Source organism: Monodelphis domestica, chromosome 5 (assembly GCF_027887165.1).
Source record: "Monodelphis domestica isolate mMonDom1 chromosome 5, mMonDom1.pri, whole genome shotgun sequence".
NCBI classification, from domain to species: domain Eukaryota; kingdom Metazoa; phylum Chordata; class Mammalia; order Didelphimorphia; family Didelphidae; genus Monodelphis; species Monodelphis domestica.
The window spans coordinates 218,821,769-218,893,857 of record NC_077231.1 but is presented as its reverse complement, the minus strand read 5'-3'; the positions used below and the strand labels follow the sequence as shown (position 1 = coordinate 218,893,857).

Genomic DNA, 72,089 nt, shown 5'->3' with positions numbered 1-72,089 from the left:
GTTGGGTTTTGTTTTTCTTGACTCTTATTTTCTTTGTTACAAAGTATGCCTCCCTGAGTAGGTGAGAGATATAGTTGGAAATGAAGTTTGTAAGATCAAAACAAAAGCTATCAATAAATTAAAAAAAAAAATAAAAGCCTAGATAATTGCTAAAAGTCACTTCCAGTTAAAAAGCCTACAATCTTGTGATCTGGTTTCCATTAGAATATTCTGTTTTTACAGTATTAAGTTTCACAAGGGCAGAGATAACATTTTATTTCAAATTTGCATCTATTACACTGCCTAGCACAGACCTATGCCTATAGTAGGTCCTTAATATTTGATGAATGAATAAATAGGTAAAGAAATATTCTGACATCATTTTCTAGGATCACTCCACAAAGAGTATCCAGTGTTCTAGTTGGACTGAGATGCTTAGGACTCCTACAAAAGTGATTTCTGACCAAGATTGCTGCCTGAACAGAGACAAGATAAGTCTTTCTGACTCTGGGCTTGACACTCCAAACATCTTTGAAGAAAAAGTAGTAAAACTTCCCCAAGTAACAGATTGTTTCAAAATTTTAATAAAACAAACAGAATTCAATTAATTCTTGAGGCAGCAAGAAATATTGAAACAAAACAAAAACTTTTTAAAATAGAAGAAAATGTAAGAAATCTGAAATAAAAAACATCTAATCTATAAAAACAGAACAAGCAGAGATGATTCAGAATTTACTGGGGTATCTACAAACCATGATTTGTTTTAGAAGACTAGTTTCAAGAAATTATAAATGAAAACAACCTAGATCTATCAGAACCAGAGAGCAAAGTGGGAAAAAATCTACTGGTCATCTCCTGAAATTAACCCAAAAAGGAAAAGCCCTAGGAATGTGTAGTGAAAATCCAGAGCTCCCACATCAAAGAAAAAAATAATACAAGAATCAAAAAAGAAGCAGTTCATCTAACAAGAGATACAAGCAAGATCATAAATGACCGGGCAAATTCTTACAAAAATAGGAGAGGTCCTAGAATGTAATATCCCAAAAGGCAAAAAATAAAGGCTTACAATCAAGAATAACTTGCCCTACAAAACTTAGTAAAATCATATGGAAGGGGAAATGGACTCTGCCAAAAAGCTCTGTAAATTAGCCTTGAGCCTCCATTTCAGTATATAAAAACATGAGAAAACTTTTTCCACAATTTTTTTCTTCTCTCGTTCTCAAGTCCAAATTATTATTGTCTTTTAGTCATTTTTTAAGTTGTATCAGATGCTTTATGACCCCATTTGAAGTTTTCTTGGCAGAGATAGTAGCATGGTTTGCTAGTTCCTGCTCCTGCTCATTCTTATAGATGAGGAAACTGAGAGAAATAGGGTATAGTGAATTGTCCAAGGGTCACACAACTAATAAGTGTCTGAGGCTAGATTTGAGGTGGAAGATGAGTCTTCTTAACTCCAGGCTCAGTGCTCCATCCACTGCCCTACCTACTGTGGGTTTTTAAATTAATAATTAATAACTACATATTATATTTTAAAAGTTTTATTAATAATAATTAAAACAAAAGAACTGCCTGACTTCAGCCAGGTCACAGGTCCAAAAGAGGAAGAGGGAGGAATTACAGTCACTTAAATACAATCTTGCAAAATGTGGGGATGCAGGAAAATGGAATTTTGGGAAATACTATGGGACTTCTGGGGGATGAAGTCCAAAGGTTCAAAATCTCCACTTATAAACTACCTATTAGACTTGAGAAAAGATCAATATTATTGGTCATGTAATTTATCAAGAGTAACAAATAGTGCATCAGATACGGGAAGGGAGGGAAAGAACATGAATCTTATAACCATGGGAAAATATTCTAAATCATCTAATTAAATAAAAAATTTTAAAAAGAAACAATAAAGTTTGGAAGAGAAAAAAAAGTAACAAATAACGCAAAACCATAGATAAACATATAACTAGGAATTGACCAATGAGAGCTCAGTCCTCGAGAACACATACACAGTGTTCTGTGCACTCAACAATGCCCCCAACATGTCCTTTGGCATGGGCATCTGTATTCTATGACCATTTCCTGTCCACCTATTAAATGGTGAAGAAAAAGTGTTTTGTTTTGCTTCTGAGCTATGTATGAGATTCTATACAAAAGAACTTCACTAGGCAAACTTAATCTCCCTCTGACACCAGGTCAGTTTTGTGGGAGAAGGATGAAAAGCTGTAAGCCTCCATCTTCAAAGCCACATGGGACCGATGTAGATTCTGCCCTTATTGTAGACTCTCTTTCCTGCTCTAGGGTGGAGGAGTTCTGGAGAAAGCATGTCTTGGTGAGATATGAAAGGTCAAAGGATCAGAATTCCATTGACCAGAGTCTCAAGTTTGCTAGCAACTGAATTCAGTGCAACAGCATGGCCCTAGGAGGGACCTGCCTGACTCAATGCACCACTGAATAGACCTGGCAGCCAACACGCCATTGTGTACAAATCAGGGAGTGACTTTGGCCATTGGCTACCTTGCATTTAGAAGATAACTTTGTGACTCAAATACTTCTTAGCAACTGCTTTGCATTTTAACCCACCAATCCCAGGAACTAAGATGATATAAGGGGAAGTATACCTCCAGTTTTTTGGGGAGGGCAGGCAGCTTGGTGATTCAGTAGGTAGAATGCTGAACCTGAAGTTGGGAAGACCCAAGTTCAAATCTTGCCTCAAACACTTACTAGCTGGGTGACTTTGGGCAAGTCATTTAATCTCTACCTCAGTTTCTTCATGTGCAAAATGGGAATAATGATAGCACCTACCTTCCTGGATTGTCATTTTTGGTTTGGGTTTTTTTTTTCACATGTCAGTACAATTTTTTTTTAAACCCTTACCTTCCGTCTTGGAGTCAATACTGTGTATTGACTCCAAGGCAGAAGAGTGGTCAGGACTAGGCAATGGGAGTCAAGTGACTTGCCCAGGGTCACACAGCTGGGAAGTTTCTGAGGCCAGATTTGAACCTAGGACCTCCCGTCTCTGGGCCTGACTCTAAATCCATTGAGCCACCCAGCTGCCCCCCAGTATAATTTTTAAGGATTATTTTCTGACATTTTACAATCCATGTTCTCTTCTCCCTTCTCACCCCTCCCCAAGAAGACAGGTAATATGATATAGGTTGTACATGTGCTATCGTACAATGAGAGGTCCTGTATTAAGATCTGACCACAGAAAATTCTTAAATGTGTGGCCCTGGGCAAGCCATTTAACCCCCATTGCCTAGCCTTTACCACTCTTCTGCCTTAGAACTAATACCCAGTATTGATTCCAAGATGGAAGGTAAGAGTTTATTTAAAAAAAAGATAATTGATGTTAACTAGTTAAATGATAATGGGGTGCTAATAACTAGCTGAACAAACAATATAGAGAAAGTGTGAACTCTAACTGTCAATTATTATTGAGGCAAACAGACTAGAACAGGGTCTCAAGCCAACAGCACTGGGAAAAGCTCCTAAAACCTCTCAGGAGCACCCTTCAAATCCGCAGCTCTCCTGGTTCTATGAGTGGAAATTGAAATATGGACCTCTAGAATCCATGATGAGCTACAAAAAATATTCATACAACTCATTGGCTTTTAGAAAATATGCAACCAGTCACTTTCCATGAACAGCTGTGATTTATCAGCTCTTCCAAAACATTGAAAAGAATCCAACAATTCAGTAGTCTCCGGAATGCCAATTAAAGTCTCAGAAATTCTCAGAATGTCTTCTCCAAAGATGTTTTTCCCCAACAAAATAAAAGTTAACTCAGTTCAGATCTCCTCAGGAATGAAAGTGAAATACAATTCAATTCTCTCCCTCCAAAATGGCAGTTAAACTCTTCCCTCAAAATGAGTCTTCAGACTCTCTCCAGAGACAGTTAACTCTCCAAGTCCTACACAGATTCATTTTTCCTCAGCAGTTAACTGCAGTATCTCAAGTCTCTTCATAACAATGAACAATTCAAGTCTCCTCAGGAAAAAAAAAACATTATGTTATTCCTCCTTGAGTGCCTCACTCAAGTTCCCCCAAAGGTGGTAGTTAACTGTCCCTCTCTAAGCTTCACTCCTCTCTTTGTTAAAGGTACAATATAGTATACAGCTTCCCCTACAGAGGACTTAATGAAGTATGTATTGAAGAAAAATATCTATTTCTATTGGCAGAAAAGCAAGGAAATAGTAAGGGTAGCAAATCACATGCATTGTCACATATGGTTAGTGTACTACTTATTTTTACTTACCTATTTTTCTCTGTAACAAGGGGGAGTTCATTCCAGGATGGCTTTGGAATATCAGCTATATTCTAGAAATGACTATGTATGCCATGACATAAAATGCCAATGTGTACTATTTTTTTAAAGCATCAATAAAACATTTAAAAAACACACAGGCAAATCACACTTTTCATACCGGGATACACCAGGAAATGGAATCATTCAAGCCATTTGTTTGTTTTTGTTTTTTATTCAATTACATGTAGAAAGAATTTTTGGCAATTGTTATCTGACATTTCCTGATTCACATTTTCTCCCTCCCTCCCTCCTCTTCTCTCCCCCCAAGGCAGTAAATAGCCTCATATATGTGTAACCTATATCAGTGCTCTCACGCAATATATATTTCCATACTCCATATTCTGTAAAGGAAGTCCCATCACACATATAATAAAAAAATCATAAAGGAAATAAAGTGGAAAACGATATGCTTTGATCAGAAATAAGACTAACTATTTCTTCTTTGACTGTGGATAGCATTTTTCAGCATGAATATCTTGGGGTTATCTTCAAACCTTGCATTGCTGATAATAGTTATAAAGTCTTTTATAACAAAGCATTTTCCTCCATTTATTTCCCCAAAGGAAGGGTGTGCTTTGGTGAAAGTATTCTATTACTGACCAAGGGCCATGCATACAGATAAGTGAGAGATACGTCCAATGGCATGTCATCAAGGCAAAACCTCCAGAAGCATAACCTCAAGAAGACCAGTTATCCCATGCATTCAGGAGTTCTCACAGTGATGCAAATTGCCATTCATCCATGCCTACTTCTACCATGTGATTCTTATTGAAGTTCTCCCAAAAGTTCATCAACACAACATTCTGGAGGCCTCCCTCACTTTTCTCTTGACACCTTGAAGGTATCAGTAGAATATTCTGGTTCTCTACCTGTCACCCCTCACTATCACCATATGACAAGCCCATCTGCTCTTCCAGTGCCCAAGTGATGTCATTTACCTCTGACCTTCAGAGTTGTTGGTTATGAGAAGCAGCAAACCTCCACCATACACTTCTACTGCACTGCCCTTTGGTTGATAGTCATCTTTAGTTCTTCAGCGATGGTGGTTCTTGGTCTTTTACAACAAGGTGTCTTCTAACCATATATTAAAATCATTCCAGATTCCTGAGATGAAACAATATAAATAATCTTGTTCAATGACCTTCTGGGAATGAGTATCAACCCAAGTATAAAAAAGAGAGATGAAGGTTCATCAAAGGCATTCAGCATTTTATTGGAGGAGATTCAGGGCACAGGTCAGGCTGAGAAAAAATTCCTGGGCTTAGTCCTGTTCCTTTCTGGCATTCTGATGACTCAGCAAGCCCCAGGACATTGCAGAGTCTCCTGGAAGAGTTTTACAATCAAAGTTCTTGGCCTGTCCAGAGAAGAAGATTATCTATTGCCTACATCAGAGGGTCAAAAATCTAGAAGGACCACAGAAACCAGCTTGTCCAATCCATTCATTTTATAGATGAGCAAACTAAGGACCATGAAGTTTAAATGACTTGATCAAGGTCACACTGGCATTAAACATTAAACTCACAATTCAAACTCAGGTCCTCAGAATCTAATAATAGTGTTGTTTTTTTCTGCTATACCAGTGCTTACCATAGTACTTGGTATATAGTAGGTGCTAAATAGATGCTAGTTGGCTGACTATACCAAAGATAATGTCAATAATCATTTAAAATGGTAAAATTATGCTCTGAATCCTGAACATCCAACATGTAGCCCTAGAGTCAAAGACCCCAATTCTGAAAGTCAAGTCATTTGAAATTCTTAGCAAAGAAAACTTACTGCATTAATATAAATAAATTAATAGAGTCAAGCATTGGAAAAGTTCTGACTATGTGACCAACCTTAGAATAATGTTTGCATTTGTGTGACTGCAAAAGTGCATTCTCTTTGATAAAACTGGTTAAATCCAAGCTAAGTCACCATCATTTATGTAAACCCAGAATAAGAATTCAATTGTTTTTGAGAAGTTTGCTAAATACTGCACCAATATTCTTATTAGCTGGGTCAAATGCAATCCACAATTAGCACTAAGCATTAGATCATCACTTTTTAATACACAAATTTGTTTAAATTGTTTTAGAGAGACTTCCAGTCAAGATAGCAGCTTAGAGGCAGCAAAAGTTCAGACCTCTGAAAACCCTTCCTTACCGATCACAAACTGAATGCTCCTAGAGCACCGAAATTCAAACTGAACAACAGGACAGAGCCAGGGAACCCTCCTCTTGGAATAGGATCAAAAGATATGCCCCCCAAAAGCCAGAACCCTAGATCACTCGGATATAAGAGGTAGGCAGAAGGAGGTCCCAGGATGCCTCCCCCCCAACCCAGAGCATTGAGCCCGCAGCAGCAGCAGCGGGATCCTCAGGGCTGGCAAAAGGGCCTCAGGGCTGGCAAAAGGGCCTCAGGGCCTGCTATTCTGAAGGGCTCATCTTAAAAGCAACCTGAGCCAGTCTCGGGGGCACCCAACACAGACAGCAGGGAAACAGAGAGAGATGGGGGGAGCCTGTAGCCCCCTGACTGGGTCCTTCCATCTGAGTCGGTTCCTGCTTCCATCTTAGCAGGTTCCTGCTTCAGGGCACATTCAGTCCAACTCAGCTGAACATAATCCCATCAGGAGCCCTCAGAGCTTCTGAAAGAACAGAAACCTCAGGGCCAGCAAAGGAGTTGCTCCGAAGGGGAAGGACTTACCTTGAAAGTAACCTTGGCCAGTCTCAAGACATCTAACACAGACTGCAGAGGAGGTTGTTTTTTTTTTTTTTGCTTCAGGGCTCATTCAGCCAAACCTAACTGAACTTAATCCCATCAGGAGCCCTCAGAGCTCAGGGAGGCCAGGACCCATCCCCCCTGAGAGTGCAGGGTCTTCTGAAAGAACAGAAACCTCAGGGCTGGCAAAGGCATTAAGGTACCTTGTGGACAGTGCTGTGCCAGGCTCAGAGCATGGAAATAAGGCAGTGGAGAAGCCACTGAAGGGAACTGAGAGCAGTAACACCCGAAACTCCTGCAGGCAGGGGAGGGCAGACCCTGGGCTTCCCCAGGAAGACAGAGCAGCTGTGGAGAAAGGACAATTTGCCTGGGGCTAAAGCCTCGGACCATCAGACAGATACACTAAGAGCCAGTCCTCCTCACTCAGATAGAGATGGTAAACAGTACAGAAGTACAAAAGCCTCCAAATATCAAGAAAAGCAAGAAGAAGGGGGTGACTTTGGACACATTTTATGGAGCAAAAATACAAAATACAGAGGAGATAGAAGAGGAAACACAAGCAAATGCTCCGAAACCTTCCAAAGGAAATGGAAACTCTCCACAAACTCTTGAAGAATTTAAATTGGAAATTATCAAAAAGATGGAAGCATTCTGGCAGGAAAAGTGGGAAATAATGCAAAAGGAAATCAACAATCTGAAGCACAAAAATACGCAACTACAGAAACAGTATGACCAAACTGAAAAGGAAAACCAGGCTTTGAAGGTCAGAATCAGGCAACTGGAAGACAATGATCTTGCAAAAGAGCAAGAATTAATAAAGCAAAGCCAAAAGACCAAGAAATTAGAAGAGAACATAAAATATCTTACTGACAAGGTGATAGACCTGGAAAACAGATGAAGGAGAGACAATTTGAGAATAATTGGCCTACCAGAAAAGCCAGAAATAAATAATAATCTTGACCTCATAATACAAGATATCATCAAAGAAAACTGCCCAGATATTCTAGAACAAGGGGGCAATACGGGCATTGAAAGAGTTCACAGAACACCCTCTACACCAAATCCCCAAAAGACAACTCCCAGGAATGTAATTGCCAAATTCCAAAGCTTTCAAGCAAAAGAAAAAATCTTACAAGAAGCCAGAAAAAGACAATTTAGATGTAAAGGAAAGCCAATCAGGGTCACACAACACCTTGCAAGTTCCACTCTGAATGACCATAAGGCATGGAACATGAATTTCAGAAAAGCAAGAGAGCTGGGTCTTCAACCAAGAATCAGTTATCCATCAAAACTGATTATATACTTCCAGGGGAAAGTATGGGAATTCAACAAAATAGAAGATTTCCAACCTTTTGCAAAGAAAAGACCAGAGCTCTGTGGATAGTTTGATATTGAAAAACAAAGAGCATGGAATACCTGAAAAGTTAAATATGAAGGAAAGGGAAAAGGAGAAAAATGTTATCTTTTTCTTTTATTCAAACTCTCTTCTATAAGGACTACATTTATATCAATCTATGTATACTAATATGTGGGGAAAACGTAATGTGTAACTCTCAAAAAGTATAGCATCATTAGAGCAGTAAGAAGAATCACACATAGGGAATGTTTGGGACATCAAGATGATATGGAAAAAGGGGGGATAGAAAGAAAAAGGGAAGGGGGAATCTTTGATGGTACTAAGATATACTCCAAGAAATATGGGGGGGAACTAAATAGAATAATCTTTCTCACACAAAGATACACATGGGAAGGGGAGGAGAAGAAAACTCCTATAAGAAGGAGAGGAAGAGAGTTTTTACTTAAACCTTACTCTCAGTGAAATCAACTCTGAGAGGGAAGAACATCCAGATCCATTGGGATCTTGAAGTCTATCTTATCCAACAGAGTAAGGGAGAAGGGAAAACCAAGGGGGTAAGGGGGGGGGACACAAAAAGGAAGGGAAGGAGAGGGAAGAGGGGGAGGGAACAAAAAGGGAAGGGCTAGAAAGGGAAACATATCAAGGGAGGGGACTAGGGGGACTGATTTAAAGTAAATCACTGGTTTAAAAGGTTATAGCTAAAGAAGAAAGGTCAGAATTAGGGGAGGATATCAAAATGCCAAGGAGTCCACAAGTGACAATCATAACTTTGAACATGAATGGGATGAACTCACCCATAAAACATAGATGAATAGCAGAATGGATTAGAATCCAAAACCCTACCATATGTTGTCTTCAAGAAACACACATGAGGTGGGTAGACACTCACAAGGTCAGAATTAAAGGATGGATTAAGACCTTCTGGGCCTCAACTGATAGAAGGCAGGAGTTGCAATCATGATATCTGACAAAGCCAAAGCAAAACTAGATCTGATTAAAAGGGATAGGGAAGGTAACTATATTTTATTAAAAGGGACTTTAGATAATGAGGAAATATCACTAAACAACATGTATGCACCAAATAGTATAGCACCCAAATTTCTAATGGAGAAACTAGAACTGAAGGAAGAAATAGACAGTAAAACCATATTAGTGGGAGATTTGAACCAACCACTATCAAATTTAGATAAATCATATCAAAAAATAAATAAGAAAGAGGTAAAAGAAGTGAATGAAATCTTAGAAAAATTAGAATTAATAGACATATGGAGAAAAATAAATAGGGACAAAAAGAAATATACCTTCTTCTCAGCACCACATGGCACATTCACAAAGATTGACCATATACTAGGTCACAGAAACATGGCATACAAAGGCAGAAAAGCAGAAATAATAAATGCAGCCTTTTCAGATCACAAGGCAATAAAAATAATGATCAGTAAGGGTATATAGAAAACCAAATCAAAAATTAATTGGAAATTAAATAATATGATACTCCAAAATCAGTTAGAGAACAAATCATAGAAACAATTAATAATTTCATCGAAGAAAATTACAATGGTGAGACATCCTTTCAAACATTATGGGATGCAGCCAAAGCAATAATCAGAGGTAAATTTATATCCCTGAGTGCATATATTAACAAACTAGGGAGGGCAGAGATAAATGAATTGGAAATGCAAATAAAAAAACTTGAAATCAAACAAATTAAAAACCCCCAGAAGAAAACCAAACTAGGGATCCTAAAAATTAAAGGAGAAATTAATAAAATCGAAAGTGATAGAACTATTGATTTAATAAATAAGACAAGAAGCTGGTACTTTGAAAAAGCAAACAAAATATACAAAATACTGGTCAATCTAATTAAAAAAAGGAAAGAAGAAAAGAAAATTAACAGCATCAAAGATGAAAAGGGGGACATCATCTCCGATGAAGAGGAAATTAAGGCAATCATTAAAAATTACTTTGCCAAATTATAGCCATATACCAATAAATATACCAGCCAATAAATATACCAATCTAGGCGATATGGACGAATATATACAAAAATACTATACAAACTATTTGACATAATAAGCAAAGAGGGAGTTCTACCATACTCCTTTTACGACACAAACATGGTACTGATTCCAAAATCAGGCAGGTCAAAAACAGAGAAAGAAAATTATAGACCAATCTCCCTAATGAATATAGATGCAAAAATCTTAAATAGGATACTAGCAAAAAGACTCCAGCAAGTGATCAGAAAGGTCATCCACCATGATCAAGTAGGATTTATACCAGGGATGCAGGGCTGGTTCAGCATTAGGAAAACTATCCACATAATTGACCACATCAACAAGCAAACCAACAGGAACCACATGATTATCTCAATAGACGCAGAAAAAGCCTTTGATAAAATACAACATCCATTCCTATTAAAAACACTAGAAAGCATAGGAATAGAAGGATTGTTCCTAAAAATAATAAACAGTATATATCTAAAACCATTAGCTAATATCATCTGCAATGGGGATAAACTAGATGCATTCCCAAAAAGATCAGGAGTGAAACAAGGATGCCCATTATCACCTCTACTATTTGACATTGTACTAGTAACACTAGCAGTAGCAATTAGAGAAGAAAAAGAAATTGAAGGCATCAAAATAGGCAAGGAGGAGATCAAGTTATCACTCTTTGCAGATGACATGATGGTCTACTTAAAGAATCCTAGAGTTTCAACCAAAAAGCTAATCGAAATAATCAACAACTTTAGCAAAGTTGCAGGATACAAAATAAACCCACATAAATCATCAGCTTTTCTATATATCTCCAACACAGCTCAGCAGCAAAAACTAGAAAGAGAAATCCCATTCAAAATCACCTTAGACAAAATAAAATACCTAGGAATCTATCTCCCGAGACAAACACAGGAACTATATGAACACAACTACAAAACACTAAACACAAAACAACTAAAACTAGACTTGAGCAATTGGAAAAACATTAACTGCTCATGGGTAGGACAAGCCAATATAATAAAAATGAACGTACTACCCAAACTTATTTATCTATTTAGTGCCATACCCATTGAACTACCAAAAACATTTCTTTACTGATTTAGAAAAAACCATAACAAAGTTCATTTGGAAGAACAAAGGATCAAGAATATCCAGGGAAATCATGAAAAAATAATACAAAGGAAGGGGGCCTTGCAGTCCCAGACCTCAAACTATATTACAAAGCAGCAGTCATCAAAACAATTTGGTACTGGCTAAGAAACAGAAAGGAGGATCAGTGGAATAGACTTGGGGCAAGTAACCTCAGCAAGATAGTATATGATAAATCCAAAGATCCCAGCTTTTGGGACAAAAATCCACTATTCGATAAAAACTGCTGGGAAAATTGGAAGGCAGTGTGGGAGAGATTAGATTTGGATCAACACCTCACACCCTACACCAAGATAAATTCAAAATGGGTGAATGACTTAAACATAAAGAAGGAAACTATAAGAAAATTAGGCAAACACAGAATAGTATACATGTCAGACATTTGGGAAGGGAAAGACTTTAAAACCAAGCAAGACTTAGAAAGAGTCATAAAATGTAAAATAAACAATTTTGACTACATCAAATTAAAAAGCTTTTGTACAAACAAAAGCAATGTAACTAAAATCAGAAGAGAAGCAACAAATTGGGAAACAATCTTCATAAAAACCTTTGACAAAGGTTTAATTACTCAAATTTACAAAGAGCTAAATCAATTGTACAAAAAATCAAGCCATTCTCCAATTGATAAATGGGCAAGGGACATGAATAGGCAGTTTTCAGATAAAGAAATCAAAACTATTAATAAGCACATGAAAAGTGCTCTAAATCTCTTATAATCAGAGAGATGCAAATCAAAACAACTCTGAGGTATCACCTCACACCTAGCAGATTGGCTAACATGACAGCAAAGGAAAGTAATGAATGCTGGAGGGGATGTGGCAAAGTAGGGACATTAATTCATTGCTGATGGGGTTGTGAATTGATCCAACCATTCTGGAGGGCAATTTGGAACTATGCCCAAAGGGCGATAAAAGACTGTCTGCCCTTTGACCCAGCCATAGCACTGCTGAGTTTGTACCCCAAAGAGATAATAAGGAAAAAGACTTGTACAAGAATATTCATAGCTGCGCTCTTTGTGGTGGCCAAAAATTGGAAAACGAGGGGATGCCCTTCAATTGGGGAATGGCTGAACAATGGTATATGTTGGTGATGGAATACTATTGTGCAAAAATGAATAATAAAGTGGAGGAGTTCCATGGAGACTGGAACAACCTTCAGGAAGTAATGCAGATCGAGAGGAGCAGAACCAGGAAAACATTGTACACAGAGACTGATATGCTGTGGTACAATCGAACGTAATGGACTTCTCCATTATTGTCAATGCAATGTCCCTGAACAATCTGCAGGGATCTAGGAGAAAAAACACTATCCACAAGCAGAGGACAAATTGTGCGAGTAAAAACACCAAGGAAAAGCAACTGCTTGACTACAGGGGTTGAGGGGACATGTCTGAGGAGAGACTCTAAATGAACACTCTAATGCAAATACCAACAACATGGAAATAGGTTCGAATCAAGAACACATGTGAAACCCAGTGGAATCATGCGTCGGCTGGGGGTGTGGGGGGGAAGAAAATGATCTTTGTCTCCAATGAATAATGTTTTGAAATGACCAACTAAAATATTGTTTAAAAAATTGTTTTAGAACTACAAAACCTCTAAGTTTGCATCTGGATTAAACTTTGTCCTTATTAATAACATTTTATGAGGCCTTCACTCAGATAGTTTTCTAAACAAATAGCACACTAATAAAGAAACTTAGAAGTCTCTCTTCTATATCCGAAAAGGGACATAAATATACTTCCACATAAATGGTTTATACAAGATGTCCCAGGTATTCTGTCTGTGATACCACATAATAAACACAACTTGACTGTATCATAAAATAAACCAAAATGAACATGCTACCTGTACTCAACATTAAAGATTTAATGAACAATACTTAGGTCTAAGGGAATGTCCCCACCCCCTTTCATTCCCTGGAAAAGATATGACAGAAATTGACCCCTGCTATTTGAAACAAGGATAGCATCATAAACCAGAAGAGAGAGCAGCTGCTGGGAGAGGAGTTAGTTTAGAGAACCAAATGAGTTTTGCAACCATGCAGAATAAAGCAGAAATATTCTTATGTAAAGAGCTCACTGGGTTTGTTGTCCTTCAGTGCCATCTATAGCCTAAAAGGGAAGAAACTTCTCAAGGATTTGCCTCGGTGGTCCTTCACTGTCCTCTAGGGTTAGAGAGAGAAACTGAGAAAAGATAAGTTTTGCATTTGCTTTGCTGTGAGTAATGCTGACTGTAGAAGAGTTGTTGCTTTACTGAGTTCATTAGAGAAGACAGAATTCCCTGCTGTCTAAAGATCTAGCAGGGGAAAGGGTTCTTTGCCTGCCCTATCACTATTTACAATTTGCAAGAAGAGAAACCCTTCAGAGGCTTGCTTATGTTGCTTTTTATGTGTTTTGAGAATGAGAAACCTCTCATTTCCCAATGAAAATTAAACCTGATTAGTTCAACAGGTTCTAGGCTTCACAAAAATTGTGTAATACTGTGACCTTCCTAAAAGAAACACAGCTTCAGAGTAAAAGCAAAGTAGCTTCATTCAGCAGACCAGAAAAGGAGCCGATCATTCAATGGTGTGGACTGTTCCCTAAATGAAACCCATCCTCATCTGTCATCCAGAGTTATGAATGGCAACAAGTATAAGAGTTTCCTTACTCATGTGTCTCACTACTAGGACAATAAGCCATGGACAATGTGTGCATTGGTGGGAGAATGTGAACCATGTCTGTAGATAGATTGTTATATTTTGATTGTTCCTGATTTTTTGTGTCCTATTGACTAAATGGTTTGTTAGTCTCATGATTCCTTTCACCTTCTCATTAAGGGATTAATGATGTCACAGTCAACATGATTTAGCATATTAATAATGAAAACATCTCAAACCACCTAATTATCTCAATCAATGATATATGATAGAGCATTCATTTGTACTTTTAAAAAATCCACAAAGTATTGTCATAGAGGGACTTTTTTAGTAGCAAAGAAAGTATCTAAAACCAAAATCAAATATTTTATGCAGGATAGGTATGCTAGAAACCTTCCCAATACATACAAGACTAAAACAATGATGTCCCTTCTCCCCACTATTATTTGATATAGTTCTAGAAATAATAGCAATATCAATAAAATGGAGAAAGAAGTCAAAAGGGTAAAGTGAGTGAAAAGGAGATAAAACATCCAATTGCTGATGACATAATGGTTTATTTAGAAAATCCTAATAATCAATGACACTAATTGAGATAATTACTAATTTTAGCAAAATTTTAAGCTATGTAATAAATCTTCAAATAATCAACAGCATTTCTAAATAATAATAACAAATTCCTAGAATAGAAAGAAGTATCCCATTCCCCAAAACAACAAAATACATAAATCATATTTCTATCAGTCTTCTGAAGTACACAGAATATTTATTTAGGCTCAATTATAAACTGAAAATTTGTTAAATTTGTATAAACCAAAGAACATAAATTACATAGGAAAGAACTACCTATTTTATTTTTTTTAATGCTGAGAAACTAGGGAGCATGTCCTGAAGAAAAGAGGCTTAAGGGGGGCAGCTGGGTAGCTCAGTAGATTGAGTCAGGCCTAGAGATGGGAGGTCCTAGGTTCAAATCTGACCTCAGACACTTCCCACCTGTGTGTCCCTGGGCAAGTCACTTGACCCCCATTGTCTAGCCCTTAACACTCTTCTGACTCCAAGGCAGAAGGTAAGGGTTTTAAAGGAAAAAGAAAAAGAAAAAAATAGGCTTAAATCAACACTTTATGCTATATTCTCTAATGCAGTCTAAGTGGATTCATGAGCTTAATATTAGATCATACTATAAAAAAAATTCTAAGAAAAGCAGACCATATAGATTTCACCACAATGGGTAGAGATATATATTTTAACCAAAACTAGAGGCAATTAGAAAAGATAAAATAAATAACCATGATTATGTGAAACTGAAAAGTGACTGCACAAACAAAATTAATATGCCTAGGATAAGAAGGCAAAACAGTTAAATGGTGGCAACTTCAAATTATTAGAATTATTTGAAGTGCTTCATAATACTACAAGGAAATTATGAAGAAAAAGAAGACATTTATTTATATATCCTTAGACAGATTTTTAAATAGTATTTTATTTTCCCCCTATTTACATGTAAAAACAATTTTTAACATTCATTTTTTAAAGTTTTGAGTTCCCAACTCTCTTCCTTCTTCTGGTCTTCCCTCCCTGCTCTCTTGCTTCCCTGAGAAGGTAAGCATTTTGATACAGATTTTACATGTGTAATCGTTAGACAGATTTTTAAGGAGCACTTATCTCCAAAATTATGTCCCCTTCCAAGTTCTCTTAATTTCTAATGTAGCTCTCAGATAGCACTATCCCACATCCCTCTAGGATCTCATTCTTCCTGGTATTAATACCTTCCTGGTACCTACACACCCATGTTGACAAGTCTACATAGTTTCCTTATAGGAGCAGCCACATTGCTACCATTTACTCTCAGAGTAATAGGGACAACTGTGGTGTACGGGAAGTAGACTCCTACTAGTTGTTACTATAGCTCATGATTCCCTAGTGGTGTATTTGTCACTTATACAAAAATCATAATGACAACATTAGCTCTTTTATTAGCTTTTTATTTATAGTACTAAGTTTTATTCATATCTTCTATCTCTTGCTTCTGGTAACATTATTTCTCCCATCTTTGAAGCTAAGAAATGACCCAAAATTTCTTCTTTTCACCTACAGACATTTAAAACTAGTAAAGACCTTGAATATCATCTAGTCCAACTCACTCATCTTTCAAATGAGGAAAATGGGGTTCAAAGAAATTAAATTATTTTGCCCAGGTTACATAGATCATATGATCATAGATTGAGAGCTGGACATGATCCTAGAAATAATTTATTCCAGTTCCCTGATTGTACAGAGAAGAAATTGAGACACAAAGAAATGATATAACTTGCCCAAGGGGGAGCCAAGACTCAAATTCGGGTTCTGACTCCATTCTCTTTCTTAAATAACTCATTGATACTATTCCCTCCAATTATTCAAACCTGTAATCAACATGTGAGCAAATACAGGTCACTGGAACATAATCTGGTCCCATCCAAGAAAGTATTTGAACAAAAAGTGGCATCTATTAGGTTCACTGGAGAATCATAAATTAAAAATAAAAAAATCATCAGCTTAATAAAGTCTTTTTAAGAGGTTGCAAAACAATTCTTACATAATTCCTAAAAGAAGCAATAAGAATTATGCCACTTATTACTTTTGTTTTGATGGATGGAATTGAATGGACCATGGCTGAAAGTAATTGAGGGACAGATACAAAGAAGCAACACAAAAGAAGAGTATGTAGTAATGTTCAGAGAAGTAAAAATGTTACAATTGTCCATCTATAGTAAAGGTATAAAGTAAAGGATTATTGGGGTTCTGAAATAGGTTGGGAATAAATGTAGGAGAAAAATTAGTTTCTTATTTGTTCATAATAATATCTTAAATGACATCTTCTATTTAATGAGCTGAAAACATTTCAAACATATGATCTCATCACTGTAAGTAAATACAATAGATTACTAGGCATAATTATCTCTATTATACAGGTGTGGAGTCTGAAACACTGAAAAACTGAAAAACTTGAAAGACTTGGTAGAACTAGGACTACAGTCTTAATGTTTAGAACCAGGGGATCTTGGTCCTCTTAGTTCTGAAAATTTGCAGTTTAAAAAGTGAGACTTTAGGAAATTATACCACCAATGATAATGATGATAACTGGCAATTATATAGTGTTTTAAGATTTCCAAAGCACTTTACAAATATCATCTCATTTTATCTCTACGGTAATCCTGGGGGTGGAGGGAGGAATGCCATTATTATCTCCATTTTATAGATGAGGAAATCAAGGTGAAGAGTAACAGAGCTACCAAGCATCGAAGCAGAATTTGAACTTAGTATATCCTGTCCCCTGATCCAACATTTATTTACAGGGCCACCTGATTTGGAACCCTTAAGAAGGAGAGACAAAAGTGTAAGAACCAAATTAACTTTGCTTTCTGCTAGCCTCAGGCTGGACAGAAAATAGACAATCATTGAAAACCTGTGACTTAGGAATGAGCATGAAATTGAATATTCCTCCTTGAAGGTGGGGAATGGATCATAGCAAAGTTGAGTTCCTGACTGGAGAAAGTATGAAACATTAGGGAATTGGGTAATGTCCATCCTTTTTAAGTCACTCTCAAGTATATCGTGGTTAATAGTATAGCACATGTCTTAGAGGAATCCAAGTGCTTAGGATAAAAAGAATAAAGTAAAAAAGAAAAAAATTGTTTTAGACAGAAACTAGAATTAAGTTTCTTTGGAAGCTGAGGATCAAGAAAGGCATACAACTTAGTGAAGTAGGGAGTGGTTGATAACATTCTTGAGTTGGAGTCTGGAAGACCTGAGTTCAAATCCTAGCTCAGACTCATACTGTGTGATGCAGGCAAATCACTCAACCTCTCTCAGACTCAATTATCTCATTTATTTTTTTAAAAATCCGCATAATAATAGCACATGTCTTACAAGGTTTTTGTGATAATCACCTGAGATGCAAAGTATTTTATAGATATTAAAATATTATATAAATGTTAGCAATTATTGTTCTAAAAACTCAAAACTGGAAAGAATTCCATACAAAATTTAATCCAATCCCTGCCTGATCAGAAATTTCTAAAATGTTTCAGACAAGCCAGCAGCTAGTCTCCCCTTGAACACTTTTATGATAGAGGGTTATTCATTATAATCAGGTAGGATTTATACCAGGAATGCAAGGATGGTTCAATATTAGGAAAACCGTCCACATAATTGACCATATCAACAAGCAAACCAATAAAAAGTATATGATTATCTCAATAGATGCAGAAAAAGCTTTTGACAAAATAAAATTCCCATTACTATTGAAAACACTAAGAAAGCATAGGAATAGAAGGGCCTTTCCTAAAAATAATAAACAGTATATATCTAAAACCATCAGCTAATATCATCTGCAATGGGGATAAACTAGATGCATTCTCAATAAGATCAGGAGTGAAACAAGGATGCCCATTATCACCTCTACTATTTGACATTGTACTAGAAACACTAGCAGTAGCAATTAGAAAAGAAAAAGAAATTGAAGGCATCAAAATAGGCAAGGAGGAGACCAAGTTATCGCTCTTTGCAGATGGCATGATGGTCTACTTAAAGAATCCTAGAGAATCAACTAAAAAGCTAGTGGAAATAATCAACAACTTTAGCAAGGTTGTAGGATACAAAATAAATCCACATAAGTCATCAGCATTTCCATATATCTCCAACCCAGTTCAGCAGCAAGAATTAGAAAGAGAAATTCCATTTAAAATCACCCTAGACAATATAAAATATTTAGGAATCTATCTGCTGAGACAAACACAGGAACTATATGAACACAACTACAAAACATTCTTAACACAATTAAAACTAGATCTAAACAATTGGAAAAACATTGATTCCTCATGGGTGGGATGAGCTAAAATAATAAAAATGACAATCCTATCCAAACTAATTTACTTATTTAGTGCCATACCCATTGTCCAACCAAAAAACTTTTTTTACTGAATTAGAAAAGAAAAAATAACAAAGTTCATTTGGAAGAACAAAAGATCAAGGATATCCAAGGAAATAATGAAAAAAATGTGATGGAAGGTGGCCTTGCAGTACAAGATATCAAACTATACTATAAAAGCAGTGGTCATAAAAACAATATGGTACTGGTTAAGAGACAAAAAGGAGGATCAGTGGAATTGACTTTGAGTAAGTGGCCTCAGCAAGACAGTCTATGAGAAGACCAAAGATCCCAGCTTTGGGGACAAAAATCCACTATTTGATAAAAACTGCTGGGAAAATTGGAAGACAGTATGGGAGAGATTAGGTTTGGATCAACATCTCACACCCTACACCAAGATAAACTCCAAATGGATGAATGACTTGAATATAAAGAAGGAAACTATAAGTAAATTAGGTGAACACAAAATAGTATACAGGTCAGATCTTTGGGAAAGGAAAGATTTTAAGACCAAGCAAGAGTTGGGAAAAAATCACAAAATGTAAAATATATAATTCTTATTACATTAAATTAAAAAGTTTTTGTACAAACAAAATCAATGCAACCAAAATTAGAAGGGAAGCACAAAAATCTTCATAACAAAAACCTATGACAAAGGTCTAGTTACTCAAATTTATAAATAGCTAAATCAATTGAACAAAAAATCAAGCCATTCCCCAATTGATAAATGGGCAAGGGACATGAATAGGCAATTTTCAGATAAAGAAATCAAAACTATTAATAAGCACAAGAAAAAGTGTTCTAAATCTCTTATAATCAGAAAGATGCAGATCAAAACAACTCACCTAGCAGATTGGCTAACATGATAGCAAAGGAAAGTAATGAATGTTGAAGGGAATGTAGCAAAGTTGGAATACTAATCCATTGCTGGTGGAGTTGTGAATTGATCCAACCATTCTGGAGGGCAATTTGGAACTATGCCCAAAGGGCGATAAAAGACTGTCTGCCCTTTGATCCAGCCATAACACTGCTAGGTTTGTACCCCAAAGATATAATAAGGAAAAAGACTTGTACAAGAATATTTATAGTTGCGCTCTTTGTGGTGGCAAAAAATTGGAAAATGGGGGGATGCCCTTCAATTGGGGAATGGCTGAACAAATTGTGGTATATGTTGGTGATGGAATACTATTGTGCTCAAAGGAATAATGTACTGGAGGAATTCATGTGACATTCAGGAATTGATGCAGAGTAAGAGGAGCAGAACCAAGAGAACATTATACACAAAGACTGATACACTGTGGTGTAATTGAATGTAATGAACTTCTCTATTAGTGGCAATGTAATGATCCTGAACAACTCGGAGGGATTTACAAGAAAGAACACTATCCACATTCAGAGGAAAAACTGTGGGAACAGAAACATAGGAGAAAAACAACTGCTTGATTACATGGGTCAAGGGGAATATGGTTGGGGATGTAGACTCTAAATGATCATCCTAGTGCAAACATCAACAACACGAAAATAGGTTTTGATCAGACACATGTAAAACCCAGTGGAATTGTGAGTTGGCTACAGGAAGGGGTGGGGGGGAGGGGAGGGAAAGAATATGATTCTTGTAACCAAGGAATAATGTTCTAAATTGACTAATTAAATAAAATTTTCCAAAAAAAAGTAAAAATAAAATATAATTTTAAAGTTAAAAATGTAATAAACATGGAAATATGTATTATATGTTAACACATGAAAACTATATCATAATACTTGCCATCTTGGGGAGAGGCAAGGGGTAGGAGGGAAGAAAAGAATTTGATCAAAAAATGTCAGAAAAAGAGGGCAGCTGGATGACTCAGTGGATAGAGAGCCAGATCCAGAGACAGGAGATTCTGGTATCAAATCTGGCCTCAGATACTTCCTAGCTGTGTGACCCTGGGCAAGTCACTTAATCCCCATTGCCTAGCCCTTACCACTTCTTCCTTGGAACCAATCCACAGGATTGATTCTAAGATGGAAGGTAAAGTTGTTGGTTTTTTTAATGTCTGACAATGATTATTAAAAATTGTATCAAAATGTTAAAAAATAAAAAAGAAACAATGAAAACCAAGGAAGGACCAAGGAGTCAATCCATAATCCTGGAAGGCTTAAATATCCTTTGAATATCAAAGAAAAAGAAACTTAGCCCTACTACTCCACCTGGGAGTAGGTAATACCAGCTCTTAGTGGAAGGGAAGAGGAGACTGAACTTCTATGACTCAATCTATAAAACAGGGCTGGAAAAAGGATCTTTTGGTCATAATAACTAGACTAACATAACTGACCATGGAATTGGTGGTGGTGGTGATGATGGGGGAAGCCAGGGAACATATCTGTAATTCTTATCCCTTTGGTCACTGAATACTCTAATAAAATGATGATGATGATGATGATGATGATGATGATGATGATGATGATGATGATGATGATGATGATGATGATGATAGCCATCATTTGCAGAGCCCTGTGGGAGTTGGGAAGTGGGACAATACTGAAGAATTTTCTTATTTCTCAAGATACCTCTGTGATGAAGATTATATTATTATCTCCACTTTATAGATTAAGAAATTGAGGCATGCAGCTGTTAAATGACTTGTCCAGAGTCACACAGCTAGTAAGTATAAGGCATGATTTGAACTCCAGTCTCCTGATCAAAAGTCCAACAATCTATCCATTGTACCACTTGGCTGCTATAGGATTGAAACCTGGGCTAGAGCCTTGGTAGAGTAAGGAGGAATACATGAAGACTTCCTCTCCTTCTACACTTTCCTCTTTAATCTTTTCAAGAAGTTTGATTTGAGGGCAGTTTCAGATTGTCAAAACCTTTCCAACTTTAAACATTCTTTTCTAGATGGTTATGAAGGTCCGTTCCATTCCTGGTTCATAGAACTAAGAGATAGAAGGAAACCATGTGGATCATCTAGACCAAACCTTCATTTTGCTGATAAGTTAACTGAGATCTAGAAAAATGAAATGACTTTCCCATACTCAAATAATTAATAATTGCAAAGCTAACATGCAAACCTTGGTTCTGTAGTTCCATACAAGATAAATCATACAAGATAATTAATCAGTGCAAAGTACATTGAAAATCTGTATAAATACTCTATAAATGCTAGTGATCATTATTGTTGTTATAGTAATCAGAGGCCCAAGAGTTAAATAATATAAATGTGTCCTGCTTTTTCCCTCACCCACCACCAATTCCATGGTTATTGCATATGAGTATGACCATAAGAGCTTCCTTCCAGTCCTTGTCTTATAGAAGACAACCCAGGCATAGCGGTCTAGGCTCCTCTTCCTCTCTACCAACAGCTGTCATTACATACTCTCAGGTGGAGTAATGGCAACAAGTTTCTTTTTGCCATTTGCTCAAAGGGTTCTTACAAAGGCATGACCATGAGTGAGGAAAGAAACATAGAGACATGATGATTGGGCCAGGAATCTGAAGTACAATTAAAAGTTTAGATAAAATGTTTTCAAATTATTTATTCCATAGGGAATTTGGAAGAGGAAAAGCCGTGAGTATAAAGAAGTAACTGTTGGGGAAGAATGGGAGAAGAAAAAAAAAGAAGACATCAGGAGAGAGTAATTGCCCTCAAGGGAGTCTTAGCCCTGGAGAAGTTACCTGCCATGAATGGCACAAGCACACAGAAATACTTCATGGAGAGAAGACATCTACTTTAAGAACTTCCCTGGATAAAGTGCTGCCCCTCATGTGAGAACCTATCTTCTGTCCAAGTTAAGTTGCTGAGACCAGGTGAGTTACTGAGGGAAAGGGAAAGATGGATGGAGGTGAGAAAATGATTGGACAATAATCCTTAGGAGCAGCAGGGACTGAGCTAACATTTCTCACTGCCTTTAGTTTGGACACAATGTCTCTTCAGGTTTCTTCTCTGAACCAGACCAGACCAGTCAGTCAATCTATGAACTGACATCAACAGATTGCCTATGGACCATAGATTCTTCTAGAAAGAACCAGAAAAGAAAATTACAAAAAAAAAAAATAGGACCCCTATCCCAAAGAAATTTATAGTTTATAAAGATGCCATGTAAGGATGGGGGCCAGTGAGAGTTTGCTATTCTTCCTCTCAGCTACAGAATGAAACGATCTCCACTGTTCAACTCAACATAATTTACAAACAATTAATTAAGCATTTCAATACCTCAGATTAGTTCCACTAGTTTTGAGCCCATAGAGAACCCTCAAGATCCAGATACTTTAAACAGAGAGAACCTCAATGAGCTTTATTACCATAGGCATGATGCTTCCTAATCTAAAATGTAGTTGATATGATTAGTTTCAATTCTGAAACACAGACACAAATAGAAAGAATCCATCATTTGGCATCAAAATTCAAAACTCCTTGTCTCAAGTACACATTCCTGAATGAACAAGAGCCATGGGGCTACTTGTCTCTTTTTCTACCTTTTTCACAACTATAAAATATGGGTATATAATATAGGATCATTGAACTGAAATATAATTTTGTCTCACCCTTCTTTTCCAGTCATCTGCTAAGCATGTGTAACACCATTTTCTCATAGTTGACCCCCTTCCCACTTTACTACTACCTAAATCATTTCAGGTCATTCCAAACCTATCTCATTTACTTTCTTGACAGAATTATTAAACTAACAGATTTGATAAATACTATAGCTAGTTTGCTTAAATGTTAGAATAGCATTTGACAAAGTGTATCATGCTATTAGAGAAAAGAAACAAATATGGATCAGGAAACATCCAGCTAGTTGATCTGGAGCTGATTGAATGGATGGACCTAATTTTTCGTAGATAAATTGTCAACTTCAACTTCAAAAGTGGTCCATGCTTAACATCTTGCCATTCATAAATTTTTATTGACTTAGATATAGGAATAAGAGGCATGCTTATTAAACTGGCAGATGACACAAAGGAAGAAGACATACTTAAAACAATGGTGGACCACCAGAATTCAAAAATATCAAGTTAGAATACTGTAAGATGGAATTAAATAGAGATAAATTATTTGAGAGTTAAAAATTTAATTTCCCAAGTACAAAAAGGGGAGGAAAGGCTAACAACAATTAATCTAAAAAATGTCTCATAGTTTTAGTAGCTTACAAACCCAATACAAATCACCAGTGTGATAAAGCAGCCAAAAAACTCGTGAAATATTAATCCAAATTGAGAAGACCTAGGGACAAGAGTATATAGCTGTAACGGGTAGATAACATGTCAAGTATTGTGTTCAGCTCCAGGTGCCACATTTTTAGAGAGGATATTAATAAGCTAAAAAACATTCAGGGAAAGACAAGTAGAATGACTCAGGATCACAGGGTCATAAATTTAGAGCAGGGAGAAATCTCAGAGACCTTCAGTCTAACCCCTCATTTTACATACAAATAAGAAAATTTCCAAGAGAAAGAGTAAAATGACTATCCAAGGTCACAAAAATAATATTAATACATTAATGTCAGAAGCAGGACAACCTCAAGATCCACCAGTATGAAGATTAGCTGCTAAAGGAAGAAAAGACAGAGAGAAAATATTAGCAGAGATGCCAGTTTTTCAGGTATTTCAAGAACTCTTGAAAGATTTAGAGTTTAAGCTTGTTCTTCTTGATTCCAGAAGAAACTAGTAGGAACAAAAAGAAGTTGTGGATTGCCAGGGAAATTTTCCTAACAATGAGATTATCCAAAAGGAGAATGATTTACTCTTGGAAAAATTAGGTTCTCTTTCTTTTGAGCAAATGAGGAATAGTCACTTTTCCAATATGTTTGAGAGGAAATTCCTGTTCAGTTGTGGGCTGGCCTATCAAGATGATCTCTGGTGTCCCTTCAAACTCTTCTGTGATTCCTCAAATATTGCTTCCACTGCTACTCTGAGCAATCCGGCTTTTCACTTTTCAGTCCCCACCCAAATAATACCCATTAATGGCACCTGCTTCTTTGATACTAAGCAAATTGGGAAGGAAAAAATTGAAGAGGAAGTGAGGGTTATGGGCCAATCCCATGGAACTGAAGAATATGAGAATGGGAAGAAACCAGAAATGCCACTCTTCTTTCTACTATATGATAATACCTTTCTCTCTAAAGAAGCAACTTGCATAGAATCATAACAAATCTAATAAATGCCAGTGTCTTACTTAGATTTGTTTGCTTGAGGTAAACAAGTCTGCCAGGAGTAAACAAAAATAGAAGTATTCTGTCCACTGGCCACTAGGTGTTAGCAATAAGAGAAATGACCCTCACAACAAAAGTCTAGAACCACTGGGCTACTGTAACCTGAGTTTAAACTTTCTCACCACCCTGACCTCATCTGTAAAAAAGCATTCCAAATGTACAAGAGAAATATTAGTGCATTGATTTTTTGTTAGTTTCTTTAAATAGTCAAACAAATGTGAATTTGAGTTAATAAAATAGTATAGTTTTTAAAACTAGAGAGATAACTATGGTTAGTGGCCTCAAAGTGGAGCCACTTTCATGACTCAAAGATTAACATTGGTTAATGTTAAGAGCTTCCCGTTCAAAACTCAGGTCAAGAAATTAGTGCCCAGAATAGAGTCCTATTTTAGTTTGTTAGACTTAAGCAGAAGCCTGCTGAGTGGCATTTTGCTATTGCTTCTCCTCTGGCAGCCTGGCCTTACCTTCTCAATGGGGGCTGATAACGTGAGCTGGGTCAATGAGTTCATCTTGTTGGGACTCTCCACTGACCAACAGACTCAAACTGGACTCTTTGTGCTGTTTGGGGCAACATATTTGCTGACCTTGCTGGGTAATGGACTGATCATCCTTCTGATATGGCTGGATTCTCGACTCCACTCCCCCATGTACTTCTTCCTCTGCAACCTCTCAGTTGTTGACATCTTCTACACCACCAGTGGGGTCCCACAGATGCTAGCACACTTTCTCATGGAGAAAAAGACCATCTCCTATACTCGATGTGCAACCCAGCTCTTCTTCTCTTTGGCATTAGGAGGAATTGAGTTTCTATTATTGGCAGCAATGGCTTATGACCGCTACGTGGCAGTCTGTGACCCCTTGCAATATGTCATGGTCATGCACCGAGGAATGTATGTGAGCCTAGCCATAGTCTCCTGGCTCATTGGCCTGGTCAATTCAGCAGTGGAGACTGCAGTCACAGTGACACTCCCTACATGTGGAAGGAATGTCTTGAACCATGTAGCCTGTGAAACTCTGGCCCTAGTGAGGATGGCTTGTGTAGACATCACCATTAATCAGATCATTATTTTAATATCTAGTGTCATAGTGCTACTGGTGCCCTGCTGCCTGGTTTCTCTCTCCTATGCTCATATTGTAGCAGCTATCCTACGTATCCGTTCCACCGAAGGACGTCGCAAAGCCTTTGGGACATGCACTTCTCATCTCACTGTGGTTTCCATGTCTTATGGGATGGCCTTGTTCACCTATATGCAGCCCCGTTCCAGTGCCTCAGCTGAGCAGGACAAAATGGTAGTCCTCTTCTATGCTGTGGTGACTCCCATGCTCAACCCCTTGATTTATAGTCTCAGAAACAAGGATATGAAAGCTGCACTGAGAAAAGTGATAGGAAGGAGCTCAGCCTAAGGTAGGAAGAAAGACCATTGCTCTACAAGGGAGGGAGGAATTCTCAAGAACAATAGAGCATCAATCCAAAGTGCCCTGTGGATGGATGGGAAGGCCCTGGGGAGCATCATGGTGGATACTTAGAAGGATCATGGCAATAATGACCTTAGTCTCTTTACTAAGTGGCCTGGCATCATGGCAAAGAGTCCACCTTGCTTTGAGAAAGTGATCTATCTATGTGGCTTTGAACAAGCTGCTTTACCCCTCAGCTGTAAAATGAAGGAGTTGGACCAAATGATACTGAGGTCCTTCTCAGCTCTAGATCTATGCTCCTCTGTCCTATGACCTCAAGTTGATTTCAGGTCAATAATAACACATTTATACATAATCCCTTTTTTATGCTCACATCACCGTAGCTATCCTTCACAGCCTTTTCACCGAGAAATAATGCTGTACCTTGGAACTCTTACCTCTCACCTCACTACAGTCTTGATTTCCTATGGGACGGCTCTTCACTCAGAGGTAGCTTCATAGAAGTGACATTTCATTATAATGTCTTTATGTGTATTAGCCCTTTTGATCCTTAAAACAACTTTTTGAGATAGATGAAGGAAAGCTAGATAAGGAAAAGGGATTCAAAGAAGTCAGATGATTTTCTAAGGTCACACAACTAGTAAGTGACCAAAACAGGGCATGAATCCAAGCCTCATATTCTTTCCGTGATACTGTGTTGGCTCTACAGTACATTAGGACTCATACTTATTGAATGTCCTGTACCTCACCCCTAAGTGTTATAGTCCCATGGTGGGCAAACATGACATTAGGTAACTTTGTCCCCTACACTACCTTTATATTGTGGCTATGATAAGCTATTTGTGAGACCAAGTCGAATAATAAAAACTAGGACTTTAAGATTTGAAAACTGCTTTATGTGTGGCATATCATTTGATCTTCCCAATATTGCTATTAGGTAGGTGCTATTATTATCACCATTTTACAGATGAGGAAACTTGGACTGAGAGAGACTTATCCAACGTTACGTGACTTTAAATCAATTGTTCTGACTCCAAATGTGGCACACTATCCATCAGGATACCTTGATGATACCACATGTCATGTCTGTATCTTGTGGCTACTTAGATAGTGGAAACAGAATAAAATGGAATTTAAAAAGTAGGAGAGACATGAGATTGTAGAAATATTTCTTAGATTATCTTCAAGAAGGAGCAGAGATGGAGAAAAGCATATTATTGTTCTGAGGATCCTCTGGACTTTTCTGGATTTTGATAACTCTCAGAACCCAATTAGTATGCATCCTCCCCTTTTCTTGTAGGGCTACAAAAGGACTATTTCTCCCCTAAAATATTTTTATTGATGATATCTAAAATTTATCTCTGAAATACTTGATTAAATTAACAAACTCCTCTGAAAATGCAGATAACCATGAGAGGTTTTGAGGACTTGTTCTATATGTAGGTTTCATCAATTCATACTCAAGTATACATTTGAAAATGTGGATCAAACAATGACTATGCTTTACCCAGGGTTGGCTAGCATGATCCCTCCTTAGTTTCCTTTGGTAGACATTCATCTCAGTCATGCCCAGTAACCATGAATTCCTCCCAAGATTGTCCTCTGCCCTCTTCTTTTATCCTTTAATATTACTTCACTGGGTGATCTTATCAACTCCCTTGGTACCAAATAGCATTTCTATGCTAATAATTCTCAGATCTACTTATATGGCCCTAATTGCCTTCCTTACCTCCAGAATCCCATTTCCAGTTGCCTCCTGGACATCCAAAACCATATTTTCTATTGATGACAATTCAATTGTCCAAAGCTGAACTTACCACTTTTCCCTCTAAACACTCCTCTTCTCCTAACTTCCCTATTCTTGTTGAGAGCTTTCCCAACCTCCCATTCACCCAGGCTTGCACTAAATACCATCTTTCCCTTCCACTCCCATATCCAATCTGTTACCAAAGCCTGTCAATTTTGCTTTTGTCACATCTTTCAAATACCCTTTCTTCTCTCCTTTAACATTGCCATTACCCTGCTGCAGACCCTCATTGTCTCACATCTGGACCATAGGAAAGGCCAGCTGGTTGGTCTCCCTGTCACTCCAATCTCTTCCCATGCCAGTCCATCCTCTATTCATAAAAGAGTTCTTTCTAGAGCGAGCACAGAACTGACTTTTCAATTAGCACACCTTTATTCCATTCCAGTGGCTATCACCTTTAGGATAAGCAATAATCCTCTATTTGATACTCAAAGCCCTTTATAACCTGACCCCCTTCCACACACACACAAACACTCATACTTTTCCAATCTTCTTACGTCTTTCATCTTGCTACATGCTCCAAAAGAATGACACTGGCCTTTTTCTTGTTCCTTAAATAAGACACTCCATCTCCAGCCTCCAAACATTTTCTCTGGCTGTACCCTTTTCCTGGAATGCTCTCTATCATCACCTTTGCCTCTTGGCTTCCCTGGCTCCCTTTAAATGCCAGCTAAATTGTCCACATTCAGAGGAAAAACTGTGGGAGTAAAAACACCAAAGAAAAAACAACTGCTTGATTACATGGGTCGAGGGGGATACAATTAGGGATGTAGACTCTGAATGAACATCGTAGTGCAAATACCAACAATATGGAAGTGGATTCTGGTCAAGGACACATGTAATACCCAGTGGAACTGTGCTTTGGCTATGGGAGGGGAGGGACAGGGGAGGGGAGGGAGGAATAGAAAATGATTTTTTGTAACCAGGGAATAATGTTCAAAATTGACCAAATTTAAAAAATAAAAAAAAATTTAAAAATAATAATAATAAATGCCAATTAAAATTTCATCTTCTACCGGAACCCTTTCCCATTCTCCCTCATTTCTAGGGCTTCCCTTTGTTGATTACTTCCAGTTCATCCTGTGTACGTATGACGTTTTTGTACCTATTTGGTTGAATGTTGTCTCCCCATTAGATTGTAAATTCTAAGAATAAATGTGTCTTTTCCCTTTCTTTGTATCTTAAGAGCATAGCACCATGCCTGGCACTTAGTAGGCACTTAATAAATGTTTCTTGATTGAATGGCTGAATATTTGTTTCTTTTAGTATAAATTACCATTTCAACCCTTCAGGTTATTTATGCATCTGTGATATAGGTGCTTTTGCAGTTGGACCAAGGAAGAAAGTGACTGCAAGAAACTGTCTTTTTTAAAACTCCAACATTGTTCCAGATGAAAAGAAAAGACTTTATTCCACATCTGGGTAAAAGATAGAAAAGGGGAGTACTGTGTCCCCTGGTTACTGGATATAATGGAGACATTAGGCAGGGATTTCCAAATGCACATCCAGCAGAGCCTGGCCACATGAAAAGTGAGAATTTTGAGTCAGAGACAATTAATGGTGTTACTCTCTTCCTACTTGGACCTTCATCTCACATGATTGTCAAGGATCTTGAATGTCAAGTTAAAAGGTCTGAACTTGCCTTGACAAGCATAAGGAGCCAAAGAAGTTTTTATTTAAAAGAGTAAGTTCCATAGCCAAAATAATACCCTAAGAAAATAAATCTTTGTTTAGTCTAGGTTTATTTTTTTTTTTCTAAAAATCCTTACCTTCTGTCTTAGAGTCAAACCTAAGTATTGGTTCCAAGGCAGAAGAGCAATAAGGGCTACGCAATTGGGGTTAAGTGACTTGCTTGGGGTCACATAATAAAGAAGTGTCTCAGCAGTCCTAGAGACGGGAGGTCCTAGGTTCAAATCTGGCTTCAGCCACTTCCCAGCTGTGTGACCCTGGGCAAGTCACTTGACCCCCATTGCCTAGCCCTTACCACTCTTCTGCCTTGGAGCCAATACACAGTATTGACTCCAAGATGGAAGGTAAGGGTTTAAAAAAAAAAAAAAGAAGTGTCTCAGGCCAGATTTTAACCTAAGACCTTTTATCTCCAGGCCTGGGTCCCTATCCATTGGGCCACCTAACTGTCCCCAGGCTAAATCTTTGAAGAGTAAGAGAATGGAATCAGGGAAGTTTTCTAGCCATGACTAGAGAAATGGCAATGGGGAGAAAACAGAAAGAACAGAGACTCAAGTCTTTTTGCAAGGGAAAGCAAAAGTCTTGATGTGGAAGAGGAAGAAAGAGAAAGAAATCATGGAACTTTGGCAATTGGGAGGATTCTGATGTGATGTCACTAACCAAAAAAAAAAAAAGGAAATCAAGATGAACTGGTTTTGATGGAGGGAAAGAAGAAAAAGAAAAGAGTTTTGGATATTGTGAATTCTAGCTACCAGTGTGACAGCAAGATATAAAGATCTAGGAGACAATTGGTAATGTGAGACTGGAGCTCAATAGAAAAGACAGGGCTAGAGATGGAGGTTTTGGAGATATCTATATATTGGGGAGACTATATGCCATGAAAGTAGATAATATCAAAATTGAGAGAGTAAAAGGAAAATAGAGAAAAATAAGACAGGCAGCTAGGTAGCATAGTGGATAGAGTGCCAGGCTTGGAGTTGTGAAGACCTGAGTTCAAATTTGACCTCAAATACTTCCTAGCTATATGACCCTGGACAAGTTACTAAACTCAAGTACCTAGCCCTTACAGCTCTTCTGCCTTAAAATTAATACTTAGAATAAATTCTAAGACAAAGGAAGAAAGAGAGAGAGAGAGAGAGAGAGAGAGAGAGAGAGAGAGAGAGAGAGAGAGAGAGAGAGAAAGGAAGGAAGGAAGGAAGGAAGGAAGGAAGGAAGGAAGGAAGGAAGGAAGGAAGGAAGGAAGGAAGGAAGGAAGGAAGGAAGGAAGGAAGGAAGGAAGGAAGGAAGGAAGGAAGGAAGGAAGGAAGGAAGGAAGGAAAGAAGGAAGGAAGGAAGGAAGGAAGGAAGGAAGGAAGAAAGAAAGAAAGAGAGAGAGAGAGAGAGAAAGAAAGAAAGGAAGGAAGGAAGGAAGAAAGGAAGAAAGAAAGAAAGAAAGAAAGAAAGAAAGAAAGAAAGAAAGAAAGAAAGAAAGAAAGAAAGAAAGAAAGAAAGAAAGAAAGAAAGAAAGAAAGAAAGAAAGAAAGAAAGAAAGAAAGAAAGAAAGAAAGAAAGAAAGAAAGAAAGAAAGAAAGAAAGAAAGAAAGAAAGAAAGAAAGAAAGAAAGAAAGAAAGAAAGAAAGAAAGAGAGAGAGAGAGAAAGAGAGAGAGGGAGGGAGGGAGTAAAGGAGGGAAGGAGGGAGGGAGTAAAGGAGGGAAGGAGGGAGGGAGTAAAGGAGGGAAGGAGGGAGGAAGGGAGGGAGGGAAGGAGGGAAGGAGGGAAGGAAGGAAGGAGGGAAGGAGGGAGGGAGGAAAAGAGTATCAGGGTTCAAACCCTGGGAAAGGCTGACATTTCAGAGATAGGAAAAAGAAGAAATAAAATAACAAAGACATTGTAGCAAGAGCATGAGAATCAGAAGGTACTGTCAAGAAAGACAAAGGAAGAGTTTCAAGGAGGAGGCTGTTATGAAGAAGTCAAGGAGGATTATAATGCAAGAAGATTATTAACAATACGTTAGCATTATAAGTCATGAATTCTCCATGATGTTTTTTCTAGTGATCCTAATCCATTTGCCCAAAGAATAATTAGTTGTATGCATATATGATTATCTGTGTCCTTAGTCCAAGTATATGGGTGAATAAAATGTTAACTAATACTCATGAGAATTGAGCTCCTAATATATTTTAGATATCAAAGGGGAAAAAATAACATTCACTTCTTACTGCTCTGTGTGCACCATATATATATATATATATATATATATATATATATATATATATATATATATATATCCCTTGTAAATATGAGAAGTTTGCAAACCTTGTTCCATGGCTCTCCGTGGTGCTAAAGGTATGTTTCAGTGAAGGTCGAGATACCTGGTTAAGGCAGATGTGCTTCGTTTGTTATTTCAAGTCCTTTCCATAGTATCTCAGTGTGGATTTTGATTCTAGAGCATGTATCTGTGAATGTTAGAACCAACAGAGAATCAAAATATCATCTTGTCCAACCCCTTCATTTAACAGATTCAGAAACTAAGCCCCAAAGAAGTAAAATGAGTTGTCTAAGGTCACCGATTGTAATTGGCAAGACCAGGATTCAAACTCAGCTCTGTCTCCAAGTTCAGTGTTCTTTCCACTATATCATGTTGCCCCACTTCCCAGCCCCTAAAAAGACTGCACCTTTTCAGAAAGTTTATAACCTAAAGCCTACACAACACTGGCTAAATGGAATGTGATCTCCTCCTTTAAAATTTTTCATTTCTCTTTGTTCAGATTATACACACAATCCTGCCAAACAAATAACTGCATTTAAAACTCTGGCAAAGAAAATTTACTCTCAAAATCAAACACAGGTTTGGTTAGATATTGTAGTTGATATTGTAAATGAAAGAATCTAAAAGAGAAACTAACATCAGAAGAGTCTGGGTGGGTAATGGAGATCAGTCTTTTTTCCAGAAAAAAAAAGATAATGAAGCATTTTGACTTTTGATACCACCAACTGTAGTAACCCTATGGAGTGTACTAATATTGTGATGGTGTAAAATGATACCAAATAGCTCTCTGATAACCCTGGGGAGAGACACAACAAATTCCCACCACTCAGTCTGCTACTAGTTTGTTACTTTCAAAGACAATGAAAGAATATGTTCTTATATTTCCTCACAAATTACAAAAAAATGCAAAAATCTCTTTAATTAATTAGCACTGAGCCCCCATCCAAACAATTTTCTTAATATTAAAAATCATACTATGAAAACATTTCAGAGTAGTAGATCAAATTCTGTTTACAACTATACATAGGAGAGGTGTTATTAACCAAATTAGGGATAGAGGCATTACAAAAGATAAAATGGTTAATTTTGATTATGCAAAACTGAAAAATTCTTGCACAAACAAAATAAATGGACCTTCGATCAGCATTCAAGTAAATAAACTCCAACGGAACACAATTTAAACCCTTTCAGGAAAGCATTTGAACAATAAGTGACATCTATCAGTGTCACTGGAAATGGAGAAAGACTGACCAGGTTCATAGGGACATTTAAAGAGAAGCTTATGTGCTCGCTTCAGCAGCACATGTACTAAAGAGAAGCTTGTAACCAACTTCAAGGAATGGAATTGAATGGACAGAGCCTGGAAGAAATGAGGGATAGATGTTAATGATGCTTGCAACACAAAAGAAGGGGGATGATGAGCAGTATTCAAAGAAACGACCAAAAAATATATATAATTCCCTGTCTATAGGAAAGGGATAAAAAAGGCATTATTAGACTTTCAAAACATGAGTGAATGTAGGAAAGAAATTAGCCCCTGGTTTGTTCATAATACTTAAATGGTTCTCTTTATAGAGCTGAAAACATTCAAATGTATGATCTCATTTGCCCTTACAAACAAACATAACAGGCTATCAGGTATAATTACCTCCATTATACAGCAATGGAGCCTGAGAGACAGAAAAACTTGAAAGACTTGGAACAGTGAAGACTACGGTCTTTGCTTCTACAACTCAGGAATCTGCTCTCTTGTTCTTGAAACCAAATTTTCAAAAGTCATTAAAGAAACATGAGTGTGTTTATGAGGAATAACAACAACAAAACAAATATTATTTCATTTTTGTCCTCACAATAACATTAGGATGTAAGTACCATTATTATCCCCATTTTCCAGATGAAAAAGCCGAGGAGGAAAGAGATAAAGTGATTTTCCTCAAGGTCACAGAACTAGAAAATGTATGACATTGATTTTAAATTCAGGACTTGTTGATTCCAAGTCCAAAGCACTATCTACTATGCCACCTAGTGCAGAAGTCCCAACAACAAGCTGCAAAGGTATAAGAGAAAGGCAATAAGTTTCCCCTCTGCTAGTTCTCTTGAGTAGGAATTAGACAACTACTGATAATCCATAAAAATCCATATGGGTATGAAATTTAAAATTGCTCCTTGAAATAAAACCAATTCAACCAAGATTTGAAGGAAAACAGAAAATGGGGGTGGGGGCAGAATTTTTATAGCTAGTATCTCTGACAAAGGCCTTATTTCTCTTATATAGAGAGAACTGAGTCAAACTTATAAGAATATGTCATTCCCCAGATGAAAAATGATAAAAGAAAATAAAAACATATGAAGAGACAGTTTTCAGGTGAAGAAACTAAAACACTCTATGGTTGTATGAAAAAATGCTCCAAATCATTATTGATTAGAGAAAGCAAATTCAAACAATTCTGAGGTGCCACTTCACACCTATTAGATTGACTAATATGACAAAAAAGGAATATAATAATGTTGGAGGGGATGTGGGAAAATTGAGAAACATACCCTTTTGGTAGAGCCGTGAACTGATGTAATTATCCTGGAGAGCAATTTGGAATCATGTCCAAAGAACTATAAAACTGTGTATGCCCTTTGTTCCAACAATACCACTACTAGGTCTGTATCTCAAAGAGATCAAAGAAAGTCGGAAAGGACTGGTACAAAATGTGTACAAAAATATTCATAGCAGCTCCTTTTCTGGTGACAGTGACTTGGAAACTAAGGTGATATCCATCAATTAGGGAATGGATGAACAAATTGTGGCATCTGATTGTAATGGTATACTATTGTGCTATAAGAAATGTTAGACAAGATTTCAGAAAAAAAACCTGTAAAGACTTAAATAAGCTGATAAAAAGTAAAATGAGCAGAACCAGGAGAACACCATATTATACGCAGTAATAGCAATATTGTATGATGATCAACTGTAAATGTCTTAGCTATTATCAGCAATATAATGATCCCAGAAAACTCCAAAGGTCTCATGATGAAAAATGTTATCCACTTCTAGAGAAAGAAATAAAATCTGAAGGCAGATTGAAGTTTATCATTTTTTACTTTATTTTCTTCATTTTACTTTATTTACTTTTTTCTTAGATGTATAATATATATATATATATATACATACATATATATATATATATATATATATATATATATATATATACACATCTTCTTTCACAAGGTGACTCATTGGGGGAAAAAGAATAGATCTAGTACATTTGGGGGGGGGATGCTCCTTGAGTTTGAGGAAGGGATCATAGCAAAGCTGAGTTCCTAACTGGAAAGAAGGTAAAACATTAGAGAACTGAGTGGTTTTTTATCCTATCTAAGAGAATACCAGAGGGGTTGTAGCAGTTTCTGCTATATGTCTGCTCCTAGGAAAGGGGATAAGAAATTTTGAATTCCATGTGGATTTCCCTTAGGAAAAAGAGGAAGATGCTCTATAAGTTCTACTCTTAGAGAAAAGAAAAGATAAATATAATAATGTAGAGAAAAAAAGTACCATGTAAACCTTCAAAACTCTAATCTATTCAGTCTAAATCCTGACTTCAGAGAAATGATAGTGAATTATGCCTACCTTCTCTCCGCAGAGAGATGGTGGACTGCAGGGGCTTTTAAAAAGCCATATTTTTTCTCAGTGTTTCATTTTTTTCAGTTCAATGTATAAACAATTTTTGAAAATTATTTTTTGACATTTCAAAATTCAAATTTTCTCCCTCCCTACCCATTCCCACCTGGAGGTGGTCTGATAAGATTGACATGCTTTTATATGTACTTACACATATTTTTACATATTTTTCATTTCATTATAAAAGACATCAAACATACAATAGAAATATCATGAAGGTGTATGCACCAAATGGTATAGCATCCAAATTTTTAAAGGAGAAACTAGTGGAGTTGAAGAGGAAATAGATAGTAAAATTATACTAGTGGGAGACCTGAAATTTCCTCTATCAAATCTAGATAAATCAAACCAAAAAATAAATAAGAAAGAGAATCTTAGGAAAATTAGAATTAATAGATATATGGAGAAAAATAAATAGGGACAAAAAGGAATACAACTTTTCAGCAGCACATGGCACATTCACAAAGACTGACCATGTACTAGGGCATAAAAACTTGGCAAACAAGTACTAAAAAGCAGAAATAATAAATGCAACCTTTTCAGATCATAATACAATTGAAAATAATAATTAGTAAGAATACATGGAGAGCCAAATCAAAAATTAATTAGAAATTAAATATGATTCTCCAAAATCTGTTAGCTAAAGAACAAATCATAGAAACAATTAATAATTTCACTAAAGAAAATGACAATGATGAGACACCCTTTCAAAATCTATGGGATGCAGCCAAAGCAGTACTCAGGGGGAAATTTATATCCTTGAGTTCATATATTAACAAATTTTGGAGGGCAGAGGTCAATGAATTGGGCATGCAAGTTAAAAAACTAGAAAGTGAACAAATTAAAAATCCCCAGATGAAAACTAAATTAGAGATTCTAAAAACTAAAGGAGAAATTAATAAAATCAAAAGTGAAAGAACTATTAAATTAATAGATAAGACTAGAAGCTGGTATTTTGAAAAAATAAATGAAATAGACAAAGTACTGGTCAACCTAATTTAAAAAATGAAAGAAGAAAACTAAATTAACACTATCAAAGATGAAAAGGGAGACCTCATCTCTAAAGAAGAGGAAATTAAGGCAATCATTAAAAACTATTTTGCCTAAATATATGGCAACAAATATGGCAATCTAGGTGATGTGGATGAATATTTACAAAAATATCAATTGCCTAGATTAACAGAAGAAAGAGAATACTTAAATAATCCCATATGAGAAAAAGAAATTGAACAAGCCATCAAAGAACTCCCTAAGAAAAAGTCCCCAGGGCCTGATGGATTCACAAATAAATTTTATCAAACTTTCAAAGAACAACTAATCCCAATACTATTACAATTTATGATCATATAATATTTCTGTTACTGTGTACATTGTTCCCCTTGTTCTGCTCACTTCACTTTGCTTCCTTACAGGTTTTTCTGAACTCATCTTATTCAATTATTTATGGCACAATAATATTCCATTACAACTATATACCACAACTTGTTCATCCAATCCCCCAAGTGATGGACAATTCCTTCAGCTTCCAATTCTTTTCCACTACAAAAAGAGCTGTTAAAAAATATTTTGGTACAGGTAGATCCTTTTCCCTTATCTCTGATCTCCTTGTGATACAGAACCAGTGGAGGTCTTCTGGGTCAAAGAATATGCATAGTTTTGAGTCTGGTTCCATATGGCTCTCCAGAATAGTTGTACCCCATAAACAGTGTATTAGTGTTGAGGCATACATTTTTAAGAAAGACCAATTTGTTGATTTGTTTTGCTTAACTACAGTTATTTTTAAAAAGAGAAGGTTCTTCTGTGAGGTAGAAGTTGAATCATTGAAAAGAGGAGTGATGTAAAAAAAAAGAATCTTTAAAACATTTAAATAGGAAAAAAATGAGACTCTAGATAAATTGACACTCACGATGTTCCACATTTGGGAACCACCCTATCTTTCCCTACCTCATATTGTTCCTCTCCATATTCTCTCTGTGGACCTGCCAAACAGCTACTAGCTGAAGACATTTTATGCTTTCCTTCCTCTGTGACTTTGCACAGACTGTAGCTTTTGCCCAGAATAGCCTATCTACTCTTTTTTTTTTGCCCACTGCAATCCTACCCATCTATAAGGAGCAATGAAAAACTCCAAAAAGTTTTCCCAGAATCTCCAAATAGTAAAGACATGCTTCTTTGTACCTCATTACCACAAAGCGTTTTCTTCTAAACTTTGTGAATGCACTTGTCAAATATTGTATTAAATCTCAGCAGACTTTATCTCTACTATATCCAAGATGGGTTGTGATTTATCTATGTCAGTGGCATTATTGCCTACTCTTACAAAATTATAAGCACCTGAAGTATAAAAACATCTACAAATGAGTTCTTGACTCTCCTAGACAAGCATGTTCCAAGAGAGCAGAAATCCTTTCTTAGCCAGGCTTTGTAATTGTCCCAGCAGCTAGCATACTGTGAGATATGTAGTAAGCAATCAATAAATGTTTGGTGGTGATTTGGGAACTAGAACAGAGGAAAGAGGGAGAATGGGTTGAATTTTGAATAGAATGGCACTGGATTTTAAGTGGAATGGAGCCCTCCTCACAAAAACCACAAGATGGAATTGATTCGAGTGAGACAAGGCATAGTGTTCATTGACACATCAATATAAAATCTGTTGGTTTTAGTGACAGAGAAATAGGAAGGGATGGTTTCATCCTTCCTTTTTTCCTATGGACATTGATAAACTACAAAGCATCCAGAAGAGGGCAGCCAAAATGGTGAAGGGCCTCGGGTTAATACCATAACTAGCTGATGAACTGGTGATGTTTAGCTTAGAAAAGAGATTATCTTGGGAGAGACATGATAACTACATATAACAAGCATTTCTTAATCATCTACTGTGTATCATTCACTAAGGACCATGTGAGGAAAGTGTTCACTGGGCCAGGAGCACAATTAAAAGTTCAGATAAAATGTTTTCAAACCGTTTATTCTGAAGGGAATTTGGAGGAGGGGAAGCTGTGGGCATAGAGTAGTGACTGCAAAGAAAGGGGGCAAAACAAAAAGGAAGAAAATAGCAAGAGAATATAATTACCCTCAAGGGGCTCAGCTCTGGAAAAGTTAACTGCCATAAATGGCACAAACACACACACACATATAATTTCAGGGACTGAAGAAGAAATCTGTTTTAAAACCTGCCCTAAATGAAGAGCTGCCCCTCCTGGGAGACCCTGCCCACTGCCTAAGATGTGCCACTTGGACCAAATGAGTTATTAAGGAAAAGAAAAAGATGGAATGAGTGTGAGAAGAGTATTGCTCATTGACTTGTAAGAACAAAATGGCCTACATTGGCATTTCTCACTGCCCTGATTTGTCCTCTGAACAAGACCAGACTAATCAGTCAATCAATCAATCATCACCCCCATTGACAGAGTACCTAAAGAGTATAGAGTATTCCAGAAAGTACCAGGAAGGAATATTACAGAAAATAAGACCCCTATCCCAAAGAGACTTACAGTTTATAGAGACGCCAGATACAGATGGGACCTGATTAGAGTGTGCTACTTCTCCCTCTCAGCTACAGAATGAAGAGGACTCCATGGTTCAACTCAACAAATATTCATTCATTAAGCATCTCAGTACCTCAATTTTAATTCCATGGACTTCAAGTCAATAGGGAGAACCCCAGAATCCACACCCTTTGAACAGAGAACCCCAATGAGCTTTATTGCTGTAGATAGGTTGTCTCCTAACTGATGAAAGGACTGATTTGATTAAATTCAATTCTGAAACCTAAGCACATGTAGCAAGAACCCATTATTTGGCACCAAACTCTACCAATCCTTGTCCTGGGTGGAATGACCAAAGGTCAAGGGGCTACTTGCCCTTTTTTCCACCTTTTTTATAATTACAAAATATCTGAGTACAAATATGTGGCTATCTCCTAAGACATCACTTAGTCCAACCACTTTATTTTACAAATGAGACTTAGAAAAGCAAAGTGACTTAGTGAAGACCACACAGCTAAGTAACAGATTCTACTTCCTCTGCCTATGAAGTCAGTGTTCTTTCTATTATAGTATGTTGCCTCTCATCACAGACTGCTACATCTTTTTATTTATAAGCCTAGACTGATTGAGCTGGAAGGAACTTTATATTTCATCTAACCAAAGCCCCTCATTTTATAAATGAGAAAAATGAAACCCAAAGAGATAAAATAATCCTTTATAAGGCACACAATCAATTGCTGTCCCTTTCATATAATTTTCTTATAATAATAATGTACTTATATTTGTTATAATAATGATGTATTTATAATAATAGTATTAATAGTATCAATCAATTTAAAACTGGAATATACTTGAAAGATAGACCATCTTGTCCAACCCTTTATATTCTAGATAAGATTACTGAGATGCAAGAAGGGGAAATATTTCACTTCAGTCATTCTCAGGAATTTTACTTTATTTTCTATTTTCAAGTCCATCATTTGTATCTCTAAACTATGCAGCCTCAAGAAAACATAGCATTCAGAAGGGGGATTAGTGATCATTGCTCTATATTCCTCCATGATTGTATCACAATTAGAGAAATCATTGAATTCTGGGAGCCATGCTCTAGAACAGCGGTTCTCAACCTCTCAATTTGTAGCAATGAGAATACATAATTCATATCAGGTATTTACATTCCGAATCATAACTGTAGCAAAATTACAGTTTTGAAGTAGCCACCAAAATAATTTTTTGGTTTGGGGTCACTGCAACATGAGGAACTGTATTGAGGGATCACGGCATTAGAAAGGTTGAGAACCACTGCTGTAGAGAGAATATTGACTAGATAGAGAACATCCAAAAGAGGACAGTCAGGGTGTTGAAGGAACTTGAGATAGCAAACCTTAAAGAGAGGAGATGTAGAAGGGCATGAGAGCAGTCTTCAAGTTTCAGTGGAAGCAAATAGAGTTGAGTATAAGTAACAGTTTAAATTATTCAAAAATTAAAGGAACAATAAGGCAGTGAGTTTCCTGTCAATGAAAGTGCTTAATTAAGAAGCTGGATGACCATTGCATATATTGTGATCAATGGGTATTTATTAAGAGCTTATACTATAGGGTTGGCCAGATATCTCAGTGGACAGAGAGCCAGGCCAGGAGGTTCTGGGGTCAAATATTGCCTCAGACACTTTCTAGCTGTGTGACCCTGGGTAAATCATTTAACCTCCTAGCTTTTTCTGCTCTTCTGCCTTGGAACCAATATTTAGCATTGACTCTAAGACAGAAGGTAATGTTTAAAAAACAAAAAAAACAAAACTTACTATGTATCAAGTACTATGTGCCATAAACATTGGGGAGATCAAGAAAACCAAGTACAGTCTCTGCTCATAAGAAACTCTTATTCTAATTGGTGAGACATGTAAATATCTAGATACCTAAACAAGATTTACATAGAGTAGATGGAAGGCAATTTGAAAAGAAAAGGCATTAGCAACTGGGCGGACCAAAGAACAGACAAAATATTTTCCCATATTAATTCTTTCATGGAAGGAAGTTGTTTTTTACTTTGTAAATATATGCCTATATATATGTGTGTGTGTGTGTGTGTGTGTGTGTGTGTGTGTGTGTGTGTATACATATATATATATATATATATATATATATATATATATATATACACACTAACATTTAGGGCTCATAGTAGATGATTAATAACTGCTTAATGAGTGAAGAAATGAATAGACTAACTGCTTAATCAGTGAAAGAACAAAGAATTAATGAATGAGCTGGGCTATTATCAAGGCTCTTTTAGTAGCCTGAGCCTCTAAGTTGTTCAATTATTCTATGCCTCTTCTTCACTACTATCTCCCTTCACACATACACACACACACACACACACACACACACACACACACACCATCAATCAAATGGCATTCTGTTGAATATTTTTTAATATTACTTTGACCTGGTTATGTAACTTTTATTAATCTTTTTGTCTATTTTATTTTATGTGGTTGCAAAATATGCCAAAAAAAATCTCTGATTTGAGCCTGCAAAAACTAAGAAAATAGAGAAAACTAAAATATTAGAATTAAACACTTCAGAGCCACTGTTACTCACTGTATCAGACTGGATCCTGACTATTTCTATGATTCAATAAGCATTGATTATGCAATTACTAAGCATAAAAAATTGTAGTATAAGACTTAAAACATCGGGTATGCATTTAAAAAAAATATATAAAGCCCAGGTCTGTGATTTTATCATTATGTAGAATTCTCAATGTGAAAATTCCCTTCCAGGACACAAACAAGCAATTGGTCTAAAATTTGGCATCTTGGAAAATTAATTAACTGAAGCAATAAAATCATACATGATTTATCCATTGTCACATAACTAGTGTATGTCAGAAAAAAGGACTTGAATCCAACTCTTCCTATCTACAAAATTGTCCCTTTGTGCATTAGACCATGGTATCTCTTAGAAAGAATGCAAGAAAAAAAGCTGGCATTTTAGTAGTGTTTTAAATTTTGTAGGGGATTTTCCATTGACACTTACTAGTTGTATAACCCTAGGCAAGTCACTTAAACCTGGTTGCCTCAGTTCCCTATCTGAAAAATGAGCTGGGGAAGGAAATAGCAAACTGTTCTAGTATCTTTGCTAAGAAAACACCAAATGGTATCAAGAGGAGTCAGTTGACCTGATATCTACTTTACTAAAACCTACAACCAAGCCCTTTCCAGGTCATTCCAGGCTCCACGACTGAACAACAAACAACAAATTCCATATATTATCTCATTTGATTTCCTCAGTTAACTGATAAGGTAGGTGCAGTGCGTGGTTGAAGAAAATGTGATATAGAAAAGATATGCTCATAGTCATTCAGCTAAAAAGAGTCAAAGATGGAGCCAAAAAGACAACAACATAGACCTGCTTTCAAGGGCAATCTGATGAGAGTAAAGATGGGAAGGAAGGACAAGTGCACAAATTACAAATCAAGTACAAGGATAATGTGAGAAAAAAACACTTAAGATATATCAAGGTAAAGTGCTATAAGAATTATGAGAATGGATCAATTCCTTTTCTCAAAAGGTAAAGAGAGAAAGATATCAAGGAAGGTTTCCCCCTCTAGTCTCCATTTTCTTATCTATAAAGCAAGGAGATTTGTACTACCATTGCTAAAGTTCCATCCAGATGAAAAATTTTGTTACTCTAGTAATTCAACTTAAACCAACTGTTCACACCAAAATACATTTTGGGGAAAGGGTTAGTTACCTTTCTGGAGTGGTTAGGAATAGGCAGAGTAAGCTCCACAATTTGTTTCATTTAAGTCAAGTGATGAATGTTCTATATATTCCAACACACATATACATGCACATGCACATGCACATGCACATGCACACACTCCTAGAATTAGAGTATCCCCAAATGACCCAACATAAATGAGGGAGCTGGACTAGATGGTTTCTGCAGTCCTTTGCAGATCATGATCCATGAAGTCTCCCCATTCATTCCCCAACCATCCTCCAAGACTAGATATCCATTTTCTAACAGTTCATCTGCTTTCTGTTTTACCACTACTATTGGGTTAGAAAGTAGTATAATTATTTTTAAATAAACTTTTGTTACCTGTCTTAGTAACAACTCTGAGATAGAAGGGCAAGGGATAGACAAATGAGGGAGTGACCTGTTCAGGGTCACACAGCAATGAAGTTGTCTGAGACCAGATTTGAAGTCAAATTCTCCAGATTTCAGGTCTGGCACTCTATCCACAGAGCCACCTAGTTGCAAAAGCAGTACAAGATTAAAATGAAATGATGGTGCCATGTTTAGATAAATTTTTGTTTGTTTATTTTTCTAGGAGACTCATCTCAAGGAGCAAAACAAGGAAAAATATTCTGTCTGATGGCCCCCAGATCTCAGTCATGAGAGGAATGATAATCACAATGAAAGACCAGAAAGGATGGGCTGCTATAACTCCTAAGAGCTTAGATTTTCTCATATCACTGACCACATCTGTAAATAAGCATTCCAAATGTTTTAAGTACAAGAGACAAATTAGTGCATTGATCTTTTATTAAACCATAATTTACATAATGAAACAAATGTCAGTGTTTTGCTAATAAGATAACATAGTTTGAAAAATTAGAAAGATAACCACAGTTAACAGCCTAAAAATGGAGCCACTTTTATCACTCAAAAGTTAACATTGACAGAGTCTACCAAGAGCTTCCCCTTTAAAACTAAGGTCAAGATTTCTCAAGTTAGAGCCCAGAAGAGAGTTTTATTTAATTGGTTAGACTTAAGCAGAAGTCCCCAAATGCTATGCTGAATGGCATTCTGCTATTGCTTCTCCTCCTCTGGAAGCCTGGCCTTCCCTACTAGATGGGGGCTGATAACATGAGCTGGGTCAATGAGTTCATCTTGTTGGGACTCTCCACTGACCAGCAGACTCAAATTGGACTCTTTGTGCTGTTTGGGGCAACATATTTGCTGACCTTGCTGGGTAATGGACTGATCATCCTTCTGATATGGCTGGATTCTCGACTCCACTCCCCCATGTACTTCTTCTTCTCCATCACCAGTGGGATCCCACAAATGCTAGCACACTTTCTCATGGAGAAAAAGACCATCTCATATACTCAATGTGCAACCCAGCTCTTATTCTCTTTGGCATTAGGAGGAATTGAGTTTCTACTATTGGCAGCAATGGCTTATGACCGCTACGTGGCAGTCTGTGACCCCTTGCAATATGTCATGGTCATGCACCGAGGAATGTATGTGAGCCTAGCCATAGTCTCCTGGCTCATTGGCCTGGTCAATTCAGCAGTGGAGACTGCAGTCACAGTGACACTCCCCACATGTGGAAGGAATGTCTTGAACCATGTAGCCTGTGAAACTCTGGCCCTAGTGAGGTTGGCTTGTGTAGACATCACCATTAATCAGATCATCATTTTAATATCTAGTGTCATAGTGCTACTGGTGCCCTGCTGCCTGGTTTCTCTCTCCTATGCTCATATTGTAGCAGCTATCCTACGTATCCGTTCCACCGAAGGACGTCACAAAGCCTTTGGGTCATGCACTTCTCATCTCACTGTGGTTTCCATGTCTTATGGGATGGCCTTGTTAACCTATATGCAGCCCAGTGCCAGTGCCTCAGCTGAGCAGGACAAAATGGTAGTCCTCTTCTATGCTGTGGTGACTCCCATGCTCAACCCCTTGATTTATAGTCTCAGAAACAAGGATATGAAAGCTCCACTGAGAAAAGTGATAGGAAGGAGCTCAGCCTGAGGAAAGGAGAAAGACCATTGCTCTACAAGAAAGGGAAGAATTCTCAAGAATAGGGCAGATTCAAAGTTACCCTCTTTACATTTCACAATGCTTTCTATCTCTCGTTTATTCATAAATTCTTCTCCTATCCATAAATCTGATAGATAACATGTTCTCTGTTCTAATTTGTTTATAATATCTCCCTTTAGGCCTATATCATATATCCATTTTGATATTATCTTGGTAAATGGTATAAGATATTGGTCTCTATACCTAATTTCTACCAAACTGCTTTCCAGTTTTCCCAATAATTTTTACTATATAGTGAAATCTTATTGAAAAGGTTTTCTATAAATAAAACTAATGTAGCCAAAATTAGACGGAAAGTAATAAATTGGGAGAGGGGATTTTATATACAATTTTTTAATAGAGGTCTCAAATCTAAAATATACAGAGAACTTTGTCAAATATATAAGAATATGAGCCATCTTCCAATTGATAAATGGCCAAAAGATATAGAGCTTTTGGATAAAAAAAATCAAAATAAAAATAAACATATGAAAAAATACCTTAAATCATTATTGATTTGGAGAAATTTAAATAAAAACAACTCTGAGATGTCACCTAATACTTATAAGATTGGCTAAAATGATAAAAGGGCATAATGATAATGGGGATAGGGAAAAATCGGGACACCAATATACTGTTGGTGGAATTATGAATGGATCCAACCATTCTGGAGAGCAATCTTCAAAGTATATACTCACAACTATATATACATATGCATATATATATATATATATATATATATATATATATATATTTGACCCTGTAATACTACTATTGGGATGATTTCCTAAGATGATCAAGGAAAAAGAAACAGAAACTATATATTCTAAGATATTTAGGGTAGCTTCTTTTTTGATGGCAAACAATTGAAAATTGAAGAGATGTCCATCAACTGAGAAATGGCTGGATAAGTTGTGGTATATGTTTGTAATGAAAACAAGATGATCACCAAAACCTGGAAAGTCTTATATGAAGTGATGCAAAATGAAGTGAGCAGAACCAGGGGAATGCTGTACACAGTAACAACAATAGTATATGATGATCAGCTGTGAATGATTTAACAATTATCAACAAAGAAAGGATCTGGGACAACTCCAAGACTCATGATGATAAAGGATATTCACCACCATAAAAGGAACAGAGTTCGAATGCTGATTGAAACATGTCATTCTTCATTTTATTTCCTCCATGAATTTTTCTCTAGCGTGAGCAATATGTGTCTTGTTTCACAACATGAAGAACATGGAAATAGACTAATAATATGATAAAATATATACAGACTATATATCATATTACCTTCCCTTTTGGGCAGGGGAGAGGGGTAGAAGGCAGGGAAGGAAGACATAGATCTTTGTATATAATTACTGTAAGAATTATTTTCTCTTGGAAAAGCATATTTATTATATATTTATCACACATATTATATTATAGTTATGTTACATATTATATTGTTATATAAAAATGAAAATAAATGGTAACAAAAAACATGCTCTCTCTCTGTATATATATATCTTAAAGTGCTATGTAAACAGTTTAAAAACATATATATGCTATTATTATTATTTTCATAACCTTTAGAGAAGTAATAATGATTTATAATTTGGCACATTTTATATTTGTACATAGTACATCCAAATTGCTATGTTGAGATGTTGAGATACTATATACAATGTGAAGATAAACAGAAGAATGGAATATGACAGATACCAAATATAACATACACATTTCCTTTAAAAAGAACAATATGGCATGAATCCAAGGGATCCTCTGGAAGGTTGGGAAGACATTGGAGAAGTGGTGGGTATTTAGAAAGAGGATGGCAATTAACATCCTTAGATCCTTTGCTAAGTGGCCTGACATCATGGCAAAGATCCCACGTTGCTTTGAGAAAGTGATCTACCTGTGTGGCCTCGAACAAACTGTTTAACCTCCCCACATATCAGACCCCTCGGCTGTAAAATTAGAGAGTTAGACTAAATAACATCTATGATCCTCTGTATTATGAGCTCAAATTATTTTCAGGTCAGAAGTAACACATTTGTATACATACATTATCCCTTTTCTATGTCCACATCATAGTAGCTATCCTTCCCAACCATTTCACACAGAGATGATACAATGCCTTGGAACTCCTACCTCCCACCTCCCTATGGTCTCCCTGTCTTATGAGATGGCTCTCTTCACCTATGCCAGGGACATAGTATTATAAAGCATGCATATATGTAGAAATATGTGTTCATCTCAAACTCAAGGCAGAACCAGACTTAAGACTGTGTTTATCTGGTATTGAGCCAAATACTACAAACCTTTGTTCAAATAAAAAAATTCAATAAGATTATTACATTATGTTAAATATTTTTCAAGTTGTTTCTTACTTCATCTAAAATGTTATTTAGGGGACAGCTGAGTAGCTTAGTGGATTGAGAGCTAAACCTAGAGATGGGAGGTTCTAGGTTCAAATCTGGCCTCAGCCACTTCCTAGCTATGTGACCCTGGGCAAGTCACTGTACCCCCATTGCCTAGCCCTTACCACTCTTCTGCCTTGGAACCAATACACAGTATTGACTCCAAGATGGAAGGTAAGGATTTGAAAAAAAATAAAAAATAAAATGTTATTTATATTCAACAAAAATGATGAAGAAACTTAACACAAAGCCTTATGGATCATAGTGAATATATGAGGTCTTACTGAATTACTCCCCTAAAAAGTCTTACAGAATATTCCATATAAAACATTTATTTTATTTTTATATTTAATAATTTTATGCTTAGTTTTAAAACCTTATTGTAACACATTTTTATAATTTTAAAATAATCTTTATAATTTTACATTGTGTTCATGATAAAAGGAAACCTAATACTATAGGTTTTTAAATTGAAATTATATGAGGTGAATTTTAATTTTGAGCTTTTAAAAATGAATGTTGCCATTTTAGTTGGTATAAGCAATAATAGTCTTAAATTACCTTGGGAATTCACAATACATTTGTTGTTGTTGAAAGAAGATCAAGAATCAAAAAAAGGTTGGGACCCACTGGTCTAGATTTTATTTTCCTCCAATGCAAAATGAAGAGATAAAACTTCTAAGGTCTTTTTAGCCCTAAATCAAAGAAGATTCTATGAACGTTCCTCTTCCTGAAAGGAAACTGTTGCTTGAAATTCCCTTACATTGGCCTCTCCTAATATCAGACATCACCCTGGATGTACCCTGAATATCAAACAGATACCCTGGCAACTGGAGCTTCTTATAGCCTGCCTTCTATATTTAATGCTCTAACCAAGGTTCCTCATATTGATTTTTTAAAGAGCTTCTATCTTATCCTGAACAAAGGGTTTTTAAATAGCATCAAAACTGAAATTTTAACAGTTTTTTAAACAGAAAAATAATGTGGTTTCGTCATAGGGACAGAGTGACAATTCTCAAGCATTTCGTTTTTGAATGACAACCCAGAGGTAACCTTTCTGAAAGTCGTTCGAAGAAAGTCATTGTGATTATTAAAAAAAAAAAGGAAAATGTCCTTTGGGAACTGCACGATTCCGCGCCCCCCTCCCCCTTTTCTTAGGAGAATGGGACACTGACAAGGATGAGAGACATGGCAGCTAGAGAATTCCACTAGTGCTCTTGGAAAGTCAGAAGGAAAGGAAAGCTTCCAGATTGAGACCCCTTATGGTCAGCTTGGGGGAGGACAAGAGGATGGGCGGGCTCAAAACGGCTTCAATAAAGAATCACGGGAAATCGGGCACTTTTAAATCCATGAGATCACAAATTCATTAGAATATCTAAGTAGGAGAATGATGAACAAGGAAAATGTTTTATTTCCATCTGAACTCCAATAGAATGAAAACTTTAAGATCAAAGGATACGCTCTGCTCCGGTCCTCAATGGAGTCTTTTTTTTTTTTTTAAGCAAAAGGCACATATTCTAGGAAGGAGACGATGTCCCCTTGTCATTACAGAAGGTTTTAGGCAGCCGAAGGAGCTTCCTGAGAGTTCCTCCTAGCTGGGAGTTTCCAAAGATAAGGATGAAGGGATGAATTGAAACACACAAGAAAATCAGAATTTGCCATGGCCAGTACCAGATCTTCTCAATCAAAGCAAAGACAGCAGCGTCAATGATTGAAGACAGAAACGAGAGAGCATAGAGGACCAGGAAAGAAACCAGAAACTTCAGAGCTCTGGAGTGAGCCTGAGCACTTGGATCCTGGGTCCTTCGGGCACTGTGTTGCATTCTGCAGGAGTGTCTCCGCAGAGAGGCAATCAGAAGAACTGTTGAGACTATGAACATAGAACAGGGGATAGACAAAGCAATGAGTTTCAAAGGGAGGAAATACTGGATTTCTAGTCTCTTAGCGAAGCCATATAAGGTTAGGTTCCCAGAGAATGTCCCCTTCAAAAATGCCTGGTACATAATGTTGTTCCCCACAAAAAATAGCATGGTGACAATGAACGAGATTAGCAGGGAAACTAGTAGAAGCCACGGTATTAGGTCATTGACTCTCCACTTCAGCCAAAGGAAAATGGGATGAGTGAAGTTTGCAATCTTCACACAAAAGAGGACACTAAGCCAAGTGCCAAACCAGAATGTGGACGTATTCAGAAAATCCCAGTAAAGCCCAAAGTACTGGCGGGCAAGCCCCGTGTTATATTGTGTCCTGTGGAGAAAATAGTAAAAGCAGTTTATCATTCCAACCCACTGCAGGCAGAAGCGGGAGATGCCCAGACTGATCAGGATCATGTCAGAAGGAGACAGCCGGTGGCATCGAACCCACTCCCTTCCCAATACCACAACAATGAAGGCATTAGCCATGATCCCCAGAAGGCACAATAGGGCATAGAGAACCATAGAGAAGATAATGAGTGCTGCTACCATTTCAGTTGCTCCTCTAGTGACTGTTCTTGCCTCTTAGGTCTCTGTTGGTCTCTGATCCATGAAGCACCTTCTTTGCTTTATGGGATGGTAAGGGAAAATGCCTTACCCTTTCCCTCTAAGCCACAGTACAGAAATACTGTGAGGTTGGGAAAGAAAGATCTGTACACCTCTGTGGGGATGCAAATCTCCACCAGGTTCACTTACCATTGCTCTTTTCAACTATATGTGATTTGCCTAGATCAGTAAAAATAATTGCTCCAGGCTCTTGTCATAGAAATTGAGCATTTAAACTATCATAAGAACATAGATCAAGAGATGGAAAGGTCTTCAGGTGCCATCTAGTCCCCAAATTCTGCAAATAAAAAAATTGAGATAGTTAAATGAATCTGTGATCTTGTAGATTTAAGAGTGCTTGACTTCATGGAATGTCTTATTGAAGCCTATCTGTCTCTGCCTGTCCAGTTTCTTGTCATCCTCTAAGAGAGGTTGTGACTTGCCCAAGGTCACACAAGTCTTAAGCTTCAGAGATGGAATTTGAACCCATATCTTTTTTAGTATTTATTTATTTATTTTAGAATATTTTTCCAAGGTTAAATGATTCATATTCTTTCCTTCTTCTCCTCCCTCCCCGCTCCCATAGCCAAGAAGCAATTCCACTGGGTTTTCCATGTATTATTGATCAAGACCTATTTCCAGAAGGCGGAGTCAAGATGGCGGCCTAGAAGGAGCAGAAGTTTAGATCTCTGAATGCCCTTCCTAACCGATCATAAACTGAATGCTCCCAGAGGACTGAAAAACAAACTTAACAACAAGACAGAGCCAAGGGACCCTCTTGCTGGACTTAATTCAAAAGGTACACCCCCCCCCAAAAAAAAAGACAGAATCTGAGAACACTCCGGTTTAAGGGGAAGATAGAAGGAAGGTCCCAGGTCCCATCCCCCCTCCCACCCAGAGCACTGAGACTCCCAGACTCCAGTGGCAGCGGGAACCTCTGGGCAGGCAAAGGTGCTGATCTGGAGGGTGTACATTGCAACCAGGGCTGTGATAAGTTCAATGTCTAACACAAATGGCGGGGAAGGAGCTAGAGAGGGAGCATAGACCTGGCAGCCTGGCCAGAGCTGTGGAGATCCTCCATATTTGCTCCAGCCTCCCAGGAAGTTTTGGACTCAGAGCACACCCAGCCCAACTAAGATGAACTTAATCCCATCAAAATTCTCCAGAACTCAGGGAAGCCCAGGCTCCACACTCATCCTCATTGACTGCTGGACTTTAATCCAATCAAAAGACTCCAGAGGACAGAGAAGCTCAAACCCCAACAAACCTCCACCAGAGACTACACCATGAGATCTCCTGTTAAAGCTCCAAGAGGGGAAACTAACAGAAGCCCCCAAACCAAAAAAAAAAAAATGAGAGGAGCAAGAGCACAGACAAATACGGGGAGTGAAGAAGGGGTGAATTTGAGCAAACAACAGAAAAAGAAGAAAGAAACTATAATAGACAGTGGCAAATGGAACAGAGGGGGAGAGATCAGCAAACAATAAACCAGAAACCCCAGCAAACTGGATACAGACTGTGGAAGAACTCAAAACACAATTAAGAGAGGCTGAAGACAATTGGGAAAAGAACTTAAAAATTAAGATAAGTAATCTGGAAACAGAGGCACTTGAACTAAAACAAGAAAATAGTGTCTTGAAAGCCAAAATCAACCAGCTGGAAAATGAGGCAAAGGAGATGATAGATGAGGTAAAGAAGATGAAAGATGAGAAAAAGGAGATGAAAGACAAGGTAAAGAGGATGAAAGATGACCTCCAAAAAAAATCAGATCAGAAGGAGAGGGATGACCAAAAAGCCAGGGATGAAATCCAGTCTTTAAGAACCAGAATACAACAACTGGAATTAAGTGACCTCACAAGGCAGCAGGACACTATAAAGCAAAATGAAAAGAATGAAAAAATTGAGGAAAATATGAAGCATCTCATTCACAAAACAGAGAATTTAGAAAATTATTTGAGAAGAGACAATTTAAGAATCATAGGTCTACCAGAAGACCATGACAAAAGAAAAAGCCTGGACATAATACTATAGGAAATTATTCAGGAAAACTGTCCCTATATCCTAGAACAAGAGGGGAAAGTGGAGACTCAAAGAATTCACAGATCACCTCCTGTATTTAATCCCCAACTGACAACACCCAAGAATGTTATAGCCAAATTCAAGAATTATCAGACCAAATAAAAAATATTATAAGCTGCCAAGAAGAAGCCATTCAGATACCATGGAAACACAGTGAGGATAACTCAGGATCTGGCTGCATCCACACTGAAGGACCAAAAGGCATGGAATATGATATTCCAGAAAGCAAGAGAACTAGGTCTACAACCAAGAATAAAATACCCATCAAATCTGACTATATTCTTACAGGGGAAAGTATGGTCATTCAACACAATAGAAGAATTCCAAGCATTTGTAAAGAAAAGACCACACCTGAATGGAAAATTTGATGTCCAAGCACAGAACTCAAGAGAATCATCAAAAGGTAATTTAAAAAGAGGGGGGAAAGAAAAACAAAACAAAACAACAACAAAATTTTTTAAGAGACTCAATAAGTTAAAATATGTATCACTATAAGAAAATAGGTCATTGGTAACTCTTAAAAACTGTTGCTATCACCTGGGCAGCTAGAAGAATTACACTTAGAGGGAACAGTGACAAACTGTATAGGATGAAAGGACAAGACATAAATAGGTATATAGATATATGCATGCATAAATATATATACATGTGTGTGTACATATATGTGTAAATATATATATATATGTGTGTGTGTAAACCAGAACTGGAAAAAAAAGAGGCTAATACTAAAAGAAATGGGAAAAGAAACAAATGGGGGTAAATTGATATGTCACAAAGTAGCTCATGACAGGAGGGGGGAGAACATCGATACACTGGAAGGGTAAAGAGGTTGGAGATAGGAAATACTCAACTCTTATGTGCTTTGAAATTGACCCAAAGAGGGAAGAACAATCCAATCCATTGGGGCAGAGAATAGATTTGCGCCCTATAGGGGAGTAGAAGGGTAAAAAATGGACTGGTGGGGAGGGAAGCAGTAAAAGGGAGGAAGAAGGTGGGGGGGCAGTTTTAAAAAGACTGCAATGAAAATAAGGGGGGGAATAAGAAGGGAGGGAGGGCAGAAAGGGAAGTAAAATAAGGGTGGGAACTAGGGGGACTGTTTATAAACAACACTGGTGTAAAAGGAACTAGTGAAAGAAGAAAAGGCAGGACCAGGAGTAGAAATCAAAATGCTGGGAAATACACAGCTAGGAATCATACCTCTGAATGTAAATGGAATGAACTCACCCATAAAAGTCAAGTGAATAGCAGAGTGGATTAGAACCCAAAACCCTACCATATGTTGTCTGCAGGAAACACACATGAGGAAGGTAGATACACATAGGGTGAAAGTAAGAGGATGAAGCCAAATCTATTGGGCATCAACTGATAAAAAGAAGGCAGGAGTCACAATCATGATATCTGACAAAGCCAAAGTAAAAATAAATCTAGTTAAAAGAGATAGGGAAGATAATTACATCCTGATAAAAGGCAGTATAGACAATGAGGAAATATCTGTACTCAATATGTATGCACCAAATGGCAGAGCATCCAAATTTCTAAAGGAGAAATTAGAGGAGCTCAAGGATGAAATAAACAGAAAAACTATACTAGAGGGAGATCTGAACCTCCCTCTATCTGAACTAGAAATATCAAACCAAAAAATAAATAAGAAAGAGGTGAGAGAAGCAAATGAAATCTTAGAAAAATTAGAGTTAGTAGACATGTGGAGAAAAATAAATAGGGACAAAAAGGAATACACCTTCTTTTCAGCAGCACATGGTACATTCACAAAAATTGACCATGTATTAGGGCACAAAAACATTGCAAACAAGTGCAAAAGGGCAGAAATAATAAATGCAACCTTCTCAGAACATAATGCAATGAAAATAATAATAATTAGTAAGGGTACATGGAAAGATAAATCAAAAATTAATTGGAAATTAAACAATATGATTCTCTAAAACCGGCTAGTTAAAGAACTAGTAGAAACAATCAATAACTTCATTGAAGAAAATGACAATGGTGAGACATCCTTTCAAAGCCTATGGGATGCAGCCAAAGCAGTACTCAGGGGGAAATTTATATCCTTGAGTTCATATATAAACAAATTAGGAATGGCAGAGATCAATGAATTGGGCATGGAAATTAAAAAACTAGAAAGTGAACAAATTAAAAATTTTCAGATGAAGACTAAATTAGAGATTCTAAAAATCAAAGGAGAAATCAATAAAATTGAAAGTCAAAGAACTATTGATTTAATAAGTAAGACTAGAAGCTGGTACTTTGAAAAAAAACAAATAAAATGGATAAAGTACTAGTCAGTCTAATTTCAAAAAGGAAAGAAAAAAAAAACAAATTGACAGTATCCAAGATGAAAAGGGAGACCCCACCTCTAATGAAGAGGAAATTAAGGCAATCATTAAAAACTACTATGCCCAATTATATGGCAACAAATATGTCAATCTAGGTGATATGAATGAATACTTACAAAAATATAAATTGCCTAGACTAAAAGAGGAAGAAATGAATTACCTAAACAACCCCATATGAGAAAAAAAGAAATTGAACAAGCCATCAAAGAACTCCCTAGGAAAAAATCCCCAGGTCCAGATGGATTCACAAATGAATTCTATTAAACATTCAAAGAACAACTAATCCCAATATTATACAAACTATTTGACAGAATAAGCCAAAAAGGAGTTCTACCAAATTCTTTTTACAACACAAACATGGTACTGATCCCAAAGCCAGGCAGATTAAAAACAGAGAAAGAAAACTATAGGCCAATCTCCCTAATGAATATAAACACAAAAATCTTAAATAGGATACTAGCAAAAAGACTCCAGCAAGTCATCACAAGGGTTATCCACTATGATCAGGTAGGGTTCACACCAGGAATGCAAGGATGGTTCAATATTAGGAAAACCATCCACATAATTGGCCATATTAAAAAGCAAACCGACAAAAATCACATGATTATCTCAATAGATGCAGAAAAAGCCTTTGATAAAATACAACACCCATTCCTATTGAAAACACTAGAAAGTAAAGGAATAGAAGGGCCTTTCCTAAAAATAATAAACAGTATATATCTAAAACCATCAGCAAGCATCATCTGCAATGGGGATAAACTTGAAGCCTTCCCAATAAGATCAGGAATGAAACAAGGATGCCTATTTTATCAAGTTTACTATTTAATATTGTACTAGAAACACTAGCAGTAGCAATTAGAGAAGAAAAAGAAATTGGAGGTATTAAAATTGGCAATGAGGAGACTAAACTGTCACTCTTTGCAGATGATATGATGATTTACTTAAGGAATCCTAGAGAATCAACCAAAAAGCTAGTCGAAATAATCAACAACTTTAGCAAAGTTGCAGGATACAAAATAAACTTGCATAAGTCATCAGCATTTCTATATATCTCCAACCCAGTTCAGCAGCAAGAATTAGAAAGAGAAATTCCATTTAAAGTCACCCGAGACAATATAAAACACTTAGGAATCTATCTGCTGAGACAAACACAGGAACTATATGAACACAACTATAAAACACTCTCCACACAATTAAAACTAGATCTAAACAATTGGAATAACATTGATTGTTCATGGGTGAGACGAGCTAACATAATAAAAATGACCATCTTACTCAAACTTATCTATCTATTTAGCGCCATACCCATTGAACTTCCAAAAAACTTTTTTACTGAATTAGAGAAAACCATAACAAAGTTCATTTGGAAGAACAAAGGATCAAGGATATCCAGGGAAATAATGAAAAAAAAATACAAAGGAAGGTGGCCTTGCAGTCCCAGATCTCAAACTATATTACAAAGCAGTAGTCATCAAAACAATTTGGTACTGACTAAGAGACAGAAAGGAGAATCAGTGGAATAGACTTGGCGTAAATGACCTCAGCAAGACAGGCTATGACAAACCCAAAGACCCCAGCTTTTGGAACAAAAATCCACTATTTGATAAAAACTTCTGGGAAAATTGGAAGACAGTGTGAGAGAGATTAGGTTTGGATCAACACCTCACACCCTACACCAAGATAAACTCAGAATGGGTGAATGACCTGAACATAAAGAAGGAAACTATAAGTAAATTAGGTGAACGCGGAATAGTATACATGTCAGACCTTTGAGAAAGGAAAGAATTTAAAACCAAGCAAGGCTTAGAAAGAGTCACAAAATGTAAAATAAACAATTTCGACTACATCAAATTAAAAAGTTTCTGTACAAACAAAACCAATGTAACTAAAATTAGAAGGGAGGCAACAAATTGGGAAATAATCTTTATAACAAAAACCTCTGACAAAGGTCTAATTACTCAAATTTATAAAGAGTTAAACCAGTTGTACAAAAAATCAAGCCATTCTCCAATTGAAAAATGGGCAAGGGACATGAATAGGCAGTTTTCAGTTAAAGAAATCAAAACTATTAATAAGCACATAAAAAAATGTTCTAAATCTCTTATAATCAGAGAGATGCAAATCAAAACAACTCTGAGGTACCTCCTCACACCTAGCAGATTGGCCAACATGACAGCAAAGGAAAGTAATGAATGCTGGAGGAGATGTGGCAAAGTGGGAACACTAATTCATTGCTGGTGGAGCCATTCTGGAGGGCAATTTGGAACTATGCCCAAAGGGCAATAAAAGAATGTCTGCCCTTTGATCCAGCCATAGCACTGCTGGGGTTTGTACCCCAAAGAGATAATAAGGAAAAAGACTTGCATAACAATATTCATAGCTGCGCTCTTTGTGGTGGCAAAAAATTGGAAAATGAGGGGATGCCCCTCAATTGGGGAATGGCTGAACAAACTATGGTGTATGTTGGTGATGGAATACTATTGTGCTAAAAGGAATAATAAAGTGGAGAAGTTCCATGGAGACTGGAACAACCTCCAGGAAGTAATGCAGAGCGAGAGGAGCAGAACCAGGAAAACATTGTACACAGAGACTGATACATTGTGGTTCAATGGATTGTAATGGACTTCTCCATTAATGGCAATACAATGTCCCTGAACAATCTGCAGGGATCTATGAGAAAAAAAGCTATCCTCAAGCAGAGGACAAACTGTGGGAGTGAAAAACACCGAGGAAAATCAACTGTTTGACTACAGGGGTGGAGGGGATATGATTGAGGAGAGACGCTAAATGAGCACCCTAATGCAAATACTAACAACAAGGAAATGGGTTCGGAGCAAGGACACATGTGATACCCAGTGGAATTGGATAGGGGAGGGGTGGCGGGGGGGAAGGGGAGGGAAGAAAATGATCTCTGTTTCCAATGAATAATGTATGAAAATGACCAAATAAAATAATGTTTTTAAAAAAAGACCTATTTCCATATTATTAATATTTGCAATAGAGTGATCATTTAGAGTTTACATCCCCAATCACATCCCCATCAACCCATGTGATCAAGCAGTTGGTTTTCTTCTGTGTTTCTACTCCCACAGATTTTCCTCTGAATGTGGATAGCGTTCTTTCTCATAAGTCCCTCCGAATTGTCCTGGATCTAGAGAAGTCCATTACATTCAGTTGTGCCACAGTGTATCCATCTCTGTGTATGAGGTTCTCCTGGTTCTACTCCTTTCACTCTGCATCAATTCCTGGAGGTCCTTCCAGTTCACATGTAATTCCTCCAGTTCATTATTCCTTTTAGCACAATAGTATTCCATCACCAGCATATGCCACAATTTGTTCAGACATTCCCCAATTGAAGAACATCCCCTCATTTTCCAATTTTTTGCCACCACAAAGAGGGTAGCTATAAATATTTTTGTACAAGTCTTTTCCCTCATTATCTCTTTGGGTGAACCCATATTTTCTCATTTGAGAATGCTTCTTTCTTTGTACCAAGCTGTCTCTCAACCTTATTCCCTAAAAACATGGCTCTTCCTCCAGATGGTCTGCCAAGCCTTGGATTTTAGAGATTGAGATGCCCCATCCTTAGGAGTAAGGGTAAGAGAGAGAATTACCTTTTTTTTTTAAACCCTTATCTTCCATCTTGGAGTCATTACTGTGTATTGGCTCCAAGGCAGAAGAGTGGTAAGGGCTAGGCAATGGGGGTCAAGTAACTTGCCCAGGGTCACACAGCTGGGAAGTGTCTGATGCCAGATTTGAACCTAGGACCTCCCATCTCTAGGGCTGGCTCTCAATCAACTGAGCTACCCAGCTGCCCCAGAATTATCTTTTTATGACCCTATGGGAAAAAAAAAAATTCTTTTCAGAGATGAACACTCCTCTGAGAGTAGTCTTTACCTGATGGCAGATAAACAGAGAAATAAGTATATATAGTAAAACTTGTCCGTGATCTAAGTTTTGTCAATAAACTAGGAATCCAAGTTGGCAGAGAAAGAGGGCCCTTGGAAAAGTAGTACCCTGGAAAGGAATGCAAACTTCTTTTGTGTGAGTGTACTTGAATGTCTTATTTTTTTTAACTTTATTTACTTGTTACATTCAAGTTCCCAGGTATCTCCCTCCCTATAGCCACTCCCCTCACTAGAGAAAGCATCAATTGACAAAAAAAAATGCGTATATCAAACTTTGTCTTGCTCATTCTTTTATCTGAAGGTGGATGTACACAAATTATTCTTCAGACATTAATTCTGTAGCTATACATAATGTTATCTTGGCTCTGCTCATTTTGCTCTGAATAATTTCATTTAGGTCTTTTCGTAGTGTTTTTTTTAATTAGCTTGCTCATCATTTCTTACAGTGCAATAGTAATCCATAAGAGCATATTCTATAATTTCTTCAGCCATTCCCCAGTTGATGGTCATCCCCTCAATTTCTAGTTCATCTCCACCACAAAGATATAATAAAAAGTTGGTTGGAGTCTGCTGGGGACCCTTACAGAGAGTAACTGAGAGAAACCAATCAACCCTTCAATAAACTCCAGGATGACTGAAGGCAAGAACAGAACCAGCTGATTCAAGCTGAATATCAATCAATAAATGATATGGTAACTGAAAATAGATCATGTACCCTTAAGGTGCATTTCTAGAGGAATGGTGTCCAAAATCAGGGAGATTTATAGTCCCATTGTTCCCTATAGTCCTATAGGGAACTATAGTCCCTAAAGTCCCTAAGCAGAAAACATTTTAAGTATCAGGTTCAGTTTTAGTTGCAACAACTTAGAAAAAAAATATTGAAAAGAGTTGGACCATCAAGATGGCAAAGAATTAGGAAACTATACCTAATTAAGGGTTAGTGCAAGGAACTGGGTCTACTTAGCTTGGAGAAAAGAAAGCAATGGGAGAAGAGGGACAAATATTAGCAGTTCCTAAATATTTGAAGAGGAATTTGGGTGATTGCTGTTTTCTTTTACTCATCACCAAAGGGCAGGATTATGAGCAATGGACGGAAACAATTAAAGGTCCCTCAAAATGAACTGGGCTGCCTTAGGAGGTCATTAGTTCTCAGCAATTGGAAGTCTTAAAACAAGCTGGAAGCTCGCTTGTCAGGTATATCTTAGTAGGGGCTTCTGCTCAGGTATAAGTTGTACTGGGCAACCACTAAGATCTCTTCCAATTCCAACCATCTATGACTATGAACTTTTGAGACCAGGTTGGGAAACAACTCTTTCAAACTTGCGTACCCATAGTTGGAACTAAACCTGGAAATAAGGGACAGAAAAGGTAAGAAATCTAGAAGTCTGTCTAGCAGAATGACTAACTAGGCATTGCTCTGCTTCTCTGAGGTCATAGGAGCTACTGAGTCCTACCAAACCCTTTCCTTAAGAGGCAACTAGAGAGCCAAGAGTAGAGAAAGGAGGTTCTGGGTTCAAATCTGTCCTCAGGAACTTCCTAGCTGTGTGACCTTGGGCAAGACATTTCACCCTCAATACAGATTCCAAGACAAAAGGTAAAGGCTTAAAAAGAAACAAAAACTAATAGATGTTCATTAGTTAGTTGATATTAGGGATATATTAATCAGTAAATGCTATGGGGGGTGCATCATATGGGGGAGTTCGTGTACAACAGTATTAGAACCCACAACCCCTCAGGGTTACCCCTAAAACCGTGCAGAGGAATAATAGACACATTCTGAAGATCCAATAAACTAGTTCTAGGAAGAGATGGAAGATTTAGTCAAGAGTATGTGCCTTAATTGTTATTTTCTTATCTTTTTTCAATTGTAATGACTGGCATTTAAAATAAAATATACACCTTTAAAACTATATTAGGATGTGAGCTAATTTTGAAACAGAAAATCAGAAAAAAGAAGCCTGTGACTTGTATTATTTTCCTGAAGGATAATGGTAGGAAAAGAATAAAAATCAATAACATGAGCTTATCACTGAGTAAAAGATTTCTGGAGTAAAAGAAATGTATGGCATGAGTCTACTACAGAGAGAAAGAATTAAGACAGCTGGGTGGTTCCATGGATAGAGCTGCTGACCTGGAGTCAGGAAGACCTAAATTCAAATCTAGCTACAGACATATACTAGCTGAATGTCCTTGAGAAAATCACTTAAAAGCTCTCTACCTCTGTTTCCTAAACTATAAAATGGGGATGATAGTAGCACCTATGTCACAGGGTTATTTTCAGGATCAAATAAGAGACTATTATTACAGCACCTGGCACATAGTAGGTGCTTAATAAATGTTTGTTTCTTTCCTCTGATACAAAGAGACATTCATCCTTGGAGTCAGCTCAAGGCAAAGTGGTAAAGTATGTGGCCAATCTTCTAGGATTCAGCTTCCTTTTATTACCTTAGTAAAACTCCTTGCCCAACTTTAGGAGTATCATTTTCTTCAGTTTCTCTGAATTTCTTTCATAAACTTTTTTCAGGTCCTTCATTCACTCTAATGCAAATGATTGATACCAGCTTCATGTATTCTCCTTTTTGACCTATTTTTAGGCAAACAAATGTGAAAACCTCAGGCTTACAAGGTTAAACTCTAATAACGGAATTTGGAGTAATGGCCATTGGGTTGAAAGGGACATCCCTCTGCCTCTGAAATCATACAGAATGGGCTGAACTACCCCAGGAGGCCAGACCTGCCACAGGGTGGGAACTTCTGGGCTGTGACCTAATTAATGCCTTTGAGAATTATTCCCTCTTTCTCTTGATGGCAAATAGATAGAGCAAGAGGTAGCAGGAGTACGAAGGGACAGTCATGGTGGATTTTGAAGAAGCGCTGCTATGGGGATTTCAGAGAAAAGCAGGAAAAAAATAAACACTGACCTCCTGAAATGACAGCATTCCACAGAGCTGTATCCTGATCACACCTGTCTCCTTGAATCAGGCTGTTTTAAAAGGATGCTGGAGACATTTCCTTGGCTTTCACTAGTGGTCTCCATGGTTCCAGACCTTTAGGAATTGCCCTCAGACTCCATGTGAAAAGAGGTTCTTTAATGTATGGCACATGTATATAAGGTGGCCCCAAAGAGTCATCAATTACAAACATCTGGAGAGGAGACAGACTCAGAAATGAAAGTAGCAGAAATTATTGAAAAGCTCACTTTGAAAAAATAAATAAAAGCACACTTTGATATTTTTTAAATCTTTACCTTCTGCCTTAGAATCAATACTGTATATTGGTTCCAAGGTAGAAGAGTGGTAAGGGCTAGGCAAATGGGGGTTAAGTGACTTGCCTAGGGTGACATGGCTAGGAAGCATCTGGGGCCAGATTTGAACCCACAACCTCCAGTCTCTAGTCCTGGCTTTCTATCCACTGAAGCACCTATCTGCCCCCTAAAAGCACAGCACAGGTCTTTCTACCTTGGCACAGGCATCAATGTTTAAAGGATTTGGGTCTTCTCTTTGCCTTCATAAGATTTCTTAACCTGAGTTCTTTTTAAAAACATATTTTCTTTTTTAATCATGTTATTTCAACATAAGTGCCTTACTCTGTAATTGTGTTTGATTTTATGCATTTAAAAACATCATTCTGAGACAGAGTCCTTTGACTTAACCATGTGAAATGGCCAAAGGGGTCTGTGGCCCAAAAAAGGTTAAGAACCCCTCCTTTCGCAGTTAATTTTAAGAGCTTCCTAACTTGGAAGATTGTAAGAAATAGCCTAGGGTAAGTTTTCAAGTTCTGGCCCAACTGCCACAGTGGGGTCATAGGAACGTACAGCTAGAAAGGACTTCAAATACGAGTTTGTTGACCTTCTTTTTGTCCCAGGCCCCTCTGGTAGTCTAGGGAAGCCTATCGACCTCTTCTGGAATAATGTTTTAAATGAATAAAAGAAAATACACAGAACTATAAAGGAAACCACTTACGTTGAAACAAAATTACCAAAATGTAGCTAGATGGATTTTTTAAGTTCATAGACATACGAACCCCTGACCTAGTCAAACCCATTTTTTTTTTATCTAAACTCTCATTTTCTGGCTTAGTAGACAGAAGAGTAAGGGCTAAGCAAATGGTTAAATGACTTGTCCACAGTCACATAGCTAGGAAGTGACTAAGGCCAGGTCCTCTAGATCTGGCATTCTATCCAGTGTGCCACCTATCAGCCAATGGTTTTCTTTAAAGAAAGACTGAGACCTGGACAAAGTAAGCGATTCATTCAAGGTCACATAGGTAATAGAGTCTATGGAAGTGTTTAAACCCAGGTGATCTGACTCCAGAACCAGTTTGCCTCTCCTTTGCATGGAATATGGAAATAAGGATGCCTTGAAACTTCAAAAACTAGTTGGGAACCAGTGCTTAAAGAAGCAGGAGATGCAGTATCCAAATACTGGGAGGAAGAGGAATAATTATTTTTTAAAAAGACCTCTTACTGTCTGTCTTGGAATCAATGCTAAGCATCCATTGCAAGGCAAAAGAGCAGTGAGCTAGGCAATTGAGATTAAGTGACTTGCCCAGGGTCACATAGCTAGGAATTATCAGTCACATTTGAATCCAGAACCTCCCATCTCCAAGCCTGACTCTCTCCCCTAGTGCTCCATAAATGGTTCTTATTAACATGAAATTGCATTGGGGCAGCTAGGAGGACCCAGGTTCAAATCTAGCTTCAGATACTTTCTAGCTGTGTAATTCTGGACAAATCACTTAACCCCAATTGTCTAGCCCATATCACTCTTCTGTCCTAGAATTGATCAAATCCTAGACAAAAGATAAGGATTTTTAAAAAAATAATGAAATTGTATTCCCAGAATACACATCCACTGACTTTGGAAGAGGAAAGTACACTGAGTGACGGGTAGAAATCAAGCTGAAAGTTTAAATGCACTAAAAAGAAGCAGATTGTGAAATAAGCTTCACCCAAGCCTGACTACCCTGAAAGATGAGATATCTGATTCTCTGCTGTAATACTTTCCATTTCTTGAGAGGAGCAGCACTGCCCATCCAAGGAGAGGTAGCCATCCTTCTTGGTGTATGTCACCTGGATTTCCATTCTGGAGGTTGAGATCCATAGATATTGTGTTGGTCTTCCATCCTGCTATTTATGGAAAGTGAGAAAAAGTCCTCTTCCTAAAAGGAGCATTTCCTGATTCTTTAACAAGACCTGCATTCTTCCTCACTGTGCTCACCACTGAGTCACTATAGTCTCACCCACAAGATTTAGTCCTAAAGCAAGGTCTCTATCTAACCTATGCAGAGTGACTGTCCATGCACTGACCTCTGAGGGTGACTTTGTTGGATGGGATAGTTATCTCACTGTACCTTCCTACCAAATGGAGTGCAAATGTGGGGCCTCTTATCCTTTCTGTTTTCTTTGGTGAGACTCACACTGTCTCGCTCAAGCCGGGGGTCCTAGGTGTTGATCTGGGTTAAGATACATGGAAAGGAAGAAGCAGAACATTCCAGGCAGGCAGACAGATGCTCCTGAATAGATTCCATTGGTTTGACTAGCAGCAAATAATGGACACAGTTGCCCAACTATGGGCATCTAGAAACATTAGTCCCACCACCATGTGCAGAGCCTTTAGAGAAATAGCATGACTTACCATCCAAATGTGAGGTTTTACTATGCCTTCCACACTGACCTTTTTTGGTGTACTGTATTTTAAACTAGGATTAGCTTGTTAAGTGTTTGGAATAGCTTTCTCCAGATTACTTTAAGTAATCAACTAAACCCTAAAAGAATTTATAGAAGTAAATTCTAGGATCATTGTTGAAAGCATGGAAGATTTTTAACTAATTGAACACTAGAGATCTGAGCATATAGAGAACAGTGGGAAGGAGAATTAAATGAGAAAAATAAGGAGAGAAAAAGCAGGGTGTCTGCAAAAAAAAAACAATAGAAAGGGGTGGACAGATGCAGAGCATAGGCAGAAGAGCATTTCAAATCAATCTAACTTTGTTGAAGATTAGTCAAATGCAATGTAAATCAAAGAGATGCAAAGGGAGCAATAGTAACTGAGCCTGTGAGTGATTTGCATCCATTTCTTTCAAAATGAATTGTCTTTGGCTTGCAATCATATATATTTCCTGTCCTGTTCTATTAATCTCTGAATCACCAAACAAGAACCCAGAAGAATACCCATAGAAGAGGAGAGGGTCCCCTAGAAATCTGCATATATCAATACCTATACTTATAAGGGGCAGGGGAGTACTCATAAATGAAATAGGAGGCCCTATGGCACAACTGAACTGCTTAGTGGATTTAGAACCAATGGTCCTGGGTTATCTATCTCTCTACATGCTCTCTATGTATAATCTGATAGATATTCTAAGGATGAAATAGGAGAAACATGGATAAAACTTGCACCAGAAAAGAAAGCCTGAAGAGTATTAAATTCACATCAGTGAAGAAGGATCCATATTAAATCAAATCAATAAGCTTTTATTAAGTGTTTAGAGTGCCAAGTATTGTCCTAAGCATTGGGAATACAAATAAAAGCAGAAAGAAAGATAGACTCTGCCCAGGAGAAGCTTATATTCTAATGGAGGAAGACATATTAGGAAGGGAGCTACAGACCCCTAGGGCTGTAGACAAAATCTAGGGCAATCAGGAGTGCAAGATGATAAGGAATAAAGATATTGCTGGCCCGGGTCGCCTCCTTAAAATAGAGGTTCTGGAAGGAACCAACCAATCAGAAATAGGGTTCCCAGGAGTAGAAAATATTTTTCCAGTGTTTTAATTCTAGGATAAAAATGGCTCTAGGACATTTTAGAAAAAGTCCTGGAGAGTAAGGATTATAGCCTACAGATAATTTTATATATATATATATATATATATATATATATATATATATATATATATATATATATCACGGAGCCATCAAAGTACTAGTACCTAGCATAATAATTTGCACTTAGTAGACACATAATTAATGTGGGTTGATTATATGAGCATATGAGGGAAGACTTGACTCTTTGAAAACATCATGGTGGGGAAACAATCACCAGATGATATTGTTCTGTAGTTAGCACAAAGATGATGAAGAGAATGCATAGTATCAATCTCTTCCATGTCACCCCAAAACAGAGCAGTTAATGGGGTTGCTCCTTTTCAGAAATCTTGATATGTTCACAAGTAAAAACTGTGTTCTCTACCTGCATAGATAGGGAAAGAAGAGTAGGTGGGAAGAGGTGAGTCACTTAACTCTCCCCTCATTTGAAGAGGCAAACGCCCTTTGAATAGAACTCCTACAGCTCTTTTTCTGTCCTTATTCACCTAGCTATTATTTGCCTCCTCCTTACTTGAACTATGGGCAGTGGACATGAACAATGAGTATATGTGTCCAAAAAGTGGAGTGCCATCAGAGAAAAAAATACTACAAGTCTACCACTCATGGTCCCTACTGTCTCCCCTCTCTGGCAGGCCCCCTTACTTGCTGCTATGCATAAACACCCTAAAACATATTGATTGGCACAGTACTGGGAAAATGGACTACTTTGAGAGATAATGAATTCACCATCACTGGGAGTCTTCAGTAGAAGACTAAATGATTATTTGTTGGGAATTAACGCTTTATGGATTGATTTGGTTAGGTGACCCAGGGTAGTCTACACTAGTCATGTACCACCTAGAGTATTTTTTCTGTTTAGAGTGCCAGACTTTAACAGGGAGGAAAACAGAAAGAAAATGGGATGGTAAGGAGTCTTGAAATTATATCATTTAAAAAAATCATAGAAGAAAAGGGAAATGTTTCACCTGTATAGGAAAAGATTAATGAGGTATATATACTCACTGCTTCAAATATTTGAAAAGTAGTCATGTTGTGTCAAAGTGTCTGAGTTTCTCATGGTTTTTCATTGTTTAGAATTGCCTTGGTTTCAGTTCTTGATGAGAAAAATCAAGATTAACTGATAAAACAACGATGCACGGCCTGGAAGGGATCCTGTAAACGTTCTTGCACAAAAACATTTCAGACTAGCTCTGAGCAGTCTCAGAGATATGGAACCAGCCTTGGAACCCTTTGAAATATCCTGCTTATCTTGTTTATTGCCTAGAAGTCACCATCCCTCTTCTTGGTATTCTCCACCCCACCCCTGTGCCTGGAGCTCCCTAACCTATAAAATGCCCTGGTTCCTCCCTGGATCAGCCCATTGCCCACCCATTGCTTGCCTCCTTTTGTTTGGAAAATATATAAACCCATTTCCTGCAGTTTCAAGCTTCAGTAATAGGCTGGACTACTTCACATGCACATTGTAGCTACTTAATAAAGATTATTCTTGACTTATACAGGCATAGTTTTCCTCCAGTTTTCTTTTCTGAATGAGAAAGAGAAATTTGGGTCCTGTGAAGATCCGTAATTGCCAGTTATCTCTCCAGTTTTCTTCCCTTTGGGAAAAGAAGGGCCCAGATTCCATTGGAGTCAAGCCTTAGTTTACAGTTGGAAAGAAATCAGAATCTTTCTGCTTGGCCCAAGAAGGCCCAACTGGTGAGTAAAAGTTAAAGGGGGGCAGGGGAGAGCAATTAGATGGTCCAAAATGAGACCAAAAGTCTGGCCTCAAACACTTCCTGGCTGTGTGACCCTGGGAAAGTCACTTAGCCCCCATTGCCTTGCTCTTATAGCTCTTCTGCCTTGGAACCACTGCAGTGTTGATTCCAAAATGGAATTTAAGGGTTTTTAAAAAGTTAAAGGGAAGCATATTTTAACTCAATTTAAGAAAGAAAGCTCTAGCAATTAGAGCTATTAAATAGTTGAATGGACTACTTTAAAGAAAATGTTTCCCATCAATGAACGTTTGTACAAAAATCAGATGACCACTTATTGGGGATGTTGTGAAAAGGAATTCATACTTCAGGTCAAAGTTGGGCAAAATGATCTCTGAAATCTCATCCTACTCAAAAATTATTTTTAACTCTTTTAAGAGGATTTGGTCAAAGAAGCTTCTTGCTCAATTTGTTGTGTTCTACTTGTAGGGAAACTTTTTGGGGACCTTTGGTGTCCATACCTCTCCCCATAGATGACTTGGGCATGCCCTTTGGAACCTTGATAAGAGAACAAAAGAAGATTCCTGAATAAGTTTGAATGACTGAACTGTCAGTCCCTGGATGCCTGCTAGGAGATGGGAATTCAAAGACTGGAACAACCCCTAAGAAAAATTATTTAGTTCAGACTTGGGATGATGGACCCTTGTCAAAGGAGTCTCCCTTTTTGCCATCCTATAAAAAGGATCTAACAGATCCTGTATTTTCACCTTTTCCTTCCAAAGAGACCTGCAGAGACCTTGGAACTGTGGTAAATGGGAGGGGAAGCATTTCTTCTCCCCACCACCCTAAATGCTTAATGTTGATGGCTAACTTGGAGCAGAATAAGTTGGCAGCTGTATATGTATAACCCTATAGACTGAAGAGGAAGGTTCCTGGCTACCTTTTTGCTTTTCTTTAGTGCCTTTCTGAACACAGACCAGAGACCAGAATCCTGAGGAAGGGACTTTGTTATCAAGATCTAACAGCTGAGGCTGTAATAGAATAATCAGGAGAAAAACATTGGAGCTATATGTACTTGTCCACATGGCTTGAGAACAGGATTCATAGACACTGTCATTCCTGGATACCTACTTCTTCATTAGAGGAGGGTGTTTGCTGGGCTTTCCAGTTTCACAGTTTAGCCTTCTAGTTGGTGAAAGATGATTTCCTGAACAGTGCTGGCCTTGGACGTTGTTTCTTAAGTTATCCCAAATTCAAGAGTTCAAGAATATGACCTGTCCTAGGAAGAGAAACTCCCCAAACAGTGTACCTCTTGAAGAGAGAACAGGATTATCCATGTGCCCCTCTCTCCAAAGATGGAAGAGTAGTAAGAGTCTAAAGTCAAGGCATGAGGAAAGCAAAATATTTTTATTTTACTCCCTGCTATTATGGTTAGTGATTCAGTCAATCCAAGAGGAAGGAGATTAGCTGTCCAAGCCATGTTTTACTTCCAGGTAAATAAAAATCAAAGGATAGCAATGCAACTTTTCAGGAATCAGTGTAGGACTCTTGGGGAGAAGAGTCACTAGAGTGCCAGTGTTGCCCTGATGGTTATTCCATGTTCAGTTTATCTTGTAGGGAAATCCAAACAACAGGATAGTGGTGTCAGTCTACAGGACCCTATGGAAAAGAAAGATGGAGTATAGAGCCCCATCCCCAACCCCAACCCCCAGACCAAGTGCTGTGCTCCCCCCCCCCTCACTATATGCTAGGTATGCCTCACCACCCCCCTTACTCCACACAGGGGAGGGAGAAATTGTTCCCATTGGGCTGCTGGTGTAAAAGTTAAAATTTAGGGGAGACTGAGGCAAGATAGAAATTAGTTTCTCTCTGCAAGGAGTACTATTTTTTAAGAGGTTTATTAAAGGTTGAGAACCTAAGAATATACAAGTAAGAAAAGCACATGTCTAGACCAGAGAGAGGCCTAGACACAACCACTCACATCTTGCCTGCTAGGTGGAGAGCCACGTGTGCTCCGAAGCGAAAGTAAAAAGAGGGAAATAAAAAGAGACCCGCACCTATGGTGGAGAGTCTTTAAATAATATTTTGCTCTTATCCCAGGTGAGAATTCAGTGAGATTACAAAGCATTCTGGGGAAGTGGAGCATGGACTTCTGGGGATTGAAGTCCTGGATTCGAGTCTATTTTTACACTGGGCAAAGGGACTGGTGAAGTGAGGAATATCCTCAGTGAGTGTAGAGAGGGGGAGGAGAGTGGCCCAAGCACTCAGCTCCCCTCCAGCTCTTCTGCCTGTGAGCCACCCACTTTACCTGCTGTGTGCTCCCATTGGGCTGCTGGACAGAGGGTCAAATGATGTTAAAAAATGTCATCAGGCACTGTGGAGAGGGGGAAGGAAGCAGCTCCAACCAACTGAGTCCCTCTGCCTTTTTAGTACCAAACTCTGGGGGTGAGGAGATAGGGAGGGAGGATGGTCAAGTGCCCAAAGAGAGCATCCTGTGTACCATCTTTGGCACCCATGCCATAGGTTCACCATTACTGTTATATGACAATGGAACATCATTGCCTCTAAAGAACTGAAAATGAGTATCACCCAGTTGGCAATGGAAAAGTACATGGTGAGTGTGAGAAGCTTCAACATAGACCCAATGAGGAATGAAAAAAACAAAAACAAAAAACAGGGATAAAGTAAGTTATCAAGGAATCATGTGTCAGGAAAAGAAGATAGGCTGGCTGCATGTTGCAAGCAAGGCTCTAAAGCCAGTACCCTCTTCACTCAAGTTCATTGTTGGAACAAAATAAGACACTCACAAATCACTGAACATTTAATAAAGGAGAGGTTTATTTTGCCCTAACAAAGCAAGAATACACAAAATGGGTATTAGCTTCTCTGGACATGATCTTCCTTATCTCCACCTGGAAACTCCATTTGGTCAATAAGAAATGAGAGTAAAGAGACTCACATGGTCACAGGCACCCACCAAGTTCCAAGAAGCCGCCATATGACCAGGATGGGAACTTTTTGTGCTCCCAGACCAGTAAACTATGTCAGGGAAGCTGGGATCAATAAGGTCTCCAAAGAGAGAAGGGAAGTCCAGTGAGATGTCATTAAAATCTGGTCCTAGAGAAAAGGATAACATATAAACAGGCAGGGTGCTCCATGGTATCTTCAAGATGTTGGGAGAAGGTGAAGAAGTTCTTCTTTAATGATATTGGGCATGCACCCTAGAAAGAACTTATGAGAGTGCACAATCAGGCATGTATAGAATGTGATGCACAACACTGAATGGAACACCCAACCAGATGAGATCACAGAACTATTTGAGTATTTCTAAATCTTATGGACATTATTTATTCAAGGAGCAAATAACAGCTCTACAGAAAAATTCAAACAGGTAAATGCTGAGGCATTAGTATGACGCAGCTAAAAGTCATTTTGACTTAAGCTGTAATATGTTTAAATAAGTGACCACAACACAACTTTAGGACTTTCATATTAGCATAAAAACTTAAATTTAAATTCTTACAACACTAAGTTAGGTACTGTGACTTGTGCCTTAGACTCTTAGTAGTAGTAAGGTCCATACGATATCTGCTATGGATCAAATGCTCTTCCCACATATTCTATGAACTACCAAATACCAGAGGTGCCTAGAGGATCGTCCCAACTTCTTGTGCATCTCTTAGACCATTAGGGAACCAGTTAACCTTCTCCTCTTGACCCCACCCCTTTATGGGTGCTGTCCCACACTCATATTGGTTTATGCTTTGTCATGTGAATTATCCATCTGGATCCATAGCTTGAAGTTCACATTCTGCTAGATTGCCCTTCTCAAGGCACAGTGGTATACTGATGATTTTAATCAGACTATTAGAAGTGAATTAAGCAAATAACAGTTTATTCCTGAATTTCTTCCTCTCCCATTCCATCTGTCCCTCTTTTGTATCCTTTTTCCCCACCCTCCAGCTGGACCAAAAGTCAGAAATTCAGTTCAGTTTAGCCACTCCCTACCAGGAGCCAACAAAAAGTTATCCTAGGTTTTCACTCACAGTAATAACTTGGATGTTGATCAGTACTCAGGTCTTATTCCTCTCCTAATGAATGGAAGTAGCACTTGTGCACAAATTATATCTTCATTGGATTTCATGTCCAAAAGCCAAAACTCTGCTTCCCAACTGCTGTTTCCATTGAATTCAATGAGTTTATGCAAATATGAAGAGGAATTCCTTTATAAACAAGCTTACAACCTGAGTACCAAAGCACTGAGTACCCAGACAGCTTCAGAGGGAAGATGCCATCCCTCCTAGCAGGATGCCATGTTTCTTCCACATTCCAAGGTTGGCTTTCTCTGTCATCCACTTCAATGGAAGAGGTTCTTCAACCCTGAAGCTTCATCCTGTTGGGAAGGGCCACTACAGAAAGCTAGAATCAGGATAAGACATCACCAGAGTGACTGGGGAAAATGGTTCAATAGTCTGGACCAAAGTCATTATACTTAAACTGAATATGTTTAGTTTATCAATCAATTCATTCAGCATTTATTAAGTATCTAGGTGTCAAACGCCACTAGAATGTAACCTCAACGAGAACAAGGATTGTTTCATTTCTTTTCTTTATATCCCTACAACAATTAGGTAGAACAGTAGATTAAGTACTAGTCTTAGAGTCAGGAAGTTCTGAGTTCAAATTCAGCCTCACACCTATTATCTATGTGACTTTAGCCTAGTCATTTCACTTCTGCCTGCCTCAGTTTATAAAATAGGGATGCTAATAATAGCACCTACCTCCCAGTTGGGATAAAATGAGATGATATTTGTAAAGCACTCTGCAAACTTGAAGTTGCTCTATAAATACTAGCAGTTCTTGGAATATAATAAAACTTTAATAAATGTTTGTGTATTGACTGAAGGCATTGTTTTAGATACCAGAATATTACTTTGCTTTTATTTGGCAG

General features: G+C 37.5%; 3 protein-coding genes across 3 annotated transcripts; 2 read left to right on the top strand and 1 right to left on the bottom strand.

The window, feature by feature from the left end:
• Positions 1-25,700: 25,700 nt before the first annotated feature.
• LOC100012145 (olfactory receptor-like protein OLF3) lies at positions 25,701-26,633 on the top strand. The gene has a single exon (XM_001366320.3). The coding sequence runs from the start codon at positions 25,701-25,703 to the stop codon at positions 26,631-26,633; it is 933 nt and encodes a 310-aa protein (XP_001366357.2).
• Positions 26,634-44,407: 17,774 nt separating this feature from the next.
• LOC100618547 (olfactory receptor-like protein OLF3) lies at positions 44,408-52,108 on the top strand (the record flags this gene model as incomplete). Its single annotated transcript, XM_056797321.1, has 2 exons — positions 44,408-45,302; positions 52,098-52,108. Coding segments are annotated over exons 1-2 (906 nt in total), but the record flags the coding sequence as incomplete, so codon positions are not given.
• Positions 49,284-50,231, bottom strand: T2R41 (bitter taste receptor Modo-T2R41). Its single transcript, NM_001039870.1, is given in 1 exon segment — positions 49,284-50,231. A coding segment is annotated over 1 exon segment (948 nt).
• Positions 52,109-72,089: the final 19,981 nt, after the last annotated feature.

Excerpts from the sequence above, each read along its gene's own strand:
- LOC100012145 (XM_001366320.3), top strand. The coding sequence starts at position 25,701 with ATGGGGGCTGATAACGTGAGCTGGGTCAATGAGTTCATCTTGTTGGGA.